The sequence below is a fragment of the Triturus cristatus genome, chromosome 3_1 (genome assembly GCF_964204655.1).
Source record: "Triturus cristatus chromosome 3_1, aTriCri1.1, whole genome shotgun sequence".
In the NCBI taxonomy this organism is placed as follows: domain Eukaryota; kingdom Metazoa; phylum Chordata; class Amphibia; order Caudata; family Salamandridae; genus Triturus; species Triturus cristatus.
In genome coordinates, this window is record NC_140583.1 from 688,096,835 (window position 1) to 688,168,923 (window position 72,089).

Consider the following 72,089-nt stretch of genomic DNA (forward strand, 5'->3'; position numbering starts at 1 on the left):
ACGACTAATAAGGCGATAGTAACCTCCGTGTTGAAACCTGGTAAGTCCCCGGCGGACCTTACAGCATATAAACACCTATCGATCCTTAATACAGAGTATAACATTCTCAGTAAACTCTTGGCATCCAGACTATTTCCCCTACTCCCCACCTTGACCCACTCAGATCAGTGCAGCTTTATACCTAAATGCAGTACCTCATTGAATATACAGCGCTTCTATGCCCTTTTGCATTCTGCCCGAACCGGTTATCCCCGAGCGGGCTGTCTTTCCCTAGATATACGCCAGGCATTTGATTCTTTAAACTGGCCGTATATGTTAGCTGCATCGGTAAAATATGGGATTCTTCCAGCATTCATTAAATGGGTGGAGCTTCTCTATGCTAGACCCACAGTGAGGGCAAAAACTGGCACCAATATCTCTGCAGCATATAACGTATTTCGGGGTACGCGACAGGGTTGCCCCTTGTCGCCCTTATTGTTTGTGCTAGCTTCGGAGCCCTTGGCACAACGCTTACAATACATGATGACACCATATGCATTTCGGTTATGTCACTCTGTTTCAGCTTATGCCGACGACATGTTGCTTTATTTTGCAGAAATGCAAGTTATGACTCCTGTCGCCTTGCTGTTTGAACAATTTGGGGAAATATCTGATCTGCACCTTAATGCCTCCAAATCTGTAGCCTTTTCTTTCTAAGATACATACACTTTTCCCACGCTTCCGTTTGGCCCACTGCAGTTTATTTTTGAACCTTCTACCTTCAAATATCTTGGGAGTCAAATGTATGGAACCACGTTGGACACTGTAGAAGGGAATGTGGTCCGTACACTTAACAATCTGAAAACCCAGGTGCGTTTTGGAACACTCTGCCCTTGACAACTGCCGGCCGTATAGCCATTTCAAAAATGGTTGTACTCCCTAGATTGTTGTATCAATTTACTATTCTCCCCCTGTGGTCCTTCCTGCTTGGATTTACAGAACGCTAGATACGTTACTGACCACATTACTTTGGGGACAGGGCCGTCATAGACGAATGCAATTACGAACTACTGAAGGGGGCATAGGAGCGCCAGATTTTAAGGCCTATTCCATGTTGGCCCAGTTACAATGTATGTCTTATTGGTTAGACGGCCATAATTTCTTTTGAAATAGGCTATTCGCCCGCACACCTACGGATTGGAACACTCCAATCCTTATTATGCCCCGGGGCAGCTAGGGTGAAGCATCCCCCATTTCTGTTACATATTGCACTCAATTATTGGAAACTAGCAACAAAATATTCTAACACACCTACATCATATGCACCAAACGTTCCCCTGTGTGGCTTACCCACGTTATGTGGAGTATTATCTGCTACTAGACTACGTATTTGGACGGGGCAGGCGCGGAGACTGTAGGGCACTTATTCCTAGACGGACCCTTAATGCCTCACGAAGAATTCATACAGACTGGCCCCTCCCACACTGTTTCTAACATATGCTGCGATTACACAATATGTCCGTAAGTATTGGCTGGTAGACCAGGGAGAATCTCTGACATTTGGTCTACTGCAGATACTACACATAATGGGCCGCAGTAGCCATCTGGTCAGATGGGTGTATCGAGGCTTACGACCCCATCTGGGAGTATCCCTATTGACTCTTTGTCATATATTGGAGGCAGAGGTAACTAGGGTGTTACCCAGCTCAAAACAATATAATTGTTTGTACTGCATAGGGCCTACATCAAGCCACTGGTGATAAAGTGCATGTATCCGAATTCCTCCTCGGAGTGTCCTCGGTGTCACAACCCAGACGCAGACTTCCTACAAATGTTATGGGTCTGCACCTCCCTTGTAGATTTCTGGACGGAGGTTATACAAGGCCTTACACATCTAACTGAATGTCCTTCCTGGAATACCCCTAAAGTCTGTCTTCTAGGTCTTCTCCTTCTTCCTAAAAAGGCAAAATCACACAAAGGTGGAAATCGCATAGGGCGCCGCGTGAAGGGAAATGGCGGGAGGAGGTTTAAAAATGGGCCACTACTGAAAGAGAGGCGTTGCAATGTTAAGAATACAGAGGGCTGAGGAAGAAGCCAATATCAATGGAATGTTGCCGAACACACCCACCTCAGTAGGATGTGAGCTTTCTGATCCACAGGAACGACGATAATGTTCCCACACTCTCTAGACCTCTTCACAGCAGAATGATTTAGCCACACCCTAACTGCAGAAAGATAAAGAGAGATGTGGGGACCCAAAACGGGGAACAAAGGTTTCAGATCCCCCAGCTGGTTGCCATCCAAGGGTGAGAAGGGAGGAGGGACCTATAAGAGAAGATAACAAGGTATCATTAGAAACTGACCTTTCTTTCCTACTCCGTTCACTATTCTCACACTGATGTACAAGAGTGTATGTATGTACTTAGTTCTTGTCTTACCAGCTGGACATCTCATAGAACTGTAGAAGGAATGACTCCGCAGCTGTAGGGACAGGAATTCATCCAAAAGGGGTAGACTGAATGAAGGACACTTAAGCCTCTTCGAGGACTAGAAAAGTACTGGTAAGATAAACTGGGGAATAGACTGCTCTCAAGAGTCAAGATGAACACTAGAAACACTTGTCCCCTAAACAATAACGCCCTCAAAAAGAGGCACACAAGGTACAGAGAATAAAGGCACTCTCAACAAAGGCTTTTTCACAATAAGGTCTTACTAATCAGACTCTGATGTGAAGGCGCTCACTGCGCTTTTCAATGGCTTAAAGAACTGTCAAAAGGTAAAGAAGAAACGAGTGTTTCACACTACGTACAGCGCGTTTCTCCACTTTGTAAACACGCAACTATTTCACAAAGACAAAACAATTGTAGTGCGCCTAGCGCGCATTGCATCAGCCCTTACGCTGAACCATACACTTCCAGCTATTCGGGCACAAATAAACTCAGTAGAGTGCTAAAACATACTCCACTATTATCCGGGAGTCGGGGGAGTAATAAACCAGAAACAAACAACCTTGTCCTTCGTAACACGAGGACTACGGGAAGAGAAGGGAAGGGTTACCACCATAGGGGAGGATGAATACAGTAAGGAACCAATCCAGGCAACAGCGAGAAAGCAAGCTTACCGCTCGATACACGGAACACCAGGAACGCGTTGCCGGCGGAGCAATCCTCTCGCTAGCCACGCGAACACACCCTGACTTCTCCTACCAAGGAACCACAGCGACCAAACAAACAGGAGCACAGGGAAACAGGAACAGGGAAGCACTTGAACAGCAAGGAAACAGGATTCGGAAACACTGAAAGCCAAGCACTGGCTTCAGGTCGACGCCCATTATTTAAAGCAGGGAGCGTCTGCAAACTCCGCCTCCTAGTCCTCGAGCAGGGAGCGTCTAAAAACAACATGCCTTCTCAATTAACTTTATTGTTCCCACGAGGCCCATTTGGCAAGACAAGAGGCTCGATGTGTAACAGTTCTCCCTCCCAAAGGTCTTTGTACCGGGCGGGGTTTCCTGGGATTGAGAGCATGAAATTTGCGTACCAAAGCAGGAGCATGTACGTTTTCAGCGGGTTCCCAAGATCTATCTTCAGGAGGAAACCCTAACCAATCTATTAAATATTGTAATTTACCCCTGTGTCTACGAGAATCAAGGATTCTTTTCACAACATATTCTAGATCTTCCCCTACTAAAACAGGAGGAGGGGGTACTTCAGATTCTGGTGAGGACTGATAGGTTTTCAATAAAGACACATGGAAAACAGGGTGTATTTGCATTTCTGCCGGTAATTCCAGCTTCATGGACACAGGGGAGACTATCTTGAGGATCTTGTATGGTCCTATGAATCGAGGATGTAATTTACGTGGACCTTCCATTCGTAAATTCTTGGTAGACAACCATACCTTCTCCCCAATTTTATACTCAGGGGCAGGACTTCGGTGTTTATCTGCTTGTTTTTTCATACTGTCTTGTGTCTTTTGTAAATCTTTGGAAGCTTCCTCCCACATCTCCACCAGTTGTTTATGATGTTGCTGGACGGCAGGTACCTGATCTAAATTACCTGGTACGGGGAGAGGAAGGAATCGGGGATGCTGAGCATAAATCAAGAAGAAAGGAGACACTCCTGTAGCAGAATGAATAGCATTATTATATGCAAATTTGGCCAGAGGTAATGCCCGTACCCAATTGGAAGTAACAGTGGATAGCAAACATCTCAGAAATTGCTCCATGGTTTGATTGGTACGCTCAGTTTGCCCATCCGTCTGTGGATGATGAGCAGTGGACAACCTATGGTCTATTCCCAATGCGGCACATAGACCCTGCCAGAATCTGGAAACAAACTGGGTACCTCTGTCTGTTATAATCACTGATGGTATTCCGTGTAATCTAATCACTTGCTCGATGAACACCTGAACTAATTCCTTAGCATTAGGCAACTTTTTTAAAGGAATGAAATGTGACATCTTGGTAAATAAATCAACTACCACTAGGATGGTATTATATCCCTGCTCCAGAGGGAGATCTGTGACAAAGTCCATGCTCACAGTGTGCCAAGGAACAGAAGGAATGGAGATAGGCCGTAATAATCCTGCAGGAGAAGTATGTTGTGACTTTTGTTTAGCACATACGCTACAGCTAGAAACATATGAAAGAACATCTTTAGTTAGTCCTTTCCACCAAAACCATCGTTTGCACAACTGTACTGTCTTTTCACCCCCCGGATGTGCGGTTAAGGAGGTATCATGACACCATTTCACGATCTGTTGTTGTAGTGGAACCAAAGGAACATAGATTTTACCATCATATAAATACAACCCATCTTTAATGGTACATAGAGCAGTTGTCACCCATTCAAGAGGAGATATGTCACCATAAGCTTTCATTAATAGGGAGAGAAACGTTTCTGGTGTTGTTCCCCTGGTATTACTGCCTATGATTTTATGGCCCGGAATGAGGGGTGGCGGCTCTGAGGTGAGAGATTTCTGCTCTGCTCCCAATCTGGATAGAGCATCCGCTTTTCCCTGCTGGTTTCCAGGGCGATAGGTAATGATGTAATCAAACTCACTAAAAAACAGTAACCATCGCATCTGCCTAGGTGTTAAGGCCTTAGCTGACTTAAAAAATTGTAAGTTGCGATGATCAGTATAGATGGTAATAGTATGAGGAGACCCAAATAAATAGTGTCTCCATTCTTGAAAAGCAAGTTTGATTGCCAACAACTCTCTTTCCCCAATGGTATAATTCTGTTCTGCTGGCAATAGAGTCTTAGAGAAATAAGCAATAGGATGCAAACACCCTGTAATCGGGTTGCGTTGTGACAACACCCCTCCTACCGCATATTGAGAAGCATCCGCTTCCACAAAATAAGGTTGAGTGTTGTCAGCGTGACGCACCACAGGAGCCGTGGTGAATTTCTCCTTCAATTGAGAGAAGGCTTTTTCTGCTTCTTCTGTCCAACCAAATGTCTTCCCTTTCCGTAAAAGCCTTGTTATAGGAGTGATCAAGTCAGAAAAGTGATGTATAAAGCGTCGGTAAAAATTAGCGAAACCTAAAAAGGATTGCACCTCTTTCACCGATTTTGGACTAGGCCATTTGACTAAGGCTTCTATTTTCTTAGGATCCATGAGTATACCTTCAGGTGAAATGACAAATCCTAAAAATTCCACCCTCGGGGTATGAAAGAAACTTTTATCCAGTTTAGCAAACAAATGATGTTCTTTTAATCTGGTAAGGATCTTCTTGACATGATCTATGTGTTCTGCTTCGGTTTTGGAAAATATCAATATGTGATCAATATAGACTATCACAAAAATATCCAGATAGTCTCCTAATATATCATTGATAAAATATTGAAACGCCGCAGGGGCGTTACAAAGCCCAAAAGGCATTACACAGTATTCGAAAAGACCAAATTTTGTGCGAAAGGCAGTTTTCCATTCATCACCTTCCTTGACTCTTATTAGATGGTATGCTCCTATTAAATCTAACTTGGTGAAGATAGAGGAACCCCGCACTTGATCCAATAAAACTGGTATTAAAGACAAAGGGTATTTGTTCTTAACAGTCGCCTTATTTAAAGCACGATAATCTAGGCAAGCTCTTAAACCCCCTTCACGTTTAGGAATGAAGAAGAGGGGAGAAGACACAGGTGACGTAGAATGTCAAATAAACCCTTTGTCTAACATGTCCTTGAGGTATTGTTGTAAATAAGTCGTTTCCGGCTCTGTCAAGGCATATGCACGACTCACTGGCAATTCTGCCCCCGGAATTAAGTCTATTCTACAATCAAAGCTCCTGTGAGGGGGTAAGATGGAAGCTTTTTCTTCATCAAATACCTCCTTAAACTCAGCATACATCGGAGGTAGGAGCCTCTCGGATTTCTCCTTGGCACAACAAACCGGGGAATCCCATTCAGGAGCCTCCTTATAGCAATGCAAGAGACAATGAGCAGATCTTAACGTGACAGTACGCCCAATCCAATCAATCAGTGGGTTATGTTCCTGTAACCACGGTATTCCAAGAATAGCCCCAAATTAGGGGTGTCAATAAGATCAAATACGATTTCCTCTGAATGTCCATTGCTGCATACCATTGTCAAGGCTGGGGTATGATAAGTTATTAATCCAGAAGATAACTCGGTACCATCCACGGCTCTAATGGGTTCTGGCTTAGACTTTGGCAAAAAAGGAATGTTTAGGGAGCGTGCCAATTGAATATCAAAAAAATTACCGGTCGCCCCGGAATCCAACAAAATGGATATATTCTTGCGACATTGAAGAGATAAAATGAACACTACCACGATGGTAAAATGCCGCGCCACTGGCGTGGACATACTAGCCACCTCTAAGGAGACCTTGTTACCCAACTCACTTGAAGAAATGATCTCTTCTTTCTTCAAGTTCTTTCGTTTCCCGCTACAAAGGAGGTCTCATGACTGGAGGCCACTGTCTTAGGAATGACCCCTAATTTGGCAGGACAATTTCTAGCATAATGTCCACCCTTGCCGCAATACAGACAAAGATTCTGTTTTCTGCGTCTGTCTTTTTCTTCTCCCGTTAAAGGATTCCTTACTCCCCCAATCTGCATGGGCTCACTAGTGTCTCTCTGTTCCTTGTTATCTCTCTTTTCGCTTTTGACTATCATGAGCCGAGGGGTGTTGCCTTTAGCCTTTTCTCCTTTTCTTTCCGTTAACCTATGACTAAGTTTTACTGCTAAGTCTATAAAAGCATGACAATCCTCGGGAGGGTCCACTATCTGAGATAACAAATCTTTCAACTCATCATTCAACCCTCTATAAAACAATGAAGTTCTTTTCTCCTCAGGCCATTGAGTCTCAACTAGCAATCTATTGAACTCTGTCACATAATGAAGAATATCTTTATTTCCTTGTTTTAAACTCAACAATTCACTGTCACTGGCTTGTATATAAGTGTGACGTGCAAACAAACTCTTCAGTTTCTCTTTAAAAAGAACAAAGTTGTATAAGAGGGGATCATTGCTCTCCACTAATGGTACAGCCCAATTAGCCGCATTACCCCCTAGACATGAAATGATAAATGCCACTTTCGCAGCGTCATCAGGGAAAGCATTCGCCTTGCACAAGAAATGTAATTGACATTGGTTGAGAAACACACTAAATTTAGCGCCATCTCCGTAAAATCGTTCAGGCACCGCCAAAGGAACAGGAGTGGGAGTATGTACTGAGACCTGTACTGGCTGAGGGGAAGAGGGGTTAATGGTAAGAGGGTTTCCGGACTGAGAAGGAACCATGAAACGGGCAGGTTGAATATAAGTACGTTTACTTTTTACAGAGACATTTTCTGCCACACTTTCTCCGCGCTGCCGCTTTTCTAATTCTGTAGGCAGGTGATGGTTTTCTGCCCTAAGTCTCCCTACTTCTCTTTGTAAGTCTGAGAGAGCTGCTGCCAACTCTTCAACTGTGGGCCTAGAGAGGGAGCTATCCATTAATGCCTCCGCTCCGTCTGGATTCATCGTCGCTCGGGTGGATCTAATTCGTGGGCTTGGCTTTCTGTTGCCGAACACACCCACCTCAGTAGGATGTGAGCTTTCTGATCCACAGGAACGACGATAATGTTCCCACACTCTCTAGACCTCTTCACAGCAGAAAGATTTAGCCACACCCTAACTGCAGAAAGATAAAGAGAGATGTGGGGACCCAAAACGGGGAACAAAGGTTTCAGATCCCCCAGCTGGTTGCCATCCAAGGGTGAGAAGGGAGGAGGGACCTATAAGAGAAGATAACAAGGTATCATTAGAAACTGACCTTTCTTTCCTACTCCGTTCACTATTCTCACACTGATGTACAAGAGTGTATGTATGTACTTAGTTCTTGTCTTACCAGCTGGACATCTCATAGAACTGTAGAAGGAATGACTCAGCAGCTGTAGGGAAAGGAATTCATCCAAAAGGGGTAGACTGAATGAAGGACACTTAAGCCTCTTCGAGGACTAGAAAAGTACTGGTAAGATAAACTGGGGAATAGACTGCTCTCAAGAGTCAAGATGAACACTAGAAACACTTGTCCCCTAAACAATAACGCCCTCAAAAAGAGGCACACAAGGTACAGAGAATAAAGGCACTCTCAACAAAGGCTTTTTCACAATAAGGTCTTACTAATCAGACTCTGATGTGAAGGCGCTCACTGCGCTTTTCAATGGCTTAAAGAACTGTCAAAAGGTAAAGAAGAAACGAGTGTTTCACACTACGTACAGCGCGTTTCTCCACTTTGTAAACACGCAACTATTTCACAAAGACAAAACAATTGTAGTGCGCCTAGCGCGTGTTGCATCAGCCCTTCCGCTGAACCATACACTTCCAGCTATTCGGGCACAAATAAACTCAGTAGAGCGCTAAAACATACTCCACTATTATCCGGGAGTCGGGGGAGTAATAAACCAGAAACAAACAACCTTGTCCTTCATAACACGAGGACTACGGGAAGAGAAGGGGAGGGTTACCACCATAGGGGAGGAGGAATACAGTAAGGAACCAATCCAGGCAACAGCGAGAAAGCAAGCTTACCGCTCGATACACGGAACACCAGGAACGTGTTGCCAGCGGAGCAATCCTCTCGCTAGCCACGCGAACACACCCTGACTTCTCCTACCAAGGAACCACAGCGACCAAACAAACAGGAGCACAGGGAAACAGGAACAGGGAAGCACTTGAACAGGATTCGGAAACACTGAAAGCCAAGCACTGGCTTCAGGTCGACGCCCATTATTTAAAGCAGGGAGCGTCTGCAAACTCCGCCTCCTAGTCCTCGAGCAGGAAGCGTCTAAAAACAACATGCCTTCTCAATTAACTTTATTGTTCCCACGAGGCCCATTTGGCAAGACAAGAGGCTCGATGTGTAACATGGAATGGGCTCAATTATTAGAGCATTTCAAGGTACAATATGAAACTATTGTTGATGACTAAACTACTGTGGAGGACATGAACACCTTCCTTTCCCTTTTTCCCCTTTCCTCTTCTCTCTCCCTTCCCTGCCCTCTCCCCTCCACTCTCCCCCTTCCCCCTCTTGGGCCCTGATGTGCTTGCCCTGACCACCCTTTGCAGACAATTGGAGCAGACACTTTGTTCATAATAGCACAACTTTTTTCTGGTTGTTTTTTTTATTTTTCTCCAATCTTGACTCAGATTTATTATTTCGCTACAGAATAATAGACAATTTACTTATGCTTGGCATCATCATATTGTTTATCCGTGTATAACATGCATTTGGTTTATGCCATCTTCCTCATCTATGCGATCTATATATGTTAATGGATAATTTCCAGATGCAATGATCTCAAGTTTATTGTTCTTGATTGGTAGCCTTTGTCATCGCTGGACCTATATAATGTTATGTATGCTAGTATGTACATGGTAGACTATAATATGATTTACAATAAAGTTGAAAACTCAATAAAATCTGTGTTAAAAAAAGTAAAATATTTAGAAATGTTTTCATGTTAAAAAACCTATTTACATTTTTAAAAAACATATTTAAAATTGTATACATGTTTTTATAAAAAATGGATTTAAAATGTAAGTTAAATTAAAAAAATATATAATATAAAATTGTTATACATATTTTTTAAATTCATGATTGTTAATGTTGTATTATCATTTTTTTATTTTATTGTTTAAAGTTTATGAATGGCAGTACCTATTTTCAAGAATATATTATTTTTTAATAGTAATTAAACTAGTAATTTGAACAGTTTGAATATAAATATATATACTGGTTTGTTTTTTAGGTTATTGTGTTTTAGATAACACTTTAGTAAATTTTATGTTACAAAAGTTATGTGAGACTTTGGAGTATTGATTGTGTTTTTAATATTTTTATTATGTGATATTTTATGTGAAATGTTCTATTTTGAAGTGGATATTGTAGATTTTAATTATTTAGTACCTTATTACGGTCGCCAGGAGACTGCAATGCCAGTGGTCTTCTGACCGCCATATTACAAGTTTACCGTGGTGACTGTGGTGTGGCTCGGAGATTTTGCAGTGGTGGTGATTCTTTTTTCCATATGTATAAATGTCTGTGTAAACATTGGTAATGCTTATGTGTCGGATGCACACATATGTATGACACGTGGAAAAATACCACCTATCCATTGCCGGAGTCGGGCCCATATGTGGGCAGTCCAGGCAATGGGCATATAGTACAAAAAGGACTCACCTGTATGTCGGAAAACTACAGCTGGCAACACTCTTCTTCATGCTCTCAGCAGCCACCCTGATACCCTTAAATGGAGTATCCCTTTCGGGGAGCTGCTGAGAGCACGAAGAAATTGCAGTACCATTACCGCATTTGTCAAAGAAAAAGAGATCATGATCCAAAGATTCAGAGACAGGGGCTACCCCGAGTGGGTAATCCAAAGAGCCATCAAGAGAGTAGACCAAATTGACCGTACCCAAGTATTGGATCCCAAGGTGCAAGCAAGTACTAACGAAACTAATACTACTCAAGAAACAGGTAGAATAATTCTTACCTATAATGGGAACTCCAATCAGATACGCAAAATACTGGCTGACAAATGGGATATATTGACCAGCGACTCTATTATTGGTACAACTATGGAGTGCAGACCCAAAATAAGTGAGCACAATCTCAAAGGTTTTTATCCTTGTGGGCATTGCAAAGCCTGTCATAACAGCTGTATGAAAAAAACTGTACCTATTCCTGGTTATAGGTCTCCAAAGAACATCAACCAATTCCTTACTTGCAGTACCACATACTGTGTATATGTCTTAGTATGTCCCTGCCAAATGTGGTATGTGGGCAGTACTACATTTATGGCTAAGAAGCGAGTGTTAGAACATATGCGAGCCATAAATAAAAAGGATACTCATTATCCCATTGCCAGACATTTTGAGCTGTTCCATCTGTCCAATAGCTCGTTACTTAGCTATTTTGTATTGGAACAAGTTCATATTGGCCCCAGAGGAGGTAACAGAACTTTAATGTTACGCAAAAGAGAATCTAGGTGGATAATTGAACTTGAAACCGTGTACCCTAAGGGTCATAACCTAGAAGAAGAACTAAGTACTCATTTACGTAGTGACTAGGCCTGGCATAAATATTCTGTCTTACTGATGTATCAATTCTATCATGATGTACAAACTATGCCTCAATAGTCTGTGCTAATAGATTTTAATATTTGATTTTTATTTATTAATTTTTTCATTTTCATACAGGAAGAAAGGAAGGGTTACACCAGTTGCGGACTGTCTCATCCATTCCGGCCACCCTACCCTTTTCTTCCGCGTCGTGTGGGTCCATCCCCAGATAAGATTATCTTTCTAATTCTTTCTAATTTTTGAAATTGTTATGTTGTACACTTTATTATTATTATTTTTATTTTCTCTCTGTGTCTCATGAATCTGTTTAAGGATGCTAGATAAATGTAATTTTGTCGGCTATACAAACAGTGTACTAATCTCCCATCTATAGTGTGTTGTTAAGACACAGCTAGTCATAAGATGACAGGCACATCTCTAGTTCATGTATTGTATCCTTACAGTTGGATGATATATATAGTTTATGATAGGGGCACTATGCCGCTAGTAAAGTCCTTTCTGTTGTATAATACATACATTATATCCCAGGTGCACTATGCCGCTACTTAGTTTGTTTTGTGATACAGCACGCAATGTATTTGGATATTTTGTGATGTATATAATGATCACCATAGCACTATTGGTTAATACGTTGGAGATATCATGACCTCCCAATACATGGCTCTTGATTGTTTGTCAAAAGAATTAGGACACTTCAATATTCTATGTCCACGTTATGCGCCAGTAATCTAGAGGCACTAGTGCCGTTTGAATGTTCTCATAAAACTTTATTTAAATTTGGCAGCAATGCATTTACATGGTTTTCATGTGCGCAATACGTGTTAGGACTCTAGACGACATATGATGTGTTTAGGTGCCGAATATGTGGAAATATTATATAATTTCTTGCAATTGTGTCTATTATAAGAAAAGAAAAATCACAACACTAGGAGAATCGTTATAATTTTTGACATTTACAAATGGCCACCGTGTTTGCCACTATCATTTGACAAACATTAGTCCTTCTTTTGTATCTGCACCTATATAGAATCATTGGAGATGTGTATTACTTGTGTGATCAAGACAGCTTGCTGTCGAAACGCGTAACCTTGGTGAATAAACATCTGGTTTTGTCCGGAGTGCGAGTCCTTCTTTGAAGAAGATTTTTGTGCGTGATTTAAATATCGGGAGACCTGCCCGGTTTGACTCGCCACCTGTCCACGGGCCACGGACTTCAGTAATCTTGGTCGTTTGGAAAGCATATATATATATATATATATATATATACATATATAGATATATATATATGCTTTGTCAACATTATTTTAACATATGTTTTATTAGTACATATTAAATAATTGTATACATTTCATACTATTATTTAATTTATACTTTACCATTTTTTCACAATTTCTTAAAACATTATTTATCTTTATGTTTAATTATATTGTAAATTTTTCTAGCATTTCTAATTTTTTTTACATAATTTCTTTTAATATATGCTTTATTAGTATATGTTGCATAATTTTATATTTGACACTAATATTTAATTTATACCATATAATTTATACATAATTGTTTATACCATTTATCTTTTCTACGTTTAATACTCTTAAAAAACATTTATTGAACACTTATACAATATTTCCCATTCATTCCTATGGGTAGATAGTCTTTTTTGTGTTTCATTTAGCAGCTACATTATTTTTTTAACACTACCTTCTATTTTGTAATCTATTTGTGTTATTTGTAGTCTATTACACCGGAACCAAGCCGCTGTAAATGTAAATGTAAATGCCCAGTATTTGTAAAGTGCCAACAATTACCCGAGGGTGTCAAGGCGCTGGGGGCTGTCGGGAAGATTAAGCGAGCTATTGCCCAGAGTCACATGGTGCTGGGCTGATCTGCCACCGGCAATCGAGCCGTGAGCCCCCGGGTTCCGGAGTCAGTTGCCCTGCCCGCTGCACCACACCTCTGCTGCTGTTCGTTAGAACAGGTAAGTGACTCTTTGAGGATTTCTTAAGGGTCTTGAGGGTAGGGGGATTTAGGATGGAGGTTTAAAAGTTAGTAATAGTGATGTATGTGGGTTTTTGGTATATTTAGGGCTTTATTACGAGCTTGGTGGTCTGATCGCCAAACACCGCAGCTGTAGTCTCTAGAAGAACACTGCGCCAGCGGTGTTTCCGACTGTGGTATTACGAGTTTATGATGGTGCCTGTGGTCTGGCTGTGGAGATCGTGCGGGGGTGGTGATTACCTTTCCATATGTATCGATGCCAGTGTGAGCATTTCAACTACATATGTGTCGGATGCACACATATGCATGATATATGTGGAAAAATACCACCTACCCATTGCCAGAGTCTGGCCCATATGTGGGAAGTCCTGGCAATGAGTACATGGTACAAAAAGGACTCACCTGTATATCACCGTAATCAGGGTCGTAATCCTAATTAAAATTGGTATACATATTTTTTAAATTCATGATTGTTAACTTTGTGTTATCATTTTTAATTTTCACGTTTAAAGTTTATGAATGGTAGTACATATTTTGAACAATATATAATGTTTTAATAGTAATTAAACTAGTAATTTGAACAGTTTAAATATAAATATGTATATTATGGTTTATTTTTTAGATTACTGTGTTTTAGATAACACTTTAGTACATTTTATGTTACAAAAATGATGTGAGAATTTGGAGTATTTTTTCTGTTTGTAATATTTTTATTTTGTAATATGTTATGTGAAATGTTTTATTTTGAAGTGGAAATTGTAGATTTTAACTATTTAGGACCTTAATACGAGTTTGGCGGTCCAATCACCCTAACAGCATGGTCACAAGGAGACTGCAGTGCCAGTGGTCTTCCAACCGCTGCATTACGAGTTTACCGTGGTGACTGCGGTGTGTCTGCTGAGATTTTGCAGCAGTGGTGATTCTCTTTCCATATTTATAAATGTCTGTGTGAACATTTGTAATGCTTATTTGTCGGATGCACACATATGTATGACACGTGGAAAAATACCACCTATCCATTGCCGGAGTCAGGCCCGTATGTAGGCAGTCCAGGCAATGGGTATATGGTACAAAAAGGACTCACCTCTATATCGTCGCAAGCAGGGTGGTAATCCTCGGGGTGAAGATCCTTGTGTGAAGGAAGGACCTGAAAAAAGGGATCCACGTCAAACTCTTGCCAAAAGAACAAGAAAGGGGTGACTATGCACCTCAAATCCTTCGATTCCGTCACGTTGCAGCTGGTGGCCAGACTGCAGTGGTCGGTTCATGGAAAACCCAATTCGTAATTCGAACGGTGGTGTAACTCTTCTATATTGCCCTATGGCAGCAGCTTTTGCCAAACCGCGAACCTCGCAGTCTGCGGTGTGCTTGCGGTGTCGGCGGGTCAGCTGTTCCTTTTCAAATGGAATCCGCACATCTCGTAATATGGGGGTCGGACCACAAGCTTGATGCATTCGGACCGCGGGTACCACGGTTTATAGACCATCAAACCTTTCATAAGTTTTACATTTTCAACTCTTATTTTTCATTGTTAATCATTTTCTAACATTTCAACATTATTTTAACATATGTTTTATTAGTACATATTAAATAATTGTATACATTTCATACTATTATTTAATTGACACTTTACAATTTTTTCACAATTTCTTACAACATTATTTGATATGTTTATATATTTTAAATTTTTTTAACATTTCTAAACTTTTAAAGATTTTTTTTAACTGATGCTTAATTAGTATATGTTACATAATTGTCTATATTTTACAATAATTTAATTTATACTGTACAATTTATTCATAATTATTTATAACATTTGCCCTTTGGTTGGACCGTCAAATTACCATTCTGCCAGTCGGACCGCCGTCTCTGCCAGGATTACAGATCCCAATGAGGTGGCGTTCTGAGTCATATCCCTGAATGGCTCACAATATCCTTTACGAACAGCCTTTTCATGGCGAGCAGACAACCATGAAAAGATGTTATAAAGGCACATGGGGCCCCCAAACAAGGCTTGTCCATTGTGGGCCACTGTGAAGCGGCCCTGGGGGCACCTGTAGTGCTCCCACTCAGCTCCATTCACTGTGTGCCATGCACAACATGGTGCATGGCACACGGTCTATGGATGTGCAGGAGGTGCACCGCACCACGGCAGCTTGTCAGGCGGCCCTGTTCCTTGGCTGCAGCACAAGCCGCCGTGATACCTAGCACATTCTGACCATCAGCACTTCAGTCATATGGAAATGCGGCGATCGGGCCGCTGCCTGCTTGTTGGGTTGTCTCCTCACCACTGCAATAGTATGGACAATTCCGACCGACCGCCATCCAAATCATCCCCTTGGTTATGTAATTGGTCAGATGTAGATTTTTCTCCGTTAATGGTTTGTTGAGAGAATCCCGCAGAGTTTCCTCGTCTTGCAGGATTTGTAGTTTTTGAAGTTTTTAGTTGTTTAAATTAGTGTGGCTTTTATATTGTTGATTTATTTGTTTGGTTGAATTTATTGTTTACAGTTGAAAATAGTTTTTTTGTTATTGGTTGGTTTAGTATAGTTTGATTGTTTCGTAAATGCTAATATAGGGTTTCCTTTTTATGTACAATATATAGTTTGAATTTTTGATCTAAATATACATATATATTTCTATATATAGTCACAACACTTTTCCCCAAAAGGGACTTCTCACCGCACTCACAGCTCCGTGCTCCTTTGTCAAGGATTAGTGAAATTCATGCAAGGGTGTTTATTCATAGCATGCCAACACACCCCTATGCATTTCAGTCTCCACGAGACCTTGTTCACAGGGATAACAACAACACAAAGCGGCATTCCGTTTCTGCCTTATTTAAACCACATGACATCACATCCGGTCTATAGCTTCATTGCATTGTGGTAATCGTAGTCTTACTGCTCAGGCGCTTTGATAATTATCGTTAGAACTTTTAGCTACATTTTTTATATAATGACTCAACATATACAGCTGTAATTGTCTGACAAATGATTATTATTGTGTCTTACTTTTCCTTGTGACCACACATTCCTTGATGTTCAAGAAAAATGAATACTATCCTTTTTTAAGGAGTTACAGTATTATCACTGCGTGGATAAGAATCAAACCCATGGTTTGTTACTCTATTCAAAGTGCACGAGTGCGCAGCGCTATTCAGTTGGTACTACCCTCCAGTGGGGATGCTATTGTACACAAAAGTTCACCTTTATGAGAACGCCTGCACACATGGAAAATTTTCTCCTTCTTTATTGCGGGCTGCAGAAAAGTCATGCTCATACCTTCGGTAAAAGCGCCATACGCGTTTCGGGCAACCTTAGCCCTTGATCACTGGCAATGCAACAAAAGTCCCGGTAGCCATGGTTAAATACCCGAAACGTGTATGGCGCTTATACCGAAGGTGTGAGCACGACTTTTCTGCAGCCCGCAATAAAGAAGGAGAAAATCTTCCATGTGTGCAGGCGTTCTCATAAAGGTGAACTTTTGTGTGTGAGATATATATACATCAATCAAACACAACTCCTACTCCACATAGAAGGGAGCACGCACACAAGGGCTGCTGGATTAGGGTTTTTTTATTTCATGGGGCCTCCTCCGAGCCCGCAAACAGGAGAGACGCGTTTTGGCTGACTCAGCAGCCTTCCCCTCAATCTGGTGAGCGCCATTTTTCCTAAAAACATAGGTAGCCTGTTCCAATTATGAACATAGAAGAAGTACTAGTCACATGTTGTGAAGTGTCAAATGCATAAAAATACATTAAAAGTGCAATACAATCAATGCACATGTACATAGTGGAAATTGCTATATCTAAATATGGTATTAAGAATGCATAATGCATTGAGATGTACTTAATAAATGCCTAATGCATAAGCAATCTGCTAAAGATTATATATACAATTACAAATATGCTGAAGCATGAGAAATGTATCACCTTCTCTTCCAATGTATTTTCAACCCTTTGTTGTTGTGCCATAACCATAATAATATTTAGGTTGGTTTTTCAATGCTTGTAGTAAATTTGTTTGGTTTTTTAGTTGCTTTTTTTTAAATTAGGTTTTCCAACAGAGAACAAAATATATAATAGGGGACAGAAGAATAAGAGAACTACAGGGACAACTGAAAAGTCATAAAGGAAGCATCAGCATATGCTATATCAATAATCGGAATACATTGTATTTGATAAGTAACACATTTACACATATAGAGAAGGGTCGGGCGGCACCAGTTACATTGGAATAACAACAGGAGGAAATGGAATATGGCCCGGAGAGCCAGTCTATGAGCGAGTGTATTTCACGATGGCAGTAATTGCTATGATAAGAAGAGTCTCTTTAAACCCCTAAACAGATGTGCGGGGGTATATAAAAGAGAAAATAAAGGCAATAACCAACTATGTATTACATGTGTATATCTAATTCAGCTGGGCTCAGTTCAAGTACCGTACAATCATTCAATCCCCACAGGGTAATGTAATACATAAGACTGCAATGGCTGCCATATGTTTTTGGGTCTCGAGGCAGGTAGTTGTAGTGTAGCACACGTGTCAATAGTAGTGTCACAGTATATTAAGTCTCAAATCCAGGCCTTTACCGTTGGAGCAGTGGATCCACCCCAATGTAATGAGACTTGTCTCGAAGCGAGAAGCAGAGCAATGGCAACAAATTATCTTACTCCCGCAGGCAAAGGCTTAATATAGCCTAACAGGGCCTGCAGGAGAGTCAATAGTAATTCGGATTCAATCATCCGTCATGGATGGCAGAAAATCTCCCCCCCAATATGCCACTTTTGGTGCACAGCTCCATGCCAAGTGAGAGAAATAGCATGATCCATTGCACATCTGGAGCAACAATGTGGTTTGGCGGGGTCCATTTTCGCGAACAGGTGTGGCGTGAATCATGCTCTGTGTAGGTATTTAAAATGCAACAGTTTATGCTGATGATTTCTAGAAATGTATTGTGTTTGCTCGAAACAATAAAACCACGTCCGGTCTGGCAGAGGGTAGCCAAAGTCCCTCTCCCTTGCTGTCTTGGCCACCATCCCAACTGCTGGTCGAAGTGATAAAAATAAATGATAAAGTTGGTAAACCAGATGAGCTCACTGTTTGACATTATAACTAATGTAAGTGGAGGAACTTCTGCCGGTGCCTCTGGGGTAGATTTAAGTGCAGTGCGTAAGGAGTTTCGTAACCTTTGTAGAATAAACCTGTCCATGTAGGACACGTTATGTCCTGCTGTTAAACCTGCAAAGTGCGCAGTTGGGTATCATGAAAAAGGTCACCCAGAATATGTAGTCCACACAAGGTTAGGGTTCGCTTGGTAAGTGTTTACTGTGGTCGGATTCAGCCAAGGATTATCCGGTATGTGTGGGGAGTAGTGGAGGTCAGCATTTAAATACCAGTGCAATTTAACCCATGACCAATCAGTAGTTTGTACTGCTTGTATCTCCGACGGGATCCTAGGTAGGCCTTGAGATATAATAGAGGAGAGCGAGCATGGGCAGGCCTGTGTACACTCTGGCTTCAGATATTGCAGCCTGCCATCAGGGTGGCACCAGTAATACCAAAATGCACTTGAGCAACCAAGTAATATAAAGAAAATCAGGGAAATCAAAACTGCAGCGCTGGTATGGCATAGTCAAGGTTTGCTAACCAATTTGCGGCTGCCTGCCAGCCCAGACCAGCCTAATAAGCATACTGCGGAGTGTGTGAAAAAATTTGGTCGTAAGAGATATAAGTATTTTAAGGAATAAATATAGAAATCAGGGTAGTGCGACCATTTTAATTATAGGGATTCTACCAGCAAACGACAGAGAAATGTTAATCCAATAGTCAATTTGTGTCGCTAGTTCATCAACCACGGGTCCGTAGTTGAGATGGACAACCTCCGAAGCACTCTGATGTGAAAAGGCGCCCAGATATCTGGGGGGTCAGTGCACCAGCCCTGTGGGAAATTGAAGATAAAGGGGAGAGTCGAATCTGTCAGTGGAAACATCTCTGATTTACTCTAGTTTATGGCTAGTTCTTGGAAAACTCCAAAACAAACAATTTCTCGAAGCAAAGGAGGAAGATTTGTTTCGGGGTCCTGAATGAATAACATCACATCGTCTGCATAAAACGAAGCCAACAGTGGCCCACTGTGGAATCTTAGTCCATGCTGTAGATGTCACTCCTACAGATGCTGTGCAAGTGGGTCCATGGCAATAATAAACAAAAGGAGCGAAAAAGGGCACCCTGCCGAGGGTCGCATGAAAGTGCAAATTGATCATTTAAATCATACACCCGGAGCCGGGCCAATGGGTTCACATACAGTAGGCGAATAAGGTCAGAAAAACCTGTAGGCACTCCCAGTTTCCGTAATGTGGCATATAGAAAGGACCACTCCAGTGAGTCAAATGCTTTTTCTGCGTCTAATAATATTGCTGCTGCGTATAATTCAGGATTGATTTGGTTAAGGATCTCAAACACTGTGCGGAGATTAAACGACGTGGACCGATTCGATAGTGTGCGTGGGCAGTGTTTAACCATGGTAACAACTTGCATAAGCTTGGGAGATAGATACCAATGGTCTATACATGACCCTGAGCCATAAGGAGCTGAATAAAAGGAATATTTTTTATTGGTGGGATTGATTTCGGGCTCGTCGAGCATCGGCAAGGAGGAAGATCTGCGAAAGGGAAGCAAGAGACTGCACTGAATGGAGCTTAGTGATCGGTCCAGGGCATGTCGTGTCTGATGACAGGTCAAGTGTAAGGTTAAAGTCACACCCCATTATTATAGTGTCTACTGATATCTGAGATATATGTATAGATATGTCAGGAAAGAATTCAGGTAAATCAACATTTGGAGTAAATACATTGACCCGTAGTAGGGTTTCGTCCCCCATCACGTCAGTCACTAAGAGGTAGCGACCATCAGGGTCAGCGACCACCTTGAAAGAAACTGATTTGGGGATCAAGATACATACCCCCCTAGAGACGGTACTGAAATTAGCAAAGAAATGATTATCACCACAATGTGATACAAAGTGATTGATAGAGTGTGGGGCATAATGGGTTTCCTGTAAAAACGCCACTTGGAAAGAGTGTCTGGCTAAAAGGACAAGACGTGTCCCCCTTTCTTGGGTTAGAAAGTCCTTTAACATTCCATGTAATACAGATCAACTGTAGTACTCCGGATCCCTCCACTGGCGGGGTCATAGATACATAAAAAAAATGTGTGTCTGTGCGAGAATGCGTAGGATATGCACATGGTCGGTCAACAGCATGATCAATGTCCTGTACGAATTAGCAGAATACACAACACTAAATAACCCAAAAATCCAAACACCCCACCCACATTGGATAATAAACAATCAATATCCGGTGAATCCTATCATTTACCCAACTAAAAAAACACTCATTAATTCAAACTGCAGGAGAACTCCTAGGGGGCAAGGCAACACCCAATGGAGACCGCCATTAAGTCTATAGTTCTTGATGAAATTTAGTGCAGCCAACAGAGTATAGTGCTGGGAGCGTATGTCTAAGGTTCAAGCTTGACCAGCTTGATGAAGGTTAGCAGGGGGAATGGGTGTATAGATGATGGAACGTAGGGGACAGCAACTCAGACGGTACCTCACTAGTCCGCCAAGTTCGATTGAGAGGATGCAACTATTCATTCACTCGCACAGGAGTCAAGTTCAGCTCGAAGTTGCTTCCAGAAGCTGATGCCCTCAGCCAGTGAATCAAAAATTTGGGATGTTCCGTTTATCTAAATGCAAAGCCGCGACGGTTACAGCATAGCATGGCGAACGTTTTCTTTCTAGAGTGTGCGTTTAATGTCCATGAATATACAGTGCACCTCCTGAACTAAAGGACTGAAGTCTGGGAAGAATTCGAGCATCATGTATTGATGCTGGACCGTTCCTCTGTCCGGGCAGGTCGAAGAGCCGCGTCCTGATCATGGTAACAATTCACACTCCACAGCACACGTCGAGTATAAGTGAAGTTTACCAATTTTAAGCAGTGTACAAAGTTTAGCACAATACATATAAATTAAACACGCTTCCAACAGCCAACACGTGTTTCGTCGCAAACAGGGAGGTTATCCCACGACTTTCTCAAGGCTATATCTCCTTAGTGAATACCTTCGATTTGTGGTGATACTTCCAATCCACAAAGGGTTTCTGTTTAGGCGGCGTCAAAGTCAATATTCCTAGCAATATCCTGGGTTTTCCAGTATACCCCGTCTTCAAAAGGCGTAATTATAGTTTCTCCCGATATCAGACGCCGCCACTCATGTGATGAACAGAAACCCTTTGTGGGTTTGGACAAGTGAGAAGGACACAGAGTGCCTAAATAATACATTCATTTTTCTGAGATTTCTGCCTGAACTGTAAGCAATTCTTAAGTGCTACAATAGTTCTAACTGGTAACTATACAATACAATATAATATATTACATACAATTAAAACTATAATAAATATGAAAAAAATGTAAGACACTCACCAACTAATTTAATACTGGCACACACAATTAATTTACACATAACAACCAAAAAATGATCATAATGAACATGCAAGGATTTGAGTTCCCAGGAACCCAGCTTCCCATGGGTTATAGGTTTGCTCTTGTAGCTATAATCTCTGAACTGTAAGCAAAGCTGAACAATGTGTAGTATTTGCTTGGGACAGGGGTTATCCATCCTCAATATTCTGGGTTGGCCTGAAATACAAACTTACAAGTGCTCAGAGGAGCAACCACTTGTGAGTTGTTGGGAGCCCAAGGGACAGACTCATGATGATGAGGAGCATCTCAACGATGAGCAATAGTCTTTAAAGATCTACAAAGCCCAGTAACCTATACACAGTGTCTCCCAGTGTCCGTCACCGTGGTCTCTATTTTTCACCATTATTTCTATCTATATTGTATGGTGCAATATCTCATTCTTTCTCCACCCTTACATCTCCTTCTTATCAACATCTCTGCCTTATTCCATGATTCACCTACACTGCTGTCCTCATCTCATTCCTTGCTCAGTATTCCTCTCCCCTACACCACTCTCATTCTAATCTCTCTCCTTCCCAGTCTTCCTTTCTCACCCTATTCTGCTCTTCCCTATCTCTTCTAGTGTCTTTTTTAACTTCACATTTGTTCTCTCTTGTGATCACGTATTCTCCACACAGCGTAGATAAAACGCTTCAGTTTATTTCAAGGAAACAGCCTCAATGCAGTCGTTCCATACTAGCCAGCCCACCAACTGACCCATGTGGAATTCCTATGCGGAGCTTTCAGAAACATTATTGTGGTTTTTAGTCTGTAACCTGTTGCTGCAGGGCCTTAGTCTTAAGCTTGTTCTATTTCAGAACCTCATGTATTCTAAGAATGTTGGTGTTGTTAGAGTGTCTTAGCCCCAGAACTCCACTGTGTCAGTTACTTGTGGGTTGTCCTGTGGATGGAACGTTTCTGTATACTGGAAACATCTTTAATAAAGAAGCCTGTTTTTGCACACTCCTGGACCTAGTGTACTGCTTCACACTGGCGACAAGCTGGAGAACATTGGACCCTTTTACAAAACCATGAAGGAAATCAACTTTGCTTCTAACTGGGAAAAGGGTTAGCCTCAGAAACGTCCTAAAATGTTTTCAGACCCTTCTACTTACACGGTACTGTGTGTGCTGACCAAGGGGCACTTACTTAAGCTTGCTTTAATTCTTGGGATTCCCAGTCCAAAACACGGTCCCCATGAGCTTGCAACCCTTAAGACTCAGCACTTGCTCGCGACACCCCACATCCTTTAAAACCAGTGCTCCTCACCTCGAGCTCTGTGCCTGCTCGTGCCAGCTGACTGCCTCTGACATGGTCGCGTGTCCTGGTCCTGCTGCGTTGCCTTGCTTCATGTTGCCTTCTCTACGTTTCCTTGCTCCTTAAGATGTGACATCTGTTCATGTCACGCGTCAGCCAAAAGCGTTCCTGGCAACACCCAACGCAAGCTTCTCCTGCATCTCCCTGGCAACCGGAGATGCGTTACTTCCTTCTCGCTGGACGCCTCGTCTCTGCTCAGCTGGGAAACACTTGGGTGAGGGTCTTGCACACCAGGGAGCAGAGAGCATCGTTTCAAAGGAATCTGGTGCAAAGTTCATGCACCAGAGACGACGTGAGTCATTCCTCTTTGTCTTCATTCTCTTTTAACGGTGATAGGCACACACTGCCTGTCACCCCTGGAAGAACTCACAATCTCACTCCGGTTTTAGCACGGCTCACCACTGTATCATCGGTACCCTCCTCAGTGATAGGCACACCCACTGCTGTGATCTGGAGCCTGCTCAGTGATGCACTGTGGGTCAATATTTCCTTATTAATGTCCCCATTTTTACTTCGTCGTCTTGAGAACCAAACCTTCAGGGATAGATCGGTGTGGATTTTGCACACCGGAGAGACTCCATATTGAGCTCATCTGCTCCACGTTGTATTTGGGTGTTGGAATGTTTTACTTTGTATATTTGTGCATTTACCCTTGTGGGTCATTATTCTAACGCACCTACCAGCATACACATGTACACGTTCAACTTTCCCTATCGCCAGCTCGTGCGGTGTTTGACTTTCCTTGCTAGTAGGGGTAGTATGCCATCATGCAAAAAAAACACCTGTGATGGTTTGGGACCATCAGACGGCAGCGACCAATCCAACATGGCCGCTGCCGTCGAACATCCAGGAAGTAGGGTCAGCGGTCTAGCTGACACGCTACTTTTGGGTGGACGTGCCCGATGAAGAAGGCTGGTGGGAGGCGAAAGCAGCGTCTGGCATGTCCGAGTGGAGTTCGGGAGGAGAAAGGACCACGTGACTGGGACCAGAGGAAGAGTGGAGCACGAGCATCAGGAGTCATGCAGAGGAAGAGGACGGCATCTGGAGTGGAGACTGGAAGACGCGGGACGACCTCAACAACCGGGAGGAAGAAGGAGAGGACAGAGACCGATCGAGGAGCACTGCGCACGAGACCACTGCTTTTCCCAAGGGTGAGGAGGCTGGGTATTCCATCACCACGGTCCAGGCGGGTCGTGGGAGTAGGCAAGTGCCAAAAGCATGCACTGTATTGGTTAAGGGGTTGTGGGCACGTTTAAAGGGCACCAGGAAGTGAGCACTTACATCCCTACACTAGGCACCCACAACGTTAGGGCTCTGGTGGTGGTGCACTTTTCCCTTCGCCTTCATTTGAAGGGTACAACAGTAGTCTGAGCCTTTTCTTTTGTTTTATTCTCTGGGTCAACTCTTGCCTGACAATCTGGGAAGAACCCAAGAGTACAGAGACCAGAGGAGCCAAGAAAAAGGACCCAACCAGCAAAAAAAAACCTTCCCCAGAGACTTAAAATACATACTGTTTCGAGTGTGTGCTATCAACATACTTAACGCAATAATAAAATAGAATAGAAAAGCGCACCTTCCGTGTATCTGACCTGCCTAAATAGAGGGGTGGGAGGTCCGGGCGGGAGCTCACGACCACAGTGGTGTCAGAAGTGGGATACCCTGTCTGGCGAAAGACAGAACCCCTGCCATGGAAGCAATAATTACCCAACTGGCAGAAGGGCAACGCCATCTGCAGCTCGTCTTTGAGCAACAGACCAAACAGGCGCAAAAGAAAAGAGAAGCCCTGCAGACTGCCCTAAAAGACCAAGCGGCCCTCCTAACTGCAAACCAGCAGGTTCAAGACACCGCGGTTTTGCGCCTTACAGAGGCCATATCAAGTGCCCGCATGCATCCTAATGTACCAGGGTCAGTCCTTCAGAAGTTCCAACAGAGGGATGACCCGGACTATTTTTTTGTGAACTTTGAGAGAGTGGCCTCCACAGCCACCTGGCCACCAGAAAGATGGGGACAATATATCGCGCCCTTATTATCAGGGGGATTACAGGCCGTTTTTCAAGCCGCCAACCCGGCAGGTGTCACCAGTTATGTTGACATAAAAAAGGCCATTCTGGAACGTCTGGGTTGTGACCATGAATGCCGCCGGGCTCGTTTCAGAAAAGAGAAATGGACTGTGGGAGACAATCCAAGGGCCCTCTATTATCGAATACGGGACTTAGGGAATCGTTGGTTGCAACCTACCACCTCATCCATCGACAAGCTCATGGATAAAGTATATTTAGAGCAGTACCTGGAAGCATTACCCTTTAACATGAGGGCATGGATCAAACAACAGCCCAATTTGTCAGTTATGGTAGTAGTGGACCTTGCATGTGCATACCACCGATCCCCCGAGTTCAAAGCTTCTTCCCTTAGAACCCAGATAGGTCCCCCAAAGATTCTGAGCAAAACAGCCGCACACCCCATAGAACATAAAAGTCAGGTCTTCTCACGGCCCCAACCCAAACCACCTTCCTCTGGACCTCCCCCATCAGGGCCACAGTGTTTCCACTGTGCCGCATGGGGGCACATAGCCCAACACTGCCCTTCCCGCCTTCCCCTCAGGAACCCATGGAGGTGGGGTACACCCGGGGCGGGTAATGGTAATAGGAAAAACCCCAGAAATGTACAAGAAAAAAATACATGTGCACGGGAAACCGGTTCTGGCATTTCTAGACACAGGGTGCCACCATACAGTAGTCGATAGAGCCCTGCTATGCGAATCTTAGATAGTGGAAGATGAGTGCATACAGGTGACTTGTGTTTATGGGGAAAAGAAGTTGTATCCTCTTGCCAAGGTTCTGTTTGATATAGAGGGGGAGTCACAGTTGAGGAAAGTGGGAGAGGTACCAGACCTACCTGAGTCAGTGTTGTTAGGAACTGACTTTCCCAGGTTTCATGAATACCTGCAGGCACATAATCCGTCCCTTCCTTCAGTGACATGGCTGAATAGCGCTCCCTTCCACAGTGAGGAGCTAGAGGAGACGTGCCCTAAAGTGCCTAAAACTTGTAGGGAGAAAACAAAAGAACAGGCTATGTATCAACAGACTGAGCCTGTCTTATCCACTCATGTCTTTGCCTCCTCAGAAACGCCTAAAGAAGCTGGCCGGAGTTTCCGAGCAGCCCAAAGAGATGATACCATGCTACAAAATGCATGGGAGCAGTCTCAGGAGAATCAACCGGATAAGGTAGGCCCCTTCTTTTGTGTTAAAAACGGCCTCCTGTAAAGGATATCCCAGGAAGGGGGTAATAGAAAGGAACAGCTACTAGTTCCCCGAGCTTTTAGAGAACAGGTGTTATGTCTAGCCCACAGCCAGACCGGGGGTGAGCATTACGGCAAGGAGCATACTTTGAAATATCTACTGCCCAAATTCTATTGGCCAGGGGTATACCAGGAAGTAGCCAGATATTGTGCTTCCTGTTCTTGCTGTCAATTGGTAAACGCTACATCAATACCCAAAGCACCACTACAGTCCCTACCCATCATGGACATTCCATTCAAAAGAGTAGGGATGGACCTAGTGGGACCCCTAATCCCCTCTGCCCAAGAACACCAGTACATTTTAGTACTCGTAGATTATGCAACAAGATACCCGGAGGCTATACCCCTGTCTTCCACAACCACCACCGCAGTAGCTCATGCCATGGTCACTTTCTTTTCCCGGGTTGGATTTCCCCATGAGTTATTAACAGACCAGGGAACCCCGTTTATGTCCAGGTTGATTAAGCAAGTATGCACCATACTCAAAGTCAAGCAGATACGCACACGGATTGGTTGGTGGAGCGGTATAACCGCACAATAAAGACCATCCTAAGGAAGAGCATAGACAAAGCAGGGAGGGATTGGGACCGACAACTACCCCTTGTCCTCTTTGCCATTAGCACACATGAACAGAAATCTATGGGTTTTTCATCTTTCGAGCTTCTGTTTGGAAGGAGACCCAGAACGCTCCTGGACATGCCAATGGAACAATGGACAGAGGAGGGAGATGAAGGCAAACCTCTACTACAATATTCCGCCTCCCTGAAAGACACATTGTCCTCCCTGTGGGAGGAAGTACATGTCAATATGGAAAACGCACAAAACAGACAAAAGTATCAGTATGATCGTCACACTAAACTGAGGGAATTCAAGGCAGGGGATCAGGTGCTCACCCAGTTCCGAGGAAAATCTCCTAGCTTCCTGGCAAGGCCCCTACAGGATACTGAGTAAAGTAACCCCCGTCACTTACAGAGTAGACGATTCCCATAAACATGCTGCTGGACAGATTTACCATTAAATCAACTCAATGCATGGGAGAAACCCATTCCTACAACCCCAACAACAGGGGCCTCCATACACCATATCACCATAGATAAACCAATGGAAGTGACCTTCACCCCACAAACCCACAAAGAAGAGACCCACATACAGTTAGGGTCAAAAGTCTCGGAAGAACAGAGCCAACAAATGTTATCCCTCTGCGAAAAGTACTCCTCTGTCTTGTCAGGGACCCCAGGATGAACTTCTTTAGTGGAACACGACATAGTCACAAAAACAGCCCAAACGGTTAAATTAAAACCTTATCGTATCCCAGAGGCCAGGAAGCAGGCGGTGGACCAAAAAATACAAGCCATGTTAGAGGCAGACATAATTGAGCCATCTCATAGTGCTTGGTCGTCTCCAGTTGTCCTTGTACCAAAACCTGATGGTAGCATTAGGTTTTGTATAGACTTCCGTCAGGTGAATTCCGTGTCAAAATTCGATGCCTATCCCATGCCAAGAGTGGACGAATTGATTGAGCGTTTAGGAGATCCCATGGTCATGTCCACCATAGATCTAACAAAAGGCTATTGCCAGATCCCATTAACCCCGGCAGCCAAAGAAAAAAACGGCCTTTTCAACACCATCAGACCTTTACCAATTTAAAGTCCAGCCCTTCGGCCTCCATGGGGCCCCCGCTACTTTTCAGCGGTTGATGGATGCCATATTAGCCCAACACCAATGTTTTGCTGGTGCTTAGCTAGATGAAATAGTTGTGTACAGTCCCGACTGGGATACCCACCTAACCCATCTAGAAGCGGTTCAAACACATTGGAACAAGCAGGCCCTACAGTTAACCCAAAGAAGACCACCTTCGGAACTGAACATGTAGAGTACTTAGGTTATGCTATTCGGGGAGGATGCACAAGACCACAAGTCAACAAAATAGAGGCCATCTCAAAGATGCCCCGACTCACCTGTAGGAGGGATATTCATTCCTCCCTCGGGTTGGTTGGCTATTATAGAAGATTCATACCACACTTCTCTGAAAGCACCAGTCCCTTCACTGATCTGCTTACAAAAACACACACAGGGAAACATCTCCATTGGTTTGGTCCTCAAGAAGAAAGTTTTCAACAGCTAAAAAGAGCCCTGTGTATAATCAGGGTCACCAAGGTATATCTAAAACTAAGAAAAGGATCTGTTTGCAATTTTGGTGGCCGGGAATTGATGTTAAAGTTGAATGCATGGTGAGGGATTGCATGCAGTGTATTGTGTGTGACAAGGTCTGCAAGACAATAGTCCAACCCTTGGTCAAATGTGATACTCCCACTCGTAGTTGGCAACAGGTGGCCTTAGACATCTTGGGGCCAGTTACCAGCAAATCTGGCCAGTCGGATGTTCTTGTTCTGATGGACTTGTCCTCAAGATGGCCTGATGTACAAGTTACACAAAGCATTGAGATGAGAGATGTCATAACATTTTTAGATGGCATCTTCAGTAATGAAGCGCTACCTGAATGCCTTCTAACAGACAATTGTGTCCAATTAATCTCGAAAGAAATAGAGGAATTTTTGATAAAGAGAGGTATAAGGCACAACGTTGCGCCCTATATCATCCTGAAACCAACAGCATGGTAGAGAGGTGCAACAAGGTGCTAAAGGAGTCTATCCAAATTGCTAAAGCTCAGGGCTAGGAGTTGAAGGCAGAGATTTTGGAGAGGGTGACGGTGTACAGCCTGACTCCCCACTCTATCACAGGCAGAATAACTTTTTAACTGTTTAGGTGGAGAAGTCAAAGCACATTTCTTGAATGAGATATAAATGGTGATGGTGATGAGGATTCTAAGGTGGTGCCCTGGCAAGTGGCACAAGATCTCAAGATCATCAAAAGAAAGGAGAACTTTGATGTAAGGCATACTGTTTCGCACACTAACATGTGCGTGGGTGACAGTGCGATATCCGCAGACGTCCAGTTCCTCTAGGTATTCTCCACCTTTCAGGGTGATAAAGTTGTTCCAGAATGCGGTAAAACTTGATGATGGCCTTATATGGAATCTTGGCAGAATTGCTGTTTGGGTTCTAGTGTTCAAACCAGATCGGATGCCCCTCTGGGGCACCCAGAGGTTCAGCCACCTTTGCGTAGGAGCTCGCGTGTTTGTAAAGTTCCTGAAGCATTGCGTGACTTTGTCATGGCCTGAATCTCCTTTGTTTTTTTTTCTCTTCTATATTTTTTGTAATGTTTTGGGGGGTGGAAGGTGTGTCGGATTTAGTCTGTAACCCGTTGCTGCAGGGCCTTAGTCTTAAGCTTGTTCTATTTCGGAGCCTCATGTATTCTAAAAATGTTGGTGCTGTTAGAGTGTCTCAGCCCCAGAACCCCACTATGTCAGTTACTTTTGGGGTGTCCTGTGGATGGGAAATTTATGTATACTGGAAGCATCTTTAATAAAGAAGCCTGCTTTTGTAAACTTCTAGACCTCGTGTACTTCTTCACAATTCTAAATGACATAGATAACTTTCTTGAGCTGGAAAGAATCTACTCCTGCTCAGGATAAAACATTCTCCGATACCATTTACCTCTTCCATATAAATCCCTTGTTTCCTCTCCTCTCTACCTCTCATTGTGTTACTCCTATCTCTCAAGTCTTTTCTCACTTTTACTGTATATTTTTCTAAATCTGTTGATACAGGCTCTATTAAAACCTCTATTTCTCCTTGCATTGTTTGAACCTACATCACTCATTTGATCGGGTTTAAGTTTGAGGTTCGTGTTTCGTGGTTTCCATGTGAGTGAGCAAGTGGATGGCGCAAGCAAACAGGCTTAAGCAGCCGAAGCAGCTGAGCTGCGCCTGATGCATCCTACTTGTGCCCAACTTGTACGGCAGTTTCTAGCAGCTTTGATGACTCGTTGAGAGGTGGTGTTGAAGGGCCCCAGGGCTGAAGCGCATGCACGCCCATCTGTCGACCTGTCTCCCAGTCTGCCTGTCCGCCTGGGAGCCAGGAAGAGCCACAGGGGAGAAAAGCAGCAGGCAGCTTGTCCCTGCTGGAGGTGAGCGGCCAAGTTGTTGCATGCCACGGACTGGGTGTGAGGGTTTCAGCGACCCCTTGCTGAGAGAGAGCCCGGGCTCCCAGCGGAAGCGGGCGGCCCTGACAGGTCAAGGCACAGCTTGCGGGGTGCCCAGTGGTGCCCCGCTCGGCCAGGCTCCGTTTTACCACGCCTGCCCACACCCCAGCTGGAATGACAGCAACATCTACTGCCTACTGCCACTACTTGCTGTGTAATTTGCTGTGTAATTGCAACTGTGATCACAAGGCTACATAAAGAGGGCTGAACAGCTGCTCACCCAGCAATTAGACCTATTGAGGCGCTAAATACACAGAGCTAGACCAACTTCAGAAAGAGGCAGCTAAGGCATAGAAGCAAGAGCTAGAAGTGCAAAGAGGTCATAATATAAAAATCTCAAAGGCCCAAAGATAAAACACAACCCATACGAAGAAACAAAAAAAGGAAAAAATAAATAAATATGCGATCTGGCAGAATCAGGACAAAAAACGGGGAAAAAATGAATGCCCATAAACGAGCATCTAAAAAAAACCTCAAAACACCAAATGCAAAGGAATCACTCACGCGTTAAGGAGCCCATTATTCTCCCCAATAATTGCTATGTTTGGGAGACCGGTCATAAGTACAAAAGAGAAACAAAGCTTGAGATTTCATTTTCTCAAAGATCCTAGTGCAAAAATCTATGCTACAACAAGAGAGACGCCAGGTCTTCAGACGACTCTGGCCCCTAAAGGATCAGCTATAGGCATGGCACGCAAGTGAATGAGAAAGCCTCCATAAACATCTATAGACAAGAGACCAACCGCTAACTCTTTGCCAAGGCCTACGAACATCAAACTATCAATAGGAAAATCAAGAAATGGAAAACTCAACTAATGGGGGCCCAATGCAAAGATTATTTACCACAACAGCTCTTGTGCATGTGGCAGGTACTGAGACAACTGAGGTAGACCAAAAAGAGATAATTAAAAACAAAATAGATAGCCATGTGCTGGTCACCCCTGGTCTGCAAACTGATGGAGAAAAACGTATCAGCAAGTTCAGATATAGAGCAAGAGAAACAAGCCCACATCACTCCTGTTGGTATCTATCCAGGATGACAACTTTGTTCCCTTATGCTTGAATTCATGTATGTCGCCAATGAATGTGGATGGCTGGCAAGTCGTAGATCCCAAACTAACCTCACAAGAAGCAAGTGACGCGGCCCAAGAAAGGGCAGATTACCATTTCAACCCAAATCAAAACAAGAAAGTGAACAAAATAAACGTAATCAAAAAAAATTGATAAGCCACCTCGACAACTACAGAAAACTACTCAATGGCAGAAAAACACGGAACCAAAATCGAAATTGACAGCTAAATATAAGCAAAGTGAGACAACTAACCGTAGCTCAAAAACTAGGGTAGGAGACCTACTCAGTAATTCAAATAGCCAGCTGTACTCTTCACCCCACTGCTGCAAACTCTTCAAGCATCAACAGACACCCTCATAATGCAGTCAGACAAATAAAATATTCAAATAGATCTAATGAACCTCATTGCGTCTCACATGTCAGGGATAAACATGAAATTGAACAAATTAAACAGTCTAATAATGAGAGTTCAAGCTACATACTCACCGCTGGAAAATTCCTGCACCTGTAGCCCTATAATTGATAAACTGAACCTCTTACCCACATTATTAAAACAGATTCTTAGTATTAATAAACTTCACATTACACCTGGGGTGCACTCCAACAGTATAGATAAAGAACAACCGGGACCACCAATAAGCAACAATGTTCACCCTTAGCTGCAGACACCTCACTGGAGTCAACAAATGATACTCAACTACAACTTACAAAAAAGGCTGAACCTCCAGAGGCAGAAAAAATGAAAACACTGAAGGCCAATACAGGAAATCTTAAAATATTGAATCAATCCAGAAGACATAAAAAAGCGTGAAAGGAAAGCTAGAAACAAAATCCTGGAACAGGCAAAACGTCAGGCAACTAAAGTGTACCCTATTTTCACCTCAATTCGTGATGGTAAAGCCAAGGACGGTCTAACCTAACTACTCACAACAGTAGACCTCCTTCAAAACACTAGTTTACAAAATTGGGCTCCAGCAAGCAATAACTTGATGAGTCAACTCCTAGCAAGCTATACAATACAGACTCAACAATTACGGATGATACGGACCCTCAGGTGAAAACTGAAATACAGAAGTTAGACGACCCCTCAAAATCAACAGCAAAAAGGAAGAGTTCAATACCATCAAATCAACAAACTAAGAAAAGCTTTGGAAAGCAGAAATTTTTAAGAATAGAAAGTCCTAAACTACTACCCTCTCTGACTCGAGAATGAAAGTTAAAGATTGCTTGGAAAGTGCAGACGCGATACCGCAAACACTAAAAGTGATTGAACTCAAAGTAGCTCATATAGGAGATACTACCCAGCTGGCACAGAATAAAAATAAAATTTGTTCGAGTAAAGAGTGTCCCACTCCACCTTGACCTGCACGGAACCGAAGGACACAACAGACTGCAACAGTCAGAGTCATCCATAAACTATACCTTGCCACTAAAAGTAAGAGATGGTAGCCTGTCATCACAAGAAAATCTCAGATTTCATATTCCAAATCAGAATAAATTTATATCGGAGGAGGACAATCAACTAGATACATTAGGGAAAAAAGGCAAAAGCATCTAATACAGCAAATATTACTGATGCCCGAATACTAATCACAAGGGTGGCAAAATATTCGGAACAGAGGCAATATACTAAAACTCATGGGTGAAATTCCTGAATAAAAACACATACAATCTGCTAACCTCCTGGCTGTGCAATTTATTCCAGTTGGACAGCAAAAAGAGTGAACAAACATTAACCACATGGCAGTCAGAAGAATTAGTACAGCTAATCTTAAACAGCCTTGAACAATTTGAAGCAAAAACAAATAACAGAAACAACACAGGTCTATTCAGTTCTGCAGAATGCCAAGGAAAGAAGCTGCACTGAACTAATAAAGTCTAACAAAGACCAGAAAGCAGACCAAAATCAATGGAATTGGCTCCAAAGTATTCTCAACACAAAGAAGGGTGATTGACCAATAAAAAGTAAAGCGGGCAGCTTCCAGAATGGCACCATCCATATAATATCATGGAATATAGCCGGAGCAGGAAAATTGCTTAACGAAGGCATCCCTCTTTATGACTGTGCCACATGTGATATAATAGCCTTTCAAGAGACATGGGCACTGGAAGACCTTCCCCTAGGTGGTTTTATTCTTTATACAGTAGTTGGAGAAAAATGTAAGCATTACGGTTGCGCCTAAGGTGGTCTGGCAGTCTACGTATCTACAGCGTTAAACATCACATCAGAACAGTTAGTTTCACCAGAATCCAGTATTCAATTAATCAAACTCACTGACCGGCACTAGAACAAAAAGAGGACAGTGCTACTGATCAATTATTACACTCAACCAACAGTACATTAGAAAAAAGATGATAATGCACTCTTATTTAAAACCATTTCGGACATGCATGTGCCGAACCTGCCTGGAACACAGTATTGATGGAAAACTTTTAACTCCAATCTAATCTATACTCCAGATGAAGACAAAATATTGTCAGGCAATATTTTCTGGAATGTAAAGCAACAATATCAAATTAGGACGATTCACGCAGACCACATAGGCCATCAGTTAGTAAAGGCATTGGAATTTTAGAGGATGCGCGTGATAAATGGAATATCAGCAGAAGACAACCCGCCATAAAATATCTATCAGGGCCCAAGGGTGCAATCGAATCTCAACTTCACGGTATTCTCCCTACCCTTAATGACATCTCTTGTACAATTCTATATAGAATATACCACTTTGAGTGATCATGCGTGCCAACATACTTTCTTTGATCTCTATTTGCCAAATTTCAATTTACTATATTAATAGAAGGAAATATTAACTCAACAGATTTAAAAAGTCTCGACGGACAAATGAAACCAAACCGGAATTGCACACAAAAACGAACTACTGAGGGCATCTGTAAAAGAGAGTGACAACATGATACAAGCTTGGACTAACTTTTTGTCCAAACTGATAACAGTGATGACAACACCACGAAAGCAGGCCACAAGATACAAAACTTGCAAAGTAATAACAAGCAATGTCCAAAAATTGAAGCGTGACCTAAAAAAATACATTTGGAAACTACATTCAAGGACCATGATGGAACCGCATGGGAAGCATTTCGGCAACAGAGGAAACTTTACAAAAAGAAACTATGGGAAGAAAAAAGAATGGGCAAGGAGAGATTTTGGTCCAAATTATTATACAGTGCACCCTAAATTTTGGCAACCCATAAACCAACTAAATTGACCAGTGAACTCCTTAACTTCTGATGTACAAGAACATTATTGGCCCAATTATATAACAAAGAAACTTATAGAGAACACATATTCTCTACAACTGACTCAGAAGACTTTGGATTCCCCAAGTCATCAAGATCTAGCAAAGTCCAGCTAAACTTTAAGACATCCATTAGGGATGAAAGAGGGATTTGATTTCTGAGGGGAAAATAAAAAATGCTGCTCTTCCTACTCTGTGGAGGAAATAACAAATATAATAAACAAATGTAGCGGAGACGGTGCCACAGGCCCTAATGGCATCCGGCAAGCCATCCTTAAACATCCTTAAACATAAACCAGATTTTTGGAGAAACCACCTGACTGCGCTCTTTAAAGAAGTACAGTCCCAAAATCAAATACCATCCAGCTGGCAAGGATCAATCGTTACACCTATATACAAAGGAGGTGATAGAACTAATACATCAAACTATAGGCTTGTTGCACTGCTTGACGTAGAAGCAAAGTACCACGCCTCCTTGATCCGGGAAGTTCTGGTCAACTGGTCAACTGGTTGGACAAACTTAATTTGATCCCAAACAACCAAACTGGATTTAGAAAAGGGATTGGAATTATATCCAATATTTTGTCAATCTACCTTGTAGCAGAAAAATGCCAGAAAATAAAACAGAGCCTGCATCTCTGTTTTATTGACTTAAATGCTGCATTTAACAGCGTGGACCAGCACCTTTTGTAGACCAAACTCTGGACCCAGAATATACCTGACAGGAATAATGTTATTGTTTTCCCAAACTTGGGTGAGAGTAAAGCTTGACAACGGTTCTAGAGTTTCGAGAAAGTTTAACACAAACAAGGGCTTGAAACAAGGATGTGTGCTGGCCCCACATCTTTTTAACTTGTTTATGTCAGACTTGTCCAATAAGCTCAATAAGATCAACTCCCACCCACCGCACTTGCATCTGTTACCTCTATCACATCTTTCCTATGCAGATGATGTTGTCTTGAGTCTAACCAAGGTTGGCTTACGCAGATTACTATCCAAAATGATTGAATTCTTAACAGCAAATAAATTAGAAATCAACATATTCAAAACCAAAACAATACTCATCAGTAAACGGTCCGGACTTCATCAGAACATCTGGATAGAAGGTAAACCTCTGGAGAGAACTATCCTATCATAGATATCTGGTATTTTATATTGACAACAAACTAAACCAACTTGAGTAGAAAAAATATATGGCTCGGCATGCATGTGCACTAACCTTTGCATATAGATCACTGGCAAAAAACATTGGAGGCTAAAACTCTTCCAACTATAACTTATGATAGTACTGCCTTACGCCCTCCTCAATAAATGAATAACCAGCACCTATGAAAAGGTTTGTCAGCTTCCCCAGACAGCTTTGCCGGCGCAAGTGCCCCTTGAATTCAGGCTCACGAATTAAACAATAGGCAGAATGTACACATCTATAAAAGTCTGGTGTCAACTAAGGCAAAACACGGAGGGGCATATTCTCAAGGATCTATCGCCGAGTTATCGGCACTTCATCACAGCCAAAGTCGCGATAAATTTATCGCCCCATTCACAAGCTGGTGCAAACAGCCGATATCACCAGTTTACCTGTGACAGCATGCTCAAAAAACATCGCCACAGATGACCCCCGCAACTATCGCTATTGAGATGCAGAGTAGGCGTTCCTGAGCAAAAATCCGCAACAACACCACTCTGCAACATTCTCAACGACCAGCCCGATTGGCGATAAGATCCCAAAACATTCGATAAGGCATGTTAGCAGCAGGAAATTAACAACTGTTCTGACCTGGTGCAAAGTCGGACGAGAACCTGCACCAGAAAAGGGACCCAAGCCCACAGCCACACCTGAAGAACAACAGATACCATGGAGCTACTCATCATGCAGCTCGGAGCAACAACAGGGCCACAACACCCACAGCCACCACCCCCAGGCCCACCACCCACCCGGAACTCCCCGCTCCCCCCGGACCACCACAAAGGCAGCGCAGACAAAGACAGCGGAGCTTCAGGATACACACCAGCCTCACAGACTTAACACCAGAGAATGTCATTGCCCACTACAGACTCAAAAGGACAACCATCCTCCGCATCCTGAACATTATTGCCCACAGGCTGACGGTACCAACACAGCGGACAACCAACATCTCACCTCAGACAAAGCTGCTGGCTGTGCTGCACCTGTTGGCCTCTGGGACATTCCAACCAACAACCGCCAGAGTCGAATGAGTCTCACAGCCAGCCCTAACCAAGTTCCTCACACCTGTCCTGGATGCCATCATCAGCTTGGTACCCCAGTACCTATACTTCCCCCACACTGCGCAGGAACAGCTGGAGACCAAGCAAGGCTTCTACGCCATAGCTGGATTCCCGCACGAGTTGGGGGCAATTGACTGCACACATGTCCTACTTGCCGACACTGTACACAATTACCGCAACAGAAAGCCCATGCATTCCATCAATGTGCAGGCAATAGTGGACCACCAGGGACTCTTCACCAATGTCATTGCCAACTACCCAGGCAGTGTGGATGATACCTTCATCTTCCGACAGTCCAACCTCAACCAGCGCCTCTAACATGGTACCAATGGGAATACACTGCTCGTTGGCAAGTACCAAATGAACATACCACACACCTCAACTCCACAATCATGCAACTCACAACTCTGGCAATGCACATGTCACAAAATCACATACAACATGCCAAACAACATGCCCACCCACCAGACACGACAGCACAACTTACTGTGGTAACCTTGGTTAGCCATGTACATGAGCCATCAACGGCATGGCACCTCAGACACACAATAGCGGAATGTGGGGAGAGGTGGAAACCAGGCATGTGCGAAGAAGGCAAGTGACTCATGAATGAGAATGTACACAATGCCAAGTGTGGCGGAGATGAGCTCGACAGACTGCAGTATGCAGACCACAGACATATCCATGTCTACATGCACTGCTGGTGTTTTGAGTGTGGTGGACAGTGGACCCAACCATGTCACCCCAGCCAGTGGGGAAGATCGTGGAAATGTAGCTTGTGACGTCCCCCCCCTGTAAGCGTGTGTGGAGTGGGCTTTCCCAGCGTATGCCAGGCCAGCATAGGGGTGTGAATAAAAAGCACGTAGCTCTGGGCGTGGTTCTCTTCCGGAATGCCCAATGTGTCTGCCAGTGCGGCACTTCCAACCCCGCCAAGAGACCGACACCGTCGCCGTGAGAGGTGTGGCCTGCAATCCTGTGCCCTTTCTACACACCGGGCCACAGGTCCCCGAACCCGTTATGCCCTCCCCTGCGCAGCCATGCCTCACTGCTCACCTGCCGACACCGGCGTGTGTCAAATAGGGCCCACCAAGTGCCGGCAAAAGCTCAAAGCCCGAGGCCTGCGACCTTGGCCGCGTCCTCAGACCATCACGGCCTCCGAGACACAGGCCCGCTTTACTCCTTTCTCGTTGACGTACTCTACCGCTGCCTCCGGCCTACACTACGGTCAAGTATGTCACACATTCGGAACTGAGTCTTGATTATACAGTGGCCGAGTACACATATCAATGCAGAATTTAAATCACTATACTCCCTTCGATGTGGTGACACCAAGTCTGTGCATGGCATCCCAACCACACGTGTCTGTTGGCCCTTGATGACTACACCTTCGGCCTACACTGCTGTCCAGCAGGCCTCACACCAATCCAATCCACTCCGTACCAGGCAGGACACGATATTGTCGCTAGCTAAACACCCATTCAGCTCTGGTGCTACTACCTCCGTCAGCCACAAGTCATCCCTACATGCCATTTCAACGTTGTGTGTTCCAGGAGGAGCTTGCTGACCGCTGCCTCCAGACTACACAGCAGTCAAGTAGGTCACACATGTGGAACTGAGTCTTGATTATGCAATGGCAGAGTATACACTTTATGGCTGATTTTATCTCACTATACTCCCTTCTATGTGGTGCTACCAAGTCTGTGCAAAGCATCCGAACGACACCTGTGTGTTGGCCCTAGCTGACTACTGGCTTCAGCCTACACTGAGTCTGAGTAGGTCACACACTTGGAACTGAGTCTTGATTTTTGTATGGCAGAGTTCATATCATTTCACGCAAGGAGAGGATTAAGAGGAAGACGTGGTTCAGTTCATAGGAAAAAAGGATCATCGTCACGGAGGTGATCGAACACTGCCAACAACTGCTCTGGTGTCACTAACTCTGTGCATCGCGAGCCAACAACATGTGGCTGTGGGCCCCTGCTGACCGCTGTCTCGGGCCTACACTGCGGTCGAGTAGGTCACACATTGGGAACTCAGTCTTGATTTATTTATTGCAGTTTTTATATCATTGTACTGGCCTCATCGTAGACTGCATCCCCATTCAGCTCAGGTGCCACTAAGTCTGTTCCCCTGCTTCCATGGACACTTTCTGGTTGAACTTTGGCGGCAACTGAGTCTATGGACTGGGGGTTGTCTTCATCATCATGTTGGTGATACTGACTTTGTGGCAAAAACGAGGCTATAGCATTCCACTCCTCCATTTGCCGCTTTCGGCTAGCTTCTGCCCTCTTCATCCTGCCCTGGAGGACACCTTCCACTGTCCCCCGCAATCCTCCGCTACATTCACCTTCACCATCGACGAGGACCCGCTCAGCTTGTGTGGCCCTATCTCAATGCACCGCAAGTCACCGTCCCCTGGCGGTGTGCCTCTGCCGGCCACAGTGCAATCGGGGCCACTAACTCTGTGCAGCTGAAGTAATGGACCCTGTCTGATAGAATATTTGATGGCCTCAGGCTCGATGGACTGGTGGTCATCAACGCCATGTGTCTGTGGCCCTGAGCTGTTTGCTGCCTCCGGCCTCAAGTGCGATCCACCTGGCCTCACACATCAAATCAAGTCTTGACCTGCCCGATGTCACATCACCACAGAATGCACATGCCACCACCACCAGGACCAACTCCAAACAACAGGTGCCAGAGTCAGAGTAGTCTTACTGTCAGACTATCAGAGTTGCTCACACCGGTCGTGGGTGCCATCATCAGCTTGATACCCTGCTCAGCTCTTCATGTGCCACTAACTCAGTGCAGCACAACTCACGGACCATTCTGGTTGCATGTTGGGTGAACACTGTACTTTCTCTGGCTACCACCATGATGCTTCACAGTTGTTCATGTTTTGCTGGGGTTTTCTGTTTCTGCTTTCATTGTGATCACTGTTCAAGTTGTTGTCAGCACCTACGACTCAATAACGGCTGGTTTACACTCACCCCACACCCACCCAGCACAGGCGTCACTGTACATGTGATCCTGGCAATAAAGGTGTCGAGCGCACATGCCCGTAGCTAGTTCAACGAATTATCTGAGTGTGTCCGTGTGCTCATGATGTATGCATTAGGGCCCCGGGCTGACAGCGGACGCAGACATGTCACTGCAGGCAGCGGGTGAGACCTTGCACATGTAGCTTGGTTGTCCCCCACTCAATACGTAAGAGGAGTGGACTGGGACGGCGTATGCCAGTCCAGCGTGGGGGTGTGGATGATTGTCCCGTGGCTCTGGATGTGGTTCAGTACTGGAAATGTGCAAAGGCATCTGTCTATGTCGCAGTGTGGGTCTCTGTTGGGGAGTGTAGGTGGTCCCTGATGGGACTTAGACACCCACGTATGTTATCTAGTTCGGCTTCCATGAGGTAGAACCCCACCCACACCTGTTCGGCCACCCCCTTCTGGCAGTCTGACACCTGGCCTTGAGAATACGATGTGTGCTTTGGTGGGCTGCTGGGAGCCAGCCGTGTTGGTGGATGCGTCCAGCTGTGTGGTCTGTGCAGGGGGTGGGGTATCCTCGATGCAGCTGGGCTGCCCTGCTCCTGGAGGTCGATTGCCTAAGATGTCCATGAACTGTTGTAGGGCGTCGGTGTTGGAAGTGTGGTGGTCCTCTTCAGCATCACTGTAGAGTTGTCTGGTCTGCTCTGCAGGAGGTGTTGTTTGTTCCTCTGCAATGTGAGGGGGAGATTCTTGTTGACATTGTGTTGGTATGTATGTTGACGCATTGTTCAAGTTTACATACAGACTGCATGACAATGTACATTGTGACTGTTTGGGAGGAGCGGACTATTTGATGGGGGACAGTGGACATTTGGACTACATGACGTAGGTGAGGTTGTACACTTACATTTTCATCTCACAGTTTCCTGCTATGTCAGATGTCATTGGCACAAGCGGACCCAGTTGTGTCCTCTGTTCTGCAGTGTAAGTGTTGCACTGTGTACCACATTGTCGTCCATGTGGATGTGCTGTCATTGCTATGTATGTGTGCTGCATTGTGGGAGAGTCGCCCCTGCAGCTGTGATTTTGCTGCCCCTTATCCCTTGGAGGCAGTGTGCCTTTGACTTTTGTGCTTTTAAGGTGCTGTGATGTTGGCGACTTGGGTCATTTGTGAACTTGGATGGTTTTTGTACTCTTGTGCATTGTTTGTCTGCAGATGTACTGTTGACGTCAGTGGTTGTTTGTGCACGTGGATGTGTCAGAGTGTGACCTGCTCGTTCCCGGATGTGGTCCACACTCAGTCACCTCAGTGTCATGATGTGCGCAATGTCACGGTGGTTGTACGCCAGCCTTGCTGCTCGTCATTTAGTGTCACTTGCATTGTCAGTGTGGCTCACAAATACGCATCTTTGCTGTGTTTCGCACCGGTGCATTGTGTGTTGTGGAACTGGTGATCTGTGGGATCGGACCCCTTTGTGCACATGGTGGTCTGGGGCCTACTTGATGTTTGTATGTGTGCTGCAGTGTGCCACGGGGATCAGGGACATGACCCAGGGTCATTGTGGGTGTGTGGGGTGCTACACGTTGTTGTGCAAGTGTGCCATTGTGCCCGTCACCCCCGTCCCCCCACTCCCTGTTCGTTACTCACCCTATTGATGTTGTGTCAGGTCAAGTTGAGCAGTGTCCAGACTCCCGACTCCTTGCACCATCTCCACACTGATGACTGTGGCCACCATTTGCTCCAGCTCCTGCTGTGGCGCAGGATTCCCACCTCCAGTCCTCTTTGCTGCCTTCCTGTTGGCATTGGGTTTCTGCTTGGTTAGACTTTTCACGCAATGCTAGCGCATCTTGACCTCCTCGACACTCCGACTGCATTCAGGATGGAATGCCATTTTTCCGTCTGTGTTGCCAATGACACGGTGGTGGTGACGGACAGTTGTTGTTAGTGTTCTGTCACCTCCGTGACGACGATCAGGTTGTCATGCGGACTGTACCCCATCTTCCTGTTCCTCTTCTCCTTGGCCTTCCCCGACCCCGAGGTTCCTTGCTGCTGGTCTGTGGGGCCTGTGGGGTTCGCGTTGACCTGGGCACTCGGGCCGGGTGCATCCATGTTGCTACGCAGTTTATTTTGTTTTTGGTGTGATTTTCTTGTTCTGCTGTTATAGTGTATTTTCCCGCATGACGCATGGGAATTGCAGACCTGTTGCTGGTTATCGCTGATTTGTGTATCACCATTGGCCTCATCGCACCTTTTTGGGCGTTCGTGTTTAGCATTTTAGCGGCGACGCGTTGATTTTAACGCTGTCATTTGACGCGTCATTGTGTGACTACCGCATGGTGCCGCCAGGTTGAGAATACTACGTTAACACAACGTTGTTTTCCTGCGATAGACTGCGATGTGCAGAGTTGCGTTAAGCTAATTTTGCGATGGTTATCACACATTCTTGAGAATATCCCTCAGAGAGTTTCGGACTTAATGAAGCATTATGGTTAGAACTTGAGAAAGACAAAAAATCAGTGTACAATCAATTCCTTTATAATGCTCTTAGGTCAACTTGCACCATCAACCTCTGGAACAAAAAGGTACACCCTATCTGTCACCCCTGGAAGAACTTACAATCTCACTCCGGTTTTAGCACGGCTCACCGATGTATCATCGGTACCCTGCTCAGTGACAGGCACACCCACTGCTGTGATCTGGAGCCTGCTCACTGATGCACTGTTGTCAATATTTCCTTATTAATATCCCCATTTTTACTTTGTCGTCTTGAGGACCAAACCTTCAGGAATAGATCGGTGTGGATTTTGCGAACCGGAGAGACTCCATATCGAGCTCATCTGCTCAACGTTGTGTTTGGGTGTTGGAACGTTTTACTTTGTATATTTGTGCATTTACCCTTGTGGGTCATTATTCTAACGCCCCTACCAGCATACACATGCACACGTTCAACTTTCCCTATCGCCAGCTCGTGCGTTGTTTGACTTTCCTTGCTAGTAGGGGTAGTGTGCCATCATGCAAAAAAACACCTGTGATGGGTTGGGACCATCAGACGGAAGCGATCAATCCAACATGGCCGCCAAGCGTCGAACATCCAGGAAGTAGGGTCAGCGCTCTAGCTGACACGCTACTTCAGGTGGACGTGCCCGCTGAAGAAGGCTGGTGGGAGGCGAAAGCAGCGTCTGGCATGTCCGAGTGAGTTTGGGAGGATGAAGGACCACACGACCGGGACCAGAGGAAGAGTGGAGCACGAACATCAGGAGTCATGCAGAGGAAGAGGACGGCATCTGGAGTGGAGACTGGAAGACGCGGGATGACCTCAACAATGGGGAGGAAGAAGGAGAGGACAGAGACCGATCGAGGAGCACTGCGCACGAGACCACTGCTTTCCCCAAGGGTGAGGAGGCTGGGTATTCCATCACCACGGTCCAGGAGGGTCGTGGGAGTAGGCAAGTGCCAACAGCATGCACTGTATTGGTTAAGGGGTTGTGGGCATGTTTATAGTGAGCACTTACATCCCTACACTAGGCACCCACAACGTTAGGGCTCTGGTGGTGGTGCACTTTTCCCTCCCCTTCATTTGAAAGGTACAAAAGTAGTCTGAGCCTTTTCTTTTGTTTTTTGTTTTATTCTCTGGGTCAACTCTCGCCTGACAATCCGGGAAGAACCCAAGAGTACAGAGACCAGAGGAGCCAAGAACAAGGACCCAACCAGCGGAAAAAAACCTTCCCCAGAGTCTTAAAATACATACTGTTTCGAGTGTGTGCTATCAACATACTTAACGCAATAAAAAAATAGAATAGAAAAGCGCACCTTCCGTGTATCTGACCTGCCTCAAAAGAGGGGTGGTAGGTCCGGGTGGGAGCTCACGACCACAGTGGTGTCAGAAGTGGGATACCCTGTCTGGCGAAAGACAGAACCCATGCCATGGAAGCAATAATTACTCAACTGGCAGAAGGGCAACGCCATCTGCAGCTCGTCTTTGAGCAACAGACCAAACAGGCGCAAAAGTAAAGAGAAGCCCTGCAGACTGCCCTAAAATACCAAGCGCCCTACTAACTGCAAACGAGCAGGTTCAAGACACCGCGGTTGTGTGCCTCACAGAGGCCATATCAAGTGCCCGCGTGCATCCTAATGTACCAGGGTCAGTCCTTCAGAAGTTCCAACAGGGGGATGACCCGGACAATTTTTTTGTGAACTTTGAGAGAGTGGCCTCCACAGCCACCTGGCCACCAGAAAGATGGGGACAGTATATCGCGCCCTTATTATCAGGGGAATTACAGGCCGCCAACCCGGCAGGTGTCACCAGTTATGCCGACATAAAAAAGCCATTCTGGAACGTCTCAGTTATGACCATGATTACTACCGGGCTCCTTTCAGAAAAGAGAAATGAACTGTGGGAGACAATCCAAGGGCCCTCTATTATCGGGACTTAGGAAATTGTTGGTTGCAACCTACCACCTCATCCATCGACGAGCTCATGGAGAAAGTATATTTAGTGCAGTACCTGGAAACATTACCCTTTAACACGAGGGCATGGATCAAACAACACCCCAATTTGTCAGTTACGGTAGCAGTGGACCTTGCTTGTGCATACCACCGATCCCCCGAGTTCAAAGCTTCTTCCCTTAGAACCCAGATAGGTCCCCCAAAGATTCTGAGCAAAACAGCCACAAACCCCATAGAACATAAAAGTCAGGTCCTCTCACGGCCCCAACCCAAACCACCTTCCTCTGGATCTCCCCCATCAGGGCCACAGTGTTTCCACTGTGCCGAATGGGGGCACATAGCCCGACACTGCCCTTCCCTCCTTCCCCTCAATAACCCATGGTGTTGGGGTACATCCGGGGGCGGGTAATGGTAACAGGAAAACCCCAGAAAGGTACAAGAAAAAAATACATGTGAACGGAAAACCGGTTCTGGCATTTCTAGACACAGGGTGCCACCATACAGTAGTCGATAGAGCCCTGCTATGCGAATCTTAGATAGTGGAAGATGAGTGCATACAGGTGACTTGTGTTCATGGGGAAAAGAAGTTGTATCCTCTTGCTGAGGTTCTGTTTGATATAGAGGGGGAGTCACAGTTGAGGAAAGTGGGAGAGGTGCCAGACCTACCTGAGTCAGTGTTGTTAGGAACTGACTTTCCCAGGTTTCATGAATACCTGCAGGCACATAATCCGTCCCTTCCTTCAGTGACATGGCTGAATAGCGCTCCCTTCCACAGTGAGGAGATAGAGGAGACGTCCCCTAAAGTGCCTAAAACTCGTAGGGAGAAAACAAAAGAACAGGCTATGTATCAACAGACTGAGCCTGTCTTATCCACTCATGTCTTTGCTTCCTCAGAAACTCCTCAAGAAGCTGGCCGGAGTTTCCGAGCAGCCCAAAGAGATGATACCATGCTACAAAATGCATGGGAGCAGGCTCAGGAGGATCAACCGGATAAGGTAGGCCCCTTCTTTTGTGTTAAAAACGGCCTCCTGTATAGGATATCCCAGAAAGGGGGTAATAGAAAGGAACAGCTACTAATTCCCCGAGCTTTTAGAGAACAGGTGTTATGTCTAGCCCACAGCCAGACCAGGGGTGAGCATTACGGCAAGGAGCATACTTTGAAATATCTACTTCCCAAATTCTATTGGCCAGGGGTATACCACGAAGTAGCCAGATATTGTGCTTCCTGTTCTCGCTGTCAGTTGGTAAACGCTCCATCCATACCCAAAGCACCACTACAGTCCCGACCCATCATAGACATTCCATTCAAAAGAGTAGGGATGGACCAAGTGGGACCCCTAATCCCCTCTGCCCGAGGACACCATTACATTTTAGTACTCGTAGATCATGCAACAAGATACCCGGAGGCTATACCCCTGTCTTCCACAACCACCACCGCAGTAGCTCATGCCATGGTCACTTTCTTGTCCCGGGTTGGATTTCCCATGAGTTATTAACCGACCAGGGAACCCCGTTTATGTCCAGGTTGATGAAGCAGGTATGCACCATACTCAAAGTCAAGCAGATACGCATATCAGTTTACCACCCCCAGACGGATGGGTTGGTGGAGCGGTATAACCGCACAATAAAGACCATCCTAAGTAAGAGCATAGACAAAGCAGGGAGGGATTGGGACCGACAACTACCCCTCGTCATGTTTGCCATTAGGATACATGAACAGAAATCTATGGGTTTCTCATCTTTCGAGCTTCTGTTTGGAAGGAGACCCAGAACGCTCCTGGACATGGCAATGGAACAATGGACAGAGGAGGAAGATGAAGGCAAGCCTCTTCTGCAATATTCCGCCTCCCTGAAAGACACATTGTCCTGCCTGTGGGAGGAAGTTGTAGGATCCGAATTTTAGAATATGATTAGCACAGTGTAACTAAAACTAACTTATTCGACTCAGCCCTGTAAGAAGGCCCTTTCCGCATCCATTTAGTAAGTACGGCGGAAAGGGCCGAAAACAGGACCGCGGCTATCTTGGCCCTTGGCTCTCTCATCTAAAGGAGCTACAATCACGTGGTTCCCTGAACCCATATTTTCCTCGTTCAGCAGACACTAGTTTTAGAAGACAGGCTGAATTGTATTTACGACCGAGAAGCAAGGTCACATCTGCCAAAAGGGAGTACCAAGCAAATTCCTTCTGAACCTGGGACGAGAAGGGAGTCACCCGGTCGACCTTCTATTCTTAAAGATAGTAGCCCTTTTTGTATCATTGAAACTAGATATAGGATGAGCTCATTAGGAGCGCCTAGACTGGCTGGTACTTTTCCACTTATAAGGCTTTGTATGTTGCGCTGTAATGTACAAAAGTATGAGTTTGACAAGGAGCCAGCAGTCTTCCTCGGCACACCCCTTGGGTGAGGATCGACGAGGCTCCTCTATGTAGAGTTTCCTGTTTGGCCAATAAACGCTTGAACCTTCTACGTTGCCAACTGCTCGTTATTTGACTTACATTGCGGGTCACCGGTAAGTGTGGCCCTTGGGACGAAACTTGGATACAACAGTTGGCGACCACGAAGGGACCCCGTGATAGGGTCCAGCCTCCCCCGTAATCGGGCGGTAGGTCCGAGGGCGTTTCGGTCGGGTGGGCGGAGAACGAGCTCAAGGGTTCTGCTCCTCGCGCTCGAGCGGGAAGCCCTCTGCTGCTAGTCACCCTTCACCGGGGTCCTACGGGCTCAACTCAGGAAACGGACCGGGTTGGTCGAGAGGAGTTGGCAGCGAAGAATGGACATTCGTACCAGGGTGCACCCGGTGAGTAGAATTTTGATTTGAAGCACTGGCTACAAGTAGTGCCCGTTTGGGTTTTGAAACACGCGAGGTGGAGCGTGTAGTGGTATTTGAAGCACAGGCTCTAGGGCGGTGCACTGATTTTGAAGTAGGCACTGAGAAGCGGTGTCACTGTTGGTTTGAAGCCCGATTGGTATGGCTGGGCATTGATTTGAAAAGTACATGTACATATGGTATGGTTTGATGGGCCCCTTTTCTGACTCGATGAACCGCGCGCGTAATATAGCCTGATTGCACCTGGGAGACTCACGACCCAAGCCGGGTAGCCGCGAGACATATCCTCGGCGAGGCACCGACCTCCCCGGGACAGGCCTCAGTGGTGAACCGGAAAGGCAGTGAGAGGATCCATGGTGTAGTCAGGGATGTCTATTGTTGGAGATGCTACCGATTAGTGTGGGACTGGCTCACTGACTAGGTGGAAAACGTTGTAACGTCTTGGTTGTGGTTTATGTCATTTGTGTTTGTATTGGACTAATTACCATGCCCTGTTTTAGTAAGTTGAATTGTTTCAGCTGTTGCTGTCAGACGGGTGACTCTCGGCTAGCTGAGAGTCAGCCCGCCCCGCCGGAAGGCAGTCCCAGCCACTATATGTATGTGAAGCATGGAATTACCCCTTTATTGTTTTGTACTCTGTGGCATAAATATACTAAAAGTAACGAAGAATTGCAATGGCCAAAGACTGGCTCGTTTGATGAGAAAAAGATTGCTTTCTTGCAGGAACAACTGTTCTCCAGACGCAGCCGCCAGGCTATGTTCGATGCCCTGGGTTCATGGCTGAAAGAATCCAAGCAGCGCCGGATAAGGGAGGAGAAGCGATCTAGGGCTAAGGCAGGACAGAATGTGACTCAGAAGGCCATAGCTTATGATAGGTCTCGAGCAGAGAAGGGAATAGACTGTATGAACCGAGAATTTCGATTGAAGGTAGATAAGAGCTATGTGACTCGGCCCAATGCTGAAGATGAGATAGAGGACTTATTGGATATATGGCCACCACCTCCTTATGTGCCGCAACGGCTGTATCCGGAGGTGACTGGAGTCTCGGCCCCAACCACGGCCACATCCTTAGGAACCTCGGGGGCCTCAGCCCCTCCGGCTCCCCCCAGCCCCCCTCCTTCGACAGAGCTCTCCCGACTGTCCACATCTGTGTCGGAGGTGATTACTATGTTACCAGCCCTGTTAAATGCTGCAGCAGCTGGGACAACACAGCTGCCACCCGGGTCAATGACTTCCCCTTCTGCCTTGCCCTCCTCCTCCGCGAGTACTACGCCAGTAGCAGCTGTCACCACTCCGACACGTCCGGTTTCTTTGGCTGAGGGTAAGAGGTTGTTTACTCGTTCGGCCTTGGGAACCGAAGAAAAGGACGCTATTGCTGTGCAGGCATCCCAATGGATGCGGCAACCCATTTATTTATTATCAGATATTTGGAGCACCATGAGGGATTACGAGCCGGTAATGCAGCAGCATGCATTAGAACATATGGCAAACCGCCTTATATCATTATGGGAACAAACACACACGGAGGGAAGGGCCCCGGCCATATTATACGATATTGTCACACAAGCCCATAAATCCCGCCTTACCCCCGAAGAAGTGTATGGGAATGTGCAGACCCTGGTGGCGTATAGAACCCGCCTGCAGTCCACTAATCCTACGGGGCTATCCCAGTACCCTATGCGGGAAGTACACCCCATCTACCATCCCAAGATCACGGAAGTCGTAGGGGCCCAGGGGTAGTTACTCGTCCCAGGGTGGAGGCGCGTTTCCAGGAGCAATGGGTGTACACTCCCTGGAAACGTAGTGAGGTGTTGTCACTAAAAAGTCAGTTACCAGATCCCAGGAAGAATCCCACCGCGTATTACAAAGAGCTTACTGAGGCAGCTTCCTCCGCAGTAATGACGTTGGCAGACATCGAGCTATTCTTCGCTCTACTAGTACCGGTGGACATTTGGCACCAGGTGCATGATCAAGACCATGTAACCGAGTTTGGGGGGACCTGGGAACAACTACGGGGATGGGATAGAGACCGTAAACCAGGGAATAAGCCCCGGGCGGAAATATTGGCCCTCCCTGATAGGATAATAAATTATATGCATTCACTGATCCCTCCCCGAAAAGTGGATTGGGATAAGTTAACGGCCTGCAAGCAGAAGAAGGTTGAGAGTGTATCTGATTTCTTTACGAGATTTGAGGGAGTTTTCATTGACTTCAGTGGACAGGACCTAGCCACTGAAGGAGGGGTACGGTTGTTCGTGAATCGATTCGTGACCAATCTGTTGCCAGAGGTGTCGGCTCGATTACAGGCTGCCGAAAGCACCTGGACAACCACCACCCCGTCGACAATATTGAGTATGGCTCAATATTATGAACATCGGGAGAATGAAAGTAGGGATAAGACAGAAAAGAAGTCGAAGGACTTGAAGACTCGAGTATTGTTACAGCAAGTAGAGAGAGGACAGGGAAGAGGTAGAGGGTCACAGAATTTTGCTTCGAGAGGGGCGGGTCCGCCGCAGACGATGGGACGGACAGATTTGGGCATAAATCAATGTGCCTTCTGTAAGCAGGAGGGGCATTGGCGAGCCCAGTGTCCGTTACTATATGAACAGAACAGTGCTCCGAGAGGACGGGGAAGGGGACGTTTCTCTGGACAGCGAGGGGGATCTACGAGGTCAGAGCATTCGGCGGCAGGTGAGATAGGTCAGAACTGTTTTGATCATGGTCAGGGAAGACAGTATTAAAATGACGATTATGTGGTAGATGAAGGATCAGGTTATTCTCAAGCATAGGACAGCCAAAGACAGAGTCAGGGGCAGGTGTCGATTCCGATTGATCAAGCTGGACCTTACGTTCATGCACGATTACTGAATGCATCAGGTAAGTTTCTAGTTGACACTGGGGCCATGAACAGTTCCGTTTCACGTGTCCTAGTCCCGGGGGCTGCTCTGTCTGGCCAGAATAATGTGTCTGTGGGGTTTTCTGGAACTCCGGTGGTAAGCCCCATCTCAGAACCGCTTCCCCTTACCCTGGGGCCGGTATCGATAGACTCACCTTTTCTTTTGACCTCCCAGTGTGGAGAGAACCTTTTAGGCATGGACCTATTGAAAAGATGACATGCTCACATCTATTGTTCCCCAGAGGGGGTCTACCTGACCATAAAAGACCCTTCTCCCCTCTCTGCACAATGCTTCTCTAAAACAGAACCTTTACCACCAGAACTGGCGAACATTCCGGAAACCCTCTGGGCGACCGGAGACACTGATGTGGGCCATTTACGAATAACCCCAGTATCGATTACCTTAAAACAGGACGCCCAGTTGCCAAAGATTCCCCAGTATAAAATTGCCCCTGCTGGGGAACGGGCTCTAATGGCCATCATTCATGATTTGATAAAGACTGGAGTAGTGGAAGAAACGGCCTCTAATACATGTAATAGCCCTATTCTTCCAATTCTTAAACGAGCCCCGACACAACCGACTCCTGATTATGCTGATACCTATCGATTCGTGATTGACCTTCGAGAAATCAATAAGATCGTGGTACCCCAGTACCCTGTGGTACCTGATATTAACTCCGTCCTGACAATGATTCCTCCAACGGCACAATTTTTCTCAGTTATTGATTTAAAAAACGCTTTCTTTAGTATCCCTATACATCCAGACAGCCGCTATCTTTTCGGCTTCTCATTGGGGGGCCGTAGCTTCAGATTCTGTCGCGCCCCCCAGGGGTTTACAGAAAGCCCCAGTATCTATAGTCAGGCACTGAAGAGGATACTGGACACCTTGAGTTTGCCGCCAGGTAATGTATTACTCCAGTATGTCGATGATCTCCTGGTGGCCTCTGATACTGAGGAAGGCTGCCGAACGGCAACAGCGGAGTTGCTGCAACATTTGGCAAAACATGGTAAAAAGGTATCACTGTCGAAGTTCCAATATTGTCGACCGGAGGTGACCTATCTCGGTCATCTCCTGTCGAAGGAGGGAAGGCGATTGACCCCGGAACGTATTGCATCCATTACTAACATGTCTGTTCCTCGCACGCAACGTGATGTCCGTGCTTTGCTTGGCATAACCTCTTACTGTCGCCAGTGGATTCCTAACTACTCTCTCATCACTAAACCTTTCTTGTATTTAATCACCAAAGATGTGCATGAACCCCTACCTTGGACTGATGAGTGTCAAATGGCTTTCCTTTCTCTAAAGACTGCTTTATGTTCTGCTCCTGTGCTGGGCACCCCGGACTACCGGAAGCCTTTTGTGCTCTATGTGCATGAGGTGGACGGTTGTTCGCTTTCAATGTTAACACAGGACTTTGGAGGTAAGCAAAGGCCCTGTGCATATTTCTCAGCGGTTTTGGACAACGTCGCCAGAGCACTTCCCAGCTGCCTGAGAGCCACGGCCGCAGTAGCGATGGCGATCAGGCAATCGGAAGGGCTAGTCCTAAATACGGATCTCACAGTGATGGTACCACACGCTGTGGACGTATTGTTAAACAGAACTCAGACGCAGCACTTAACCAGTGCGCGTCTTACGGGGTACGAATTGACCCTGTTTGCACCTCACATAATCATTAAAAGATGTATGACTTTGAATCCTGCCACGTTGCTACCCCTCCCCCCGGGAGAAAGTGGCCAGGATGTACATGATTGCATATTCCGGACTGAAGAAGAGACAAAGGGCCGGATAGATCTAACAGACACCCCCTTATCGGAACCCCAAGGAGAATTATATGTTGATGGCTCATGTTTTAAATTGCCCAACGGTAATACGGTTGCGGCCTATGCAATTACCACCTTGCGGACCGTGGTAGAGGCGGCCAAAGTACCATATCTTTCCGCCCAAGCGGCTGAATTAATCGCACTACTTAGAGCGTGTGAGTTGGGAAAGGGACTGAGGTTGAATGTCTACACTGATAGCCAGTACGCCTTCGGCGTGGCCCATAGCTTTGGGAGGTTGTGGGCAGAACGAGGGTTTCTTACGTCTCATGGTGACAAGATAAAGAATGGACAATTGGTCGAACGACTGCTGGCCGCATTACCTTTGCCAGAAGCCCTCGCCATTGTAAACTTGTAGTGCCCATAAGGCTGTAACTGATGATGTTGGGAGGGGTAACGCTTTTGCAGACAAGATGGCTAAGGAAACGGCCCAGTCAGATACCCCCTCCATGTTTATAGTTAGTCAGTGCAGAAGGATGGTAGAAGCAGGCATTTTTCGAAACACTGTAGATAGTGTGAGAGAGTTGCAAAAAGAAGCCACCCCAGAGGAGCTGCAGTATTGGCAGGAGCAGGTGGGGCGGTTAGACGAGAATGGGTGTTGGACGGATTTATCAGAAAAATGCAGATGGATGCTACCGAATGCATTCGTGAATGCGGTGGTGGCCATGGCACATGGTCCCACTCACGTCGGGGTCCGAGGCATGTGTGCAATGTTGGACCCTGTATGGTACAACGTTAATACCCAGAAAACGGCTAGAAATCTGGTCCAGCATTGTATGATTTGCCTCCAGCATAACCCGGGGGGTAGTACCCCTGTGTTGTCAGGGAGTTTTGCCCCACCTACCTTGCCTTTCGAGGTACTCCAAATGGACTATATACAACTGGAACGGGTTAACAACCTTAAATATGTTCTGGTGGTAATCTGTACCTTCAGTAAATGGGTGGAAGCATACCCCACTAGAGAAAACACAGCTATAGCAACTGCCAGAGCCCTAATAAAGGAGTTCTTTCCCCGATACGGGTTACCACGAGTAATCTGGAGTGATAATGGGACACATTTTAATGCCAACTTAGTTCAGCATGTATGTAAAGGTTTGGCCATTCGACAGAAGTTCCACGCCGCAAGGCACCCACAGTCAGCAGGCCTAGTTGAGAAATATAATGGGATCCTGAAGCTAAAATTAGCTAAACTACAGGACACGACGGGCCTGAAATGGCCCGATCTTCTGCCCTTGGCCCTATTGTCTGTAAGAACCACCCCTCATTCTCGGAGTGGGATTTCCCCTTACGAGGTAGTTTTTGGGAGACCAGCCAATGTATGGGGGGTGCCCCGGCCAAAGTCGTTTAGGGATATTGAGTATCCTATGCTGGCCGACTACCTGTATGCTTTAACTAAAGATCTCCGTTCTATCCACCAACAGATTTCAGCAGTACTGCAGCCTCTGCCGGAGGGCCCCGGACACAGCATCGAACCAGGTCAGTGGGTCCTAATTCGGAACTTCCAGCGAAAGTCGAGCTTGGAACCCCGCTGGACCCAGCCACATCAAGTGCTTCTGGCCACGAGGACGGCGGTAAAGGTCGAAGGGAGGCAGCATTGGATTCATGTTTCCCACCTGAAGCGTGTCCCGCTTCCTTTGCCCGAGGATTACCAGGACCAAGAGGAGAACGAACGGCACAGAGGTGAGGACGACGCCGAAGAGCCACCCTCCCCCGAAGCCCACGGAGAAACAGAAGGGCAGGGCTAGAGAGCCACGAGTTCGGGGTCAGCTGTGGCAAATAAGGCCCTGCCTGGGGATCGAACGCGTGACCAGGAGGGCCACACACCTTGTTCCTTCTCTGATCCCACTGTGCCCATTTTGTTCATAAATCCTGAAACCCCTGGTCACACTCGATACCACCTGCGGCCCCGCAAACGGAATGAGATCCCCCGGTCCGGCTTACCATAAAAGGTGAAGTCCGAGTTAAGGGACCTAGGGGATCACATGAACACTGGACTGAACTCGTGGAGGGCGTGGAACTATAAGTGATAGCCCTGTTCAGAAAGAAGATAGAGACATTGATAGCAAGAGGGGCCCAGGTAATCCTCCTCTTCGACCAGAGTTGCGTCAAGTGCAGCTCCCACGTGAGAAGTTTTTTGCACCCTTGATTTTTATTCTTTTTTCTTTTGATACTTCTACTGTTTTGGAATGCTAAGAGTCTGCCTGTGAGGCTCTAACTTGGACACAGGAAAGAAGCACCCTCCGGCAGAATGGACTGCGTATAGTTTTTCTTTTTGTTTTCATTGTTTCCCGAGCTTAGAACTGGACTTTTAGTGAGAATGTATCCCTTTGCTCGCTTCGCCCTTGAAGAAGAACGTCCCATAATTCCCCGCCCTAGATATGCACATTTACTAATGTTTTCCACATGGAGTTTGCGTGCTAAAATTGTGTTTATTTCTATAATAGCTGTGTCATTTCTATTATGTGTAGGGTTGTTCATTTATTTAGAATTCCGCCACCCAGTCCATACCTTGGTGTTAACTACCCCCGCTCCTCAGGAACACCATTTTCAGACTTTGGCCCCCCACAAAGAAAGGCATCGCCAGACTTATGTACATAATGCCTTCATCGAAATGCTGCATCAGACTCACAGTTCCACAAATGTCACCGATTGCTGGGTATGTGGCCTCCTCCCTTCAGTAATGCATAAACATGATTTGTTTATATCAATGCCGTTGTCACATCTAGGGAGCTGTGAGGCTTGGTTTAGATTGTTGTCTATGATATATGAGCATTATACTGTAGATGCGCATAGATTCTCGGAGAAAGATTATGAATTAATCTTGGCCTACATAGAGAGGCATCAGGGATTCACTCCCAATGCAGAAGGCACTGATGGCACTTTAGATCCAACAGCCTGCATGAATGTGTACATGGACCATGAGAATGATACTTGGTTAAGGGATGAGGTATTAGATTTTGTATCCTTCAATTTCACCGAGTACTTTAGATATTTTCAGGAACGCAATGTCTCCGAAGACAAGATTATACCTGTCCCTGTATTGAATACGTCATCCTCTTTTTGTGTCCAGGGTTCCGGCCACCTGTTCGTAGGATTTAGCAGATGTAATTACACTTATCGATTGCGGACTTTTAGTAGTCCTCCCATTTTAACTCCCCCGAACATATATTTTGTATGTGGGGAGAATGCTTACACCTGGCTCCCCAGGGGATGGTCGGGCAGGTGTTATCTGTCCTTCCTCTATCCTCCTGTGTATATTGCCCCCTCAGATTACCATAAATCTCACTCATTGAATAAAAGAAGTCTGTTATCCCGATCCATTGATAAAGATGTCACTGATCAAACAGATACCCCGGCCCAACATTTCGTAGACATTATGAAAGGGGTCCTACCTATATGGGGCCCTATCCTCACTAGTAAGGAAATCAGAAGGCTGTCCAGGGTGGTGGAGGGAGTAGTCAATACCACGGCCGGGATATTGACTAATATCACTGTTGAGCTTCAGGCGACCCGGCTTGTGACCCTTCAAAATCGTCTTGTTTTAGACGTCATACTGGCTGACCGCGGAGGAGCATGCCGGGTGATCGGGAGCTCCTGTTGCGTATATATACCTGACTCCGCCCCTTCGGTTCATTTAGCCATTCAGAAACTCCACCGACTGGCATCAGAAATCCATACCGAGACTGGTACCTGGTCCCTGTCAACTTGGCTCTGGGACCTTCTGACTACCTGGGGGTGGAAACTATTCATGGTTCTGTTGGGTATTGTGGGTTTCCTATTTACCTGCTGCATTTGTATCCAGTGCGGCCCTGCCTGTTGTTCCTATTGTGCCACCCAATTTCGCTCTGCACTACATAAATCCCCACCTACCCAAGCTCATGCCCAGATGACCCAGAAAGAAATTCATGATCTAATGCAGATAGATGAGGGTATCTTTGAGGATTAGTCATACTTATTTTTATGTTATTTTAGCTACACTATGCTAAAAGGGCCGTTCTGTAGGATCCGAATTTTAGAATATGATTAGCAAAGTGTAACTAAAACTAACTTATTCGACTCAGCCCTGTAAGAAGGCCCTTTCCGCATCCATTTAGTAAGTACGGCGGAAAGGGCCGAAAACAGGACCGCGGCTATCTTGGCCCTTGGCTCTCTCATCTAAAGGAGCTACAATACGTGGTTCCCTGAACCCATATTTTCCTCGTTCAGCAGACACTAGTTTTAGAAGACAGACTGAATTGTATTTACGACCGAGAAGCAAGGTCACATCTGCCAAAAGGGAGTACCTAGCAAATTCCTTCTGAACCTGGGACGAGAAGGGAGTCACCCGGTCGACCTTCTATTCTTAAAGATAGTAGCCCTTTTTGTATCATTGAAACTAGATATAGGATGAGCTCATTAGGAGCGCCTAGACTGGCTGGTACTTTTCCACTTATAAGGCTTTGTATGTTGCGCTGTAATGTATAAAAGTATGAGTTTGACAAGGAGCCAGCAGTCTTCCTCGGCACAACCCTTGGGTGAGGATCGACGAGGCTCCTCTATGTAGAGTTTCCTGTTTGGCCAATAAACGCTTGAACCTTCTACGTTGCCAACTGCTCGTTATTTGACTTACATTGCGGGTCACCGGTAAGTGTGGCCCTTGGGACGAAACTTGGATACAACAAAGTACATGTCAATATGGAAAACGCACAAAACAGACAAAAGTATCAATATGATCGTCACACTAAACGGAGGGAATTCAAGGCAGGGGATCAGGTACTCATCCTTCTACCCAGTTCCGAGAAAAATCTCCTAGCTACCTGGTAAGGCCCCTACACGATACTGAGTAAAGTAACCCCCGTGACTTACAGAGTAGACGTTTCCCATAAACATGCTGCTGGACAGATTTACCATGTAAATCAACTCAATGCATGGTAGGAACCCGTTCCTACAACCCCAACAACAGGGGCCTCCATACACCATATCACCGTAGATAAACCTATGGAAGTGGCCTTCACCCCATAAACCCACAAAGAAGAGACCCACATACAGTTAGGGTCACAAGTCTCGGAAGAACAGAGGCAACAAATGTTATCCCTCTGCGAAAAGTACTCCTCTGTCTTGTCAGGGACCCCAGGATGAACTTCTTTAGTGGAACACGACATAGTCACAAAAACAGCCTAAACGGTTCAATTAAAACCTTATCGTATCCCAGAGGCCAGGAAGCAGGCGGTGGACCAAAAAATACAAGCCATGTTAGAGGCCGACATAATTGAGCCATCTCATAGTGCTTGGTCGTCTCCAGTTGCCCCTGTACCAAAACCTGATGGTAGCATTATGTTTTGTATAGACTTCTGTCAGGTGAATTCCGTGTCAAAATTCGATGCCTATCCCATGCCAAGAGTGGACGAATTGATTGAGCGTTTAGGAGATCCCAGGGTCATGTCCACCATAGATCTAACAAAAGGCTATTGGCAGATCCCATTAACGCAAGTAAAAAACGGTCTTTTCAACACCATCAGGCCTTTACCAATTTAAAGTCCTGCCCTTCGGCCTCCATGGGGCCACCGCTACTTTTCAGCGGTTGATGGATGCCATATTAGCCCAACACCAATGTTTTGCTGGTGCATATCTAGATAACATAGTTGTGTACAGTCTCGACTGGGATACCCACCTAACCCATCTAGAAGCGGTTCAAACACATTGGAGCAAGCAGGCCTTACAGTTAACCCAAAGAAGACCACCTTCGGAACTGAACATATAGAGTACTTAGGTTATGATATTCGGGGAGGATGCATAAGACCACAAGTCAACAAAATAGAGGCCATCTCAAAGATACCCTGACCCACCTGTCGGAGGGATATTCGTTCCTTCCTCAAGTTGGATGGCTATTATAGAAGATTCATACCACACTTCTCTGAAATCACCAGTCCCCTCACTGATCTGCTTACAAAAACACACACAGGGAAACATCTCCATTGGTTTGGTCCTCAAGAAGAAAGTTTTCAACAGCTAAAAAGAACCCTGTGTACCTCCCCTGTCTTTACCTGTTCTGATTTCAAGAAAACCTTTTTCCTCCAAACCGACACCTCGGGAAGAGGCCTCGGCGTCGTACTGTCCCAGCCTGACGATTCCGGGGATTTGCCTCCCATACTGTGCCTAAGTAGAAAACGATATACCAGAGAAACAAAATACGCCACAATCGAAAGAGAATGCCTAGCCCTTAAGTGGGCTATGGAAGCCCTACAATACTACCTTTTGGGACGTCCCTTCCTTTTTTTAACCAATCACGCTCCTCTCACCTGGCTGTTGCTGCACAAAGACTCTAACTCAAAGGTCTTACAATGGTTTCTTGCTTTACAGCCCTTTACCTTCAAGGCCATACATGTTCCGGGGAAACTTCAAACAAAAGTGGACTATCTCTCCCGGTTTCCTAACTTTGAATGGCCCGACCGTCCATTCCCGGGGGAAGGCAGTGTTATGGTTTGGGACCATCAGACGGCAGCAACCAATTCAACATGGCTGCCGTCGTTGAACAACCAGGAAGTAGGGTCAGTGGTCTAGCTGATACGCTACGTCGGGCGGACGTGCCCGGTGAAGAAGGCTGGTGGGAAGCGAAAGCAGCGTCTGGCGTGTGCGAGTGGATTTCGCGAGGAGAAAGGACCATGTGACCAGGACCAGAGGAAGAGTGGAGCACGAACGTCAGGAGTCACGCAGAGGAAGAGGACGGCGTCTGGAGCAGAGACGGGAAGATGCGGGATGAGCTCAACAACCGGGAGGAAGAAGGAGAGGACAGAGACCGCTCGAGGAGCACTGCGCACAAGATCACTGCTTTCCCCAAGGACAAGGGGGCTGGGTCTTCCATCACCACGGCCCAGGAGGGTCGTGGGAGCAGGTAAGTGCCAAAAGCATGCACTGTATTGGTTAAGGGGTTGTGGGCACGTTTAAAGGGCACCAGGGAGTGAGCACTTACATCCCTACACTAGGCACCCACAAAGTTAGGGCTCTGGTGGTGGTGCACTTTTCCCTCCCCCTTCATTTGAAAGGTACAACAGTACTCTGTGCCTTTTCTTTTGTTTTTGTTTTATTCTCTGGGTCAATGCTCGCCTGACAATCCGGGAAAAACCCAAGAATACAGAGACCAGAGAAGCCAAGAACAAGGACCCAACCAGCGACAAAAAACCTTACCCAGAGACTTAAAATACGTATTGTTTCGAGTGTGTGCTATCAACATACTTAACGCAATAACAAAAATAGAATAGAAAAGCGCACCTTCTGTGTCTCTGACCTGTCCTAAAAAGAGGGGTGGAGGTCCGGGGCGGGAGCTCACGACCACACCACCCCTCCTCCGTTTTGCCTCACAAATCCTGGGAAGCCAAGCATTCGCTGGTCCAAGTGGAGGAAAGTCTTCTTCAACTACGCTCGAGTTTCTGGGGTGTCTTTAAGCACAGAAAGGAGATTTGCGATGTTGCTGCACTGCCTGGTGTCTGAAGGCCAGGAGGTATATGAACACCTCCAGGCCCTTAGTGAGAGTGAGTCAGATGGCCTGAATGAATTTTATTAGCTGTTTGAAAAAACTAGACAAGCATTACCTACCTAAGGTGAGTACCATTTTAGAAAGGTATCACTTCGGGAGGCCTACATAACTGATCTCCATAAGTTAGGTGCTATGTGCAATTTTGCAGGCTCCCTGGAAGGACGAATTTGCAACCAATTCATGCTGGGGTGCAACACAGAGAAAATAAAGCATGAGTTGTGGTAAAAAGATTATCCCAAGTTGGATGAGGTCATATTAATTGCAAAAAGAATTGAGCATTCCCTTGCCTGTGTGGAGGTTATAAAAAAGGAGAATAGTTCTTTGAGTGAGAAAGTTCAGACTGTGAGTAGAACCTCCCTGAAGCATTCTGAGCCTATGAACTCCGGTACTTTGGCTCACAACTCCAAGAAGGGCATCAAGGACAAGTATTTTCGCTGTGATATGAACGGACATTTAGCAAATGATAAGATCTGCCCTGCTCTAACTTCCACATGTCATAATTGTGAGAAGATAGATCATTTAGCCAAGGCTTGCAGGGCTCAGAAACTCCAGAAAGGCAAATGCGGGAAGGAATTTTTCCTGGAAGGCGAGAGTGAGTGTGATGATTTGTATTGAGGGGAGGTGGTATTACAGATTGGACAGAAAAAGTGCAAGAACCCCATAGACGAAGTTAAGGTAAATGGTAATAGCATCAATATGCTCTTTTATTCGGGTGCGAAGATTTCACTGGTCCCCAAAAATGTCTTTGATAAGACGTTAAAGGGGAAAGTGAAAGTTTTCAAACCTGATATCAAGCCTCTGGCCTATGGTAGCCAGCCCATAAAGTTGTTTGGCTACTTAGTGGGTGACGTTGATTACAAAGGGAGGCTGACAGCAGGGAAGGTATATATTTTATGGAGAGGTGATAGTATCATCAGCTGGATCCTTCAAGGTGACCTGGGTGTATTCTTGGTTTACGCCGGGGGGCCCTGTATAGTCCTCAGAGATATTTCCCCACATAAGGACGCTGTGGATGTTGTCTCTGGAGACCTCAATAAGTCTGGCCAGAAGGGTGACTTGCGTGGCGAACTTGAACAGGTGTTCAGCGAAAGGTTGGAGTGTCTCTCAGGTTATCCCCATAGAATCAGTCTTAAAGCTGATGCCACCCCTGTAACCTGCAAGGTGCGCAGTGTGCCCTTAGCTTTGAGGGAGTCTATGCGTGCGAAATTGAGAAGTTGAAGGATGAGGGCATCATTGTGGAGACGGAACCGAGTGATTGGATAGCTCTGGTAGACCTTCCACACAATGCTTCTGGAGAGGTGAGATTGTGTGTGGACCTCCGAGTTCTCATCACCAAGGCAGTTGTCTCCAACACGTATCCTCTCCCAAATATCCCTGAAATGCTAACACAGTTGGAAGGTGCCATAGTTTTCTTCACATTAGACCTTACGGCCGTGTATCACTCGATCAAAATTGATTGTTCCACGAACTTGACGGCCTTCTTAAAACCGTTTGAACTTGCAAATTTTCCTGGCTGCCCTTTTGCTCAATTTCTGTGGCCTCCATATTCCAGCGGGCCAGACGTATTGAATGGGCTGTCGGGGATGAGATATATCAAGATGATGATTTAGTCTACGGCTAATCCCAGCAGGAATACAATGATAGGCTTAGGTCGGTCCTAGAGTGGTTTAATGCTCGAAGTTTGACTTTGCGGGATAATAAATTCAAGTTTAATCTTTTGGAAATTGAGTATTTAGGCCACAAGTCGACAAGAGAAGGGGTTAAGCCCAAGGACCATCTTGTGAAAACCATTGAAGATCTCCCAGTGCCACAGTCTAGAGATGACTTGGTCAACTTTTTGGGGCTGGCTGTGTACTACAACAAATTTGTAACTCAGTTCGCTTGCCGCACCTTTGCGTTAAGGACCCTGTTGAAGAAAGGGGCAAAGTTCCAATAGACCCCTCAGTGTCAAACTGAATTTGTAGATATCAAGAAAGCTCTTAGTTGCTCACCCTCCCTTCAGAGTTTTGATACCGCTGCCCACTCCAGTTTGATTACTGATGCTAGTTCCAAGCGGTTGTGCCTGGTACTCAAACAGGTGAAAGAAGGAGCTATCGTGGGCGCTTGCAGGTCCCGAGGTACAATAATCTGTGATTGAGAAAGAGGCATTGTGCATTTTTTGGGGTCAACAGGAAGTTGAAAACGTTTCTCTGGGGATTTTGTGGTTAGGTCTGACCACAAGCCTTTGAAAGACTTGTTTTGTAAGAAAGGTTTAGATGCTGTCTCATCCAGAATTTGTAGGTGGGTGGTTGCTCTACAAGACTATGACTTTGCTGTAGATTATATACCTGGTGCTGAAAACAAAGTCGCTGACTGCCTTTCTAGCCTGGTTATCTGTCAGACTGGTTGTGTATCTGACGACCCTGAAGAGTTGTGGGAGGACGATGACTATAAAGTGTGTGAGGTTGTTGAGGAAGCTGTCAGTGAAGAGAAATAGAGGAACGTGATGAAGACCGATGTGGTGATCTACGAGGTGTGCAAAATGGTGGCCGAGAGTTGTGGCCAGCGTAAGAAATTTAGGTGAAGAAGTCTGCAAGTTCTGAAATGTACGGAATGAGTTATCCGATAGTGGAGGTTTACTTTGGAGAGGCACCAGGTCAGGTTGAAAATAATCCAATTAGATAATCAGGGTCACCAAGGTATATCTAAAACTAAGAAAAGGATCTGTTTGCAATTTTGGTGGCCGGGAATTGATGTTAAAGTTGAATGCATGGTGAGGGATTGCATGCAGTGTATTGTGTGTGACAAGGTCTGCAAGACAATAGTCCAACCCTTGGTCAAATGTGATACTCCCACTCGTAGTTGGCAACAGGTGGCCTTAGACATCTTGGGGCCAGTTACCAGCAAATCTGGCCAGTCGGATGTTCTTGTTCTGATGGACTTGTCCTCAAGATGGCCTGATGTACAAGTTACACAAAGCATTGAGATGAAAGATGTCATAACATTTTTAGATGGCATCTTCAGCAGTGAAGCGCTACCTGAATGCCTTCTAACAGACAATTGTGTCCAATTAATCTTGAAAGAAATGGAGGAATTTTTGATAAAGAGAGGTATAAGGCACAAACGTTGCGCCCTATATCAGCCTGAAACCAACAGCATGGTAGAGAGGTGCAACAGGGTGCTAAAGGAGTCCATCCAAATTGCTAAAGCTCAGGGCTAGGAGTTGAAGGCAGAGATTTTGGAGAGGGTGACGGTGTACAGCCTGACTCCCCACTCTATCACAGGCAGAATAACTTTTTAACTGTTTAGGTGGAGAAGTCAAAGCACATGTTTCAATCTTGAATGAGATATAAATGGTGATGGTGATGAGGATTCTAAGGTGGTGCCCTGGCAAGTGGCACAAGATCTCAAGATCATCAAAAGAAAGGAGAACTTTGATGTAAGGCATACTGTGTCGCACACTGACATGTGCGTGGGTGACAGTGCGATATCCGCAGACGTCCGGTTCCTCTAGGTATTCTCCACCTTTTAGGGTGATAAGGTTGTTCCAGAATGCGGTAAAACTTGATGATGGCCTTATATGGAATCTTGGCAGAATTGCTGTTTGGGTTCTAGTGTTCAAACCAGATCGGATGACCCTCTGGGGCACCCAGAGGTTCAGCCACCTTTGCGTAGGAGCTCGCGTGTTTGTAAAGTTCCTGAAGCATTGCGTGACTTTGTCATGGCCTGAATCTCCTTTGGTTTTTTTTCTCTTCTATATTTTTTGTAATGTTTTGGGGGGTGGAAGGTGTGTCGGATTTAGTCTGTAACCCGTTGCTGCAGGGCCTTAGTCTTAAGCTTGTTCTATTTCGGAGCCTCATGTATTCTAAAAATGTTGGTGCTGTTAGAGTGTCTCAGCCCCAGAACCCCACTGTGTCAGTTACTTGTGGGGTGTCCTGTGGATGGGAAATTTATGTATACTGGAAGCATCTTTAATAAAGAAGCCTGCTTTTGTAAACTTCTAGACCTCGTGTACTTCTTCACAATTCTAAATGACATAGATAACTTTCTTGAGCTGGAAAGAATCTACTCCTGCTCAGGATAAAACATTCTCCGATACCATTTACCTCTTCCAGGTTACTGTTAATGTAATGTATCACATATAAATCCCATGTTTCCTCTCATCTCTACCTCTCATTGTGTTACTCCTATCTCTCAAGTCTTTTCTCACTTTTACTGTATATTTTTCTAAATCTGTTGATACAGGCTCTATTAAAACCTCTATTTCTCCTTGCATTGTTTGAACCTACATCACTCATTTGATCGGGTTTAAGTTTGAGGTTCGTGTTTCGTGGTTTCCATGTGAGTGAGCAAGTGGATGGCGCAAGCAAACAGGCTTAAGCAGCCGAAGCAGCTGAGCTGCGCCTGATGCATCCTACTTGTGCCCAACTTGTACGGCAGTTTCTAGCAGCTCTGATGACTGGTTGAGAGGTGGTGTTGAAGGGCCCCAGGGCTGAAGCGCCTGCACGCCCATCTGTCGACCTGTCTCCCAGTCTGCCTGTCCGCCTGGGAGCCAGGAAGAGCCACAGGGGAGAAAAGCAGCAGGCAGCTGGTCCCTGCTGGAGGTGAGCGGCCAAGTTGTTGCATGCCACGGACTGGGTGTGAGGGTTTCAGCGACCCCTTGCTGAGAGAGAGCCCGGGCTCCCAGCGGAAGCGGCCCTGACAGGTCAAGGCACAGCTTGCGGTGTGCCCAGTGGTGCCCTGCTGGGCCAGGCTCAGTTTTACCACACCTGCCCACACCCCAGCTGGAATGACAGCAACATCTACTGCCTACTACCACTACTTGCTGTGCAATTTGTGTAATTTGCTGTGTACTTGCAACTGTGATCACAAGGCTACATAAAGAGGGCTGAACAGCTGCTCACCCAGCAATTAGACCTATTGAGGCTCTAAATACACAGAGCTAGACCAACTTCAGAAAGAGGCAGCTAAGGCATAGAAGCAAGAGCTAGAAGTGCAAAGAGGTCATAATATAAAAATCTCAAAGGCCCAAAGATAAAACACAACCCATACGAAGAAACAAAAAAAGGAAAAAATAAATAAATATGCGATCTGGCAGAATCAGGACAAAAAACGGGGAAAAAATGAATGCCCATAAACGAGCATCTAAAAAAACCCTCAAAACACCAAATGCAAAGGAATCACTCACGCCTTAAGGAGCCCATTATTCTCCCCAATAATTGCTATGTTTGGGAGACCGGTCACAAGTACAAAAGAGAACCAAAGCTTGAGATTTCATTTTCTCAAAGATCCTAGTGCAAAAATCTATGCTATAACAAGAGAGACGCCAGGTCTTCAGACGACTCTGGCCCCTAAAGGATCAGCTATAGGCATGGCACCCAAGTGAATGAGAAAGCCTCCATAAACATCTATAGACAAGAGACCAACCGCTAACTCTTTGCCAAGGCCTACGAACATCAAACTATCGATAGGAAAATCAAGAAATGGAAAACTCAACTAATGGGGGCCCAATGCAAAGATTATTTACCACAACAGCTCTTGTGCATGTGGCAGGTACTGAGACAACTGAGGTAGACCAAAAAGAGATAATTAAAAACAAAATAGATAGCCATGTGCTGGTCACCCCTGGTCTGCAAACTGATGGAGAAAAACGTATCAGCAAGTTCAGATATAGAGCAAGAGAAACAAGCCCACATCACTCCTGTTGGTATCTGTCCAGGATGACAACTTTGTTCCCTTATGCTTGAATTCATGTATGTCGCCAATGAATGTGGATGGCTGGCAAGTCGTAGATCCCAAACTAACCTCACAAGAAGCAAGTGACGCGGCCCAAGGAAGGGCAGATTACCATTTCAACCCAAATCAAAACAAGAAAGTGAACAAAATAAACGTAATCAAAAAAAATTGATAAGCCACCTCGACAACTACAGGAAACTACTCAATGGCAGAAAAACACGGAACCAAAATCGAAATTGACAGCTAAATATAAGCAAAGTGAGACAACTAACCGTAGCTCAAAAACTAGGGTAGGAGACCTACTCAGTAATTCAAATAGCCAGCTGTACTCTTCACCCCACTGCTGCAAACTCTTCAAGCATCAACAGACACCCTCATAATGCAGTCAGACAAATAAAATATTCAAATAGATCTAATGAACCTCATTGCGTCTTACATGTCAGGGATAAACATGAAATTTAACAAATTAAACAGTCTAATAATGAGAGTTCAAGCTACATACTCCCCGCTGGAAAATTCCTGCACCTGTAGCCCTATAATTGATAAACTGAACCTCTTACCCACATTATTAAAACAGATTCTTAGTATTATTAAACTTCACATTACACCTGGGGTGCACTCCAACAGTATAGATAAAGAACAACCGGGACCACCAATAAGCAACAATGTTCACCCTTAGCTGCAGACACCTCACTGGAGTCAACAAATGATACTCAACTACAACTTACAAAAAAGGCTGAACCTCCAGAGGCAGAAAAAATGAAAACACTGAAGGCCAATACAGGAAATCTTAAAATATTGAATCAATCCAGAAGACATAAAAAAGCGTGAAAGGAAAGCTAGAAACAAAATCCTGGAACAGGCAAAACGTCAGGCAACTAAAGTGTACCCTATTTTCACCTCAATTCGTGATGGTAAAGCCAAGGACGGTCTAACCTAACTACTCACAACAGTAGACCTCCTTCAAAACACTAGTTTACAAAATTGGGCTCCAGCAAGCAATAACTTGATGAGTCAACTCCTAGCAAGCTATACAATACAGACTCAACAATTACGGATGATACGGACCCTCAGGTGAAAACTGAAATACAGAAGTTAGACGACCCCTCAAAATCAACAGCAACAAGCATTTGCAATGCAATAGGTCTCGCAGTTACACAAGTTAAAGCTATTGGCATTGTAAATGACAATGTCAATAGGCATTGTTATTTACAATGTCAATAGCTCAAACTCGCGTAAATGCGAGACCTAATGCATTGCAAATGTTTGTTTGTTTAATGCAGTTTACCAAGAGCTCAGGTGTGTTCACAAAAAAGCTTTTAAGAAGCTCTGACTCGAGATCAGAGAGAAACCAGAGCGCGCTGGATTGGGTGTCACGCGGGGATGAACGGAGAAACTGACAAATGTTATGGCCTCCAAACATTGCCTCTGAATTAATATGAGCGAATGTGAAAATAGTAATTGTCTAATGTTAGAAAAATGACCCACAAACAATTAAGATGAGTAAGCGTCACATGCGTAATCATAAGCATTAATTACGTATAGTGATTTCACCAATTATCAGAAATGTGTGAAACCGATGAGAACCACTGTATTCTTTTGTACAAAGAGAAACGCTTGTAAACATGATCCAATTTGGTATCAAAAGTTAAAACTACTTTCTGTGGAAGGAAATGGCATGTTATTTCAATAGCTGAACTGGTTTATCGTTCACTATTGGCCCTTTTCGATCCTCTGCCTCATCTCTCTGTCAGCATCGCCACATAACTGTAGGACTCCTTCCTTCTCCAAACAGCTACTAACTTAAAGGAGTTTAGCTGCCTCAAAACTGCTGCCTGACTTCTCACCAGTTCCTGTACAAATTACTCCATACAATAAAGAAGGCAGTGTGATCTGCTGATGTTCTGACAAAGGCAGGCCCTTCGCAAATGCTGATATTGTACCACCTTTGATGGAATACACAGTATATGTAGGTTTGGCTAAAACAAAGGGTTTGGCATCTCTACACTGAGCAGGCATTCAAGACAAGAACTGTTGGTACGGCACGACCTTCTCTCTTCTTGGGTGCATTATTATTCTCCCCATAGAATTGTCCCTTTCATATCGTAAATATGTTTAACTGGTCACTTCTTCTTAAAGTCACAAATTCTTATTGAAATAGTCTGGCTATTCGCCACTGTACAGCTTCTAGCCACGTTATGTACAATGTATCTGTAGTATAGTATACACTAATTCCTTAGCCTTTTGGCTATTTGTGCAGATATCATCCTACAGTTTTAACCTAAGATTGTCCACAATGTAATTCCTTCACAGAGGTCTTTTGTAAAGGGAGAGGGTAGAACCTTCCAACCTAACCCCTGTCATTGTCAGGTGTGTTAACTGTGTCTCCCAAGCGTGTTTTCTGTGTGAAGTATTGTTTTTGTATAGGCAATGACCCTAACATCTCACTGCAACCGATTTTGCCGTTTTAGAGCTGTTAAGCTGCATTTCCCCATCTCGATTGCACTTGTATCATCTTCAGAAGCATTAACGACAGAGGCAAACCTGGTGAGATTTAACATTTACCACAGACTAAACCAAGATTTGCCTCATCAGCCAAAGTATCCCTCTTACAGAAATAAAACCACAATCGATGCGTTTAACTTTACTAAAACGTTAAAAAACAAAGGCACCACAGATTCTATATGTTCCTTCAAATTATGAAGTGCACATTTCCAAAAGAGACCTTTCACCCAGCTGCCTTCTTGTTGCATACCATAACATTAGTCTTGAGGTATTTAAACAGCCTGTGTACCTCAATGCACATACTTTTATTGATTTTACAACGCCAGTAGCTCTAACTTTTACAAATGAGAGACCAATTTGCATTGCAAATGCTTGTTTTCCTTTGTCGTACCCCCTTTATATGCACCGCACCTCCAGTCTCTGTGCTTCACCCTTTCCTTCACCCTAGGTGAATAGGGTTGCCACTTGGCCAGCTCTCTACCAGCACCACCAGTATTTTAACATACTGGACAGCAATACGCACAATTTTTAACCCTTACACGTATATACTTTAAACCGCAGGCATAAACAGAAATAACTTTTAAATGTGTTCTAGATATGCATTACGATACCAGACTAATGTTAAAGTAAAGAAAGGCAGAAAAGTCATGGTACAAATGAATATATACTATTTTTTTAAAGTCCTATTTAGAATAACATCTGGGCCTTTGCAAACTCTTAAAAAACAACAAATGGCTGATATTTCTCTTGTGGAAAGCTGCCAATCGTAAGATAAAATATGTTCATTGTGATGCAACGTGTTCTGTCTTTTATTGTGAGCCCTGCAGGATACCCTGCTTTTCATTCATGAATGGGCAGGGCTCACTTCACACCTAAGAGCACTTGAAATACCCATCTAATCGCTGTTTTCGTGCAAATGCACAGGGGCGTAGCTTGGTCAGTAAGATTAGAGGATGTGTCTCACAAAATTCCCAACAATCACTCTGGGCATATCACGGTAAAATACATTGTTTAGGAAGCAGAGCACGGGCATGGTTTTTTTCTTTTCACATTGTTTAGGAAGCAGAGCACGGGCATGGTTTTTTTCTTTTCCTTTGTATATGTAAAGCGCTCGGATACCAACGGGTCTAGCTAGCGCTATAAAAAACTTTATAAATAAATAAATAAATAAAAAATAAATGAGGGGACTAAGGGGCAGTGGAAAGGGATAGCAGTGTGGATTGTTAGGATTATTTCAAAGACAATATGTTGTAAATAAACAGTCTTTACAACTTAAAAACAGGGGAGCGATTGAGAGAGTGTGTGTTTTTGTATTGTATCTGTGTGTGCATGTAAAAATCCTATGTGAAATCTGACGGACCCCTCAACATATCCGACAGAAAGCAACTGTACCCAACTATTTGCTAGAAAATACATTTATTAGGGACGTGTAACACCCCCTGAAGCAATGCCCCTGCAAATGCAGCGACTGGGCCTCACAGCACCGCACCAGCATCGTAACCGAGTCCTTTAAAAGGCACTGCTTAAAAGACATTGCTACGAGACCCCTTTTGCATGTTAAAAGGCGCGGGGCCGTGGACAGCTGCCCTCACAGCCCGGCGCCCGCCCAGAGAAACATCGCCGATAAACGCTATCGAGGTGTAGCTGGCCGCGATTAGTTGTTGTTTCGTTCCGTCTTTGATAACAGCCAAAAAAACATTGAATGTACAAAAATAATAAGCACAATTAATAAATCATGACAGTGGGCACTGTGGCAAAATTTACAGCCCTGTTTCCACTCACACTCAACATGGAGCCTGGCGCCCGCCCAGAGAAACATCGCCGATAAACGCTATCGAGGTCTAGCTGGCCGCGATTAGTTGTTGTTTCGTTCCGTCTTTGATAACAGCCCAAAAAACATTGAATGTACAAAAATAATAGGCGCAATTAATAAATCATGACAGTGGGCACTGTGGCAAAATTTACAGCCCTGTTTCCACTCACACTCAACATGGAAAAGCAGGGAGAGCAGCTGTGCTGTAAGGAGAGCCTTCCCATGCGTCCGTGAAAATGAGAAGAAGAAACAAGAAGGGCTGGGCGAGAAGGGAGGGGGGAATGCCAGCAACAGAGGAGCCCGCGAAAGTGAAAGTGATCGTGATTACGATCCCTACGGAGGAAAGACACATGGCGCTGCGCGCGTGCACGTTCACGTGCACTGTAGCTTTAGGCCACGGCAGCACTTTGAAAAGCCCAGATATAGAATGTCTCTTAGAGCCTTTGGCTCACGAGACCTAAAAAGGAAGAGTTCAATACCATCAAATCAACAAACTAAGAAAAGCTTTGGAAAGCAGAAATTTTTAAGAATAGAAAGTCCTAAACTACTACCCTCTCTGACTCGAGAATGAAAGTTAAAGATTGCTTGGAAAGTGCAGACGCGATACCGCAAACACTAAAAGTGATTGAACTCAAAGTAGCTCATATGGGAGATACTACCCAGCTGGCACAGAATAAAAATAAAATTTGTTCGAGTAAAGAGTGTCCCACTCCACCTTGACCTGCACGGAACCGAAGGACACAGCAGACTGCAACAGTCAGAGTCATCCATCAACTATACCTTGCTACTAAAAGTAAGAGATGGTAGCCTGTCATCACAAGAAAATCTCAGATTTCATATTCAAAATCAGAATAAATTTATATCGGAGGAGGACAATCAACTAGATACATTAGGGAAAAAAGGCAAAAGCATCTAATACAGCAAATATTACTGATGCCCGAATACTAATCACAAGGGTGGCAAAATATTCGGAACAGAGGCAATATACTAAAACTCATGGGTGAAATTCCTGAATAAAAACACATACATAATTGAGCCATCTCATAGTGCTTGGTCGTCTCCAGTTGCCCCTGTACCAAAACCTGATGGTAGCATTATGTTTTGTATAGACTTCTGTCAGGTGAATTCCGTGTCAAAATTCGATGCCTATCCCATGCCAAGAGTGGACGAATTGATTGAGCGTTTAGGAGATCCCAGGGTCATGTCCACCATAGATCTAACAAAAGGCTATTGGCAGATCCCATTAACGCAAGGAAAAAACGGTCTTTTCAACACCATCAGGTCTTTACCAATTTAAAGTCCTGCCCTTCGGCCTCCATGGGGCCACCGCTACTTTTCAGCGGTTGATGGATGCCATATTAGCCCAACACCAATGTTTTGCTGGTGCATATCTAGATAACATAGTTGTGTACAGTCTCGACTGGGATACCCACCTAACCCATCTAGAAGCGGTTCAAACACATTGGAGCAAGCAGGCCTTACAGTTAACCCAAAGAAGACCACCTTCGGAACTGAACATATAGAGTACTTAGGTTATGATATTCGGGGAGGATGCATAAGACCACAAGTCAACAAAATAGAGGCCATCTCAAAGAGACCCTGACCCACCTGTCGGAGGGATATTCGTTCCTTCCTCAGGTTGGATGGCTATTATAGAAGATTCATACCACACTTCTCTGAAATCACCAGTCCCCTCACTGATCTGCTTACAAAAACACACACAGGGAAACATCTCCATTGGTTTGGTCCTCAAGAAGAAAGTTTTCAACAGCTAAAAAGAACCCTATGTACCTCCCCTGTCTTTACCTGTTCTGATTTCAAGAAAACCTTTTTCCTCCAAACCGACACCTCGGGAAGAGGCCTCGGCGTCGTACTGTCCCAGCCTGACGATTCCGGGGATTTGCCTCCCATACTGTGCCTAAGTAGAAAACGATATACCAGAGAAACAAAATACGCCACAATCGAAAGAGAATGCCTAGCCCTTAAGTGGGCTATGGAAGCCCTACAATACTACCTTTTGGGACGTCCCTTCCTTTTTTTAACCAATCACGCTCCTCTCACCTGGCTGTTGCTGCACAAAGACTCTAACTCAAAGGTCTTACAATGGTTTCTTACTTTACAGCCCTTTACCTTCAAGGCCATACATGTTCCGGGGAAACTTCAAACAAAAGTGGACTATCTCTCCCGGTTTCC

General features: G+C 45.1%; 1 long non-coding RNA gene across 1 annotated transcript; it reads left to right on the plus strand.

Annotated features, from left to right (window-relative positions):
- The first annotated feature begins 24,320 nt into the window (after positions 1-24,320).
- On the plus strand, positions 24,321-56,922 carry LOC146860807 (uncharacterized). Its single transcript, XR_014978865.1, has 3 exons — positions 24,321-24,558; positions 26,531-26,631; positions 53,772-56,922. It is a non-coding gene; the product is annotated as an uncharacterized LOC146860807 (long non-coding RNA).
- The last annotated feature ends 15,167 nt before the right edge of the window (positions 56,923-72,089 follow it).